The 68,552-nt window shown below is 51.3% G+C and overlaps 4 protein-coding genes and 1 long non-coding RNA gene across 9 annotated transcripts in view; 3 read left to right on the forward strand and 2 right to left on the reverse strand.

Annotated features, from left to right (window-relative positions):
• Positions 1-279: 279 nt before the first annotated feature.
• LOC113877490 lies at positions 280-3,811 on the forward strand. Its single transcript, XM_027517642.1, has 2 exons — positions 280-1,489; positions 1,894-3,811. The coding sequence occupies exons 1-2, from the start codon at positions 907-909 to the stop codon at positions 2,232-2,234; spliced, it is 924 nt and encodes a 307-aa protein (XP_027373443.1). The 5' UTR covers positions 280-906; the 3' UTR covers positions 2,235-3,811.
• An 89-nt stretch (positions 3,812-3,900) lies between these two features.
• On the reverse strand, positions 3,901-29,367 carry NT5M (5',3'-nucleotidase, mitochondrial). 3 transcript variants are annotated; one of them, XM_027517641.1, is made up of 5 exons: positions 28,980-29,364; positions 26,230-26,330; positions 21,337-21,397; positions 20,053-20,167; positions 3,901-4,066 (listed from the first exon to the last, which is right to left on the reverse strand). In XM_027517641.1, the coding sequence occupies exons 1-5, from the start codon at positions 29,235-29,237 to the stop codon at positions 4,044-4,046; spliced, it is 558 nt and encodes a 185-aa protein (XP_027373442.1). In that variant the 5' UTR covers positions 29,238-29,364; the 3' UTR covers positions 3,901-4,043. The 3 variants fall into 3 exon arrangements, with proteins under 3 accessions (XP_027373442.1, XP_027373441.1, XP_027373440.1); XM_027517640.1 differs by lacking the exon at positions 3,901-4,066 and adding an exon at positions 4,961-5,790; XM_027517639.1 differs by lacking the exon at positions 3,901-4,066 and adding an exon at positions 16,515-17,131 and having other exon boundaries at positions 28,980-29,367.
• Positions 29,368-31,224: 1,857 nt separating this feature from the next.
• Positions 31,225-33,538, reverse strand: LOC113877491. Its single transcript, XR_003506749.1, has 2 exons — positions 33,454-33,538; positions 31,225-31,598 (listed from the first exon to the last, which is right to left on the reverse strand). It is a non-coding gene; the product is annotated as an uncharacterized LOC113877491 (long non-coding RNA).
• On the forward strand, positions 33,520-51,751 carry COPS3 (COP9 signalosome subunit 3). 2 transcript variants are annotated; one of them, XM_027517636.1, is made up of 12 exons: positions 33,520-33,684; positions 35,357-35,486; positions 37,305-37,417; positions 37,501-37,550; positions 40,128-40,220; positions 41,649-41,828; positions 43,983-44,123; positions 45,506-45,679; positions 47,632-47,718; positions 49,852-49,965; positions 50,839-50,919; positions 51,166-51,751. In XM_027517636.1, exons 1-12 carry the CDS (start codon positions 33,630-33,632, stop codon positions 51,217-51,219), a joined length of 1,272 nt encoding a protein of 423 aa, XP_027373437.1. In that variant the 5' UTR covers positions 33,520-33,629; the 3' UTR covers positions 51,220-51,751. The 2 variants fall into 2 exon arrangements, with proteins under 2 accessions (XP_027373437.1, XP_027373438.1); XM_027517637.1 differs by lacking the exon at positions 35,357-35,486 and having other exon boundaries at positions 33,586-33,684.
• An 11,183-nt stretch (positions 51,752-62,934) lies between these two features.
• Positions 62,935-68,552, forward strand: part of FLCN (folliculin) — a 16,138-nt gene continuing 10,520 nt past the window's right edge. Inside the window, exons 1-3 of one of the 2 annotated variants that reach the window (XM_027517643.1) lie at positions 62,935-63,054; positions 66,539-66,810; positions 67,987-68,133. In XM_027517643.1, the coding sequence (XP_027373444.1) occupies positions 66,562-66,810; positions 67,987-68,133 (396 nt within the window). In that variant the 5' untranslated portion in view covers positions 62,935-63,054; positions 66,539-66,561. The other variant, XM_027517644.1, reaches the window with a different exon arrangement.

Consider the following 68,552-nt stretch of genomic DNA (forward strand, 5'->3'; position numbering starts at 1 on the left):
CTGGCTTTGAGATTTGAGGAACAAATCAAGATGAAGAGTAGTACTGGACTTGGGGCTTCCCTGGTGGCTCAGTGGTAAAGAATCCACCTGCCAACGCAGGAGCCGTGGGTTCAATCCCTGGTCCAGGAAGATCCCACATGCTATGGAGCAACTAAGCCCATGCACACACGGGCACAACTACTGAGCCCAGGAGCCACAACTACTGAGCTCACATTCTGCAACTACCGAGCCCATGTCCTGCAACTACCAAAGCCTGTGAGCCCTAGAGCCTGTGCTCTGCAACAAGAGCAGCCACAGAAATGAGAAGCCCAAGCAACACAGATAGAGAGTAGCCCCCACTTGCCACTAGAGAACAGAGAACACTAGAGAATAGTCCATGCAGCAACAAAGACCCAGCACAGCCCAAAATAAATAAAACAAATAAATAAAATTAAAAAAAAGAAAAGAAACATGGAGGCATGTGGGAGACAGGAGAACAGCAGACTTTGCTGCTATAGGCGAGGGCCACCGTGTACGCTAAAATCAGTGGGAGAATGTTTAAGGAGGAGCAAGATCTGCATGGTCGCAAGTTATTTCTCCCCAAATATTTATTAGTTAGAGAGGAGAAAACAATAATTCTATAATAGAGAGACCTGGAGGACACCAGGGTCACTAGTGGACAAGGTTGGGATCCCCAGCAATGGCATGAAGTGTCATGTCCCTCCTGACGTTTTTTGCCATTTTTCCGATAATACACAGCCCCCATCCAACCTTTAGAAAGCATCAGACAAACCCAAGTTGAGCAACGTTTCACACAACACCTGGAGAGTGCTCTTTGAAAAGTAAAGTTCATGGGAGAGAAGGAAAGACTGAGGAGGCTTTCCAGGTTGGAAGAGACGGAGGAGACGTGCAGCCAAGGCCACCGAGATGGGGCAGAACAAATACACAGGGAGCTCAGTGGACCTGGTGCTTAACTGGCTTAAGACAACAAGAGCGTCTCCACTCAGTTCTGGAGATCAGAGCCCAACACGAGGGCAGATCTGTGCTCTTGCCAGAGCCCACCGCAGCCCTGGGTCGGGGGGAGGATCTATTTCCTGCCTTTCGCCAGCATTCCTTGACTCTTGGCCCCTGCTTCATCCTCAGAGCCCTCTGACCTCTGCTTCTGTCCTCACCTCTCCAGCCACCCTGCCTCTCTTACAGGGCCTTTGTGACAGCACTGGGCCCACCTGGATTGCCAGGCTACTCACCGCATCCCAAGGTCCTCATCTTGGTCACACCTGCAAAGTCCCCTTTGCCAGGTTCAATCACATATTCTTGGTCCCAGAAACTCTGACGGGCTCACGCTGGGGTCAGGAAGCCTGCCTCCCAGGGCACAGATGGGGAACCCAAGGCCTGCTCAGCCCTGGTCGTGGAATGACCCCCAGGAGAGCTGCGTACGCTCTTCACGTGGCAGACATGCGCCTGGAGATGCACAGACAGCTCTTCAGCCTCGCTGGACCCTGTGAGTCAGGTGAATGAGCCCATTCTACAGACGAGGAGACTGAGTCTTGGCAAGTGGGTTTGCACAAAGTCTGGCAGGGGGTCAGGGTGGAGCTGAGTCAGTGTCCCTGCACTTTCCTGACAGTGTATCTGAATTACTCAACTCTGTGCCCTCTGCACACAGGCCCCCTGGTCCCCAGAGGATCCTAGTTTCCCTGGCATGGTTACTTCCCTTCACACCTGCAGAGATGGGTGGGGGAGGGCAGGTGGGTGTGTCCTGCACTTGGGCATTTTCCACCAGAACCCAAGCCTGGCAGGTCTCAGTAACGGCCTTCTACCATGGGGAGTGGACTCAGGTCTGCGTGTCTTGCTTCTTCTCTCCTTCCCCAAGATGCATTTGGCAACAGCACCTGAGCCCCATCATCTTTCTTCCAGCCCCCTACCTCAGCACAGCAAGTCCCTGCAGATGGGCGCCAAAGATCAGCAGACAAGTGTGGCATGAGGTGAGCTCTGAGCCAGCTGGACGCGAAACCTCCCCTGACACGGCCAGAGTTACATCCCTGGGATGGGCAGGTGCTCCCCACCAGCCCAGTCCAGGAGGGGCTGGGGACATTGCCTCAGTCGTGGCTCCTTCCACCTGTCTGCTCCTCCAGCGGCCCCTCCACTTCCCTCCTGCCTGTGAGGTTCCCTGGAAAATTCTGTGTGAAGAGGCAGTCCCGAGGGGGGAGGGTGTACACCATCCAGTCTCCACCCAGTCATGCCCCTGGAAGGGGTAGTAAGCAGCCCAGAGAGGGGACAGCATTGTCCAAGGTCACTGAGAAGCGGGCTGTCCCTTGAAGACCCAAGAGGGGACACCCTGCCTGGTCATCCTCTGGTCTGACTCCGGGGAGCCGCGGGAGTGTCTTCCTGGGAGAACCCCAGTTGGGGGAGGGCCAGATGGGCGTCTAGTGTCTTCAGGGACCCCCACCCTTCTCCTGCATTGCCCTGTTTTGTCTTTCCAGAACCCAGGACTCCTGGTTCCCAATCCACACCCCCCATCATGCTGGAGAAATGTCCAGAACATAACAAACACCCCAGTCCTGCTGCCTCAGCTGTCATACAGGTAGAGGGGTGACCCAGCCACACCCGCCTGGCCTCCAGCGTTGAACCTTCCGGCATCTCTGAGTGACTTGGACACAGTGGTTACCAGGCTCCTTTCCACAGCCTCGGGGGTCCTTAACACAAGCAGGAGCAGGAGGCAGGTGGGAGGATGAGAAGAGTCTATGAAGGCTGTCCCGTCCCTGTCTGTCATGTCCATTTCAGCTTCGCCACAACCCCAGGAGGGGCTCTGCCCCTTTTCTGGACAGGAGGCTGAGGCCTCCAAATCCCACACCATTCATGGACGTGTGCTAGGGGCTCCCTCTCACCCTGGGCCTCCCAGGGACGACATCTGGGGTGACAGCCAGAGTGTTCAGGGCTAGGAGGGGGAGATGGGCTCCGAGCCCATTGGGTGCTCAGGTCTGAGCCAATTCACCCCTCCTGGACCCTCAGCACCTTTGTCTATAAAACGAGGAGGATGGTGCCCACTGCCCAGGTCATCAAGAGGGTCAGTCCCAGGCACAGGCCACGCCAGACGCTCTGCAGCCCCAGCCTGAGTTGTGGTCTCATCTGGGGTCATGCCCTCTGGAAGACCATGGGCCTGACACGGGCTGGCCTGACAGAGCCAGGCCCAGCCACTGGAGGTGGCCACTCTCCTCGGGTAGCTGGCCTTAAAGCCCCACACTCATCTGGGACCATGGCCGGGGTCTGGCAGGAGACGAAGCTCACGTGCACCAGGTAATTGGTGGGGCGGGGTACGATGTGGTCTGAGCACTGTCAGAGGAAACCAGCGCCCAGGGCTGGCAGAGGGGAGGCTTTCGCCACCCCAAGGTTGCAGGGCAAGGAGGGGGGCAGATCCTGGAGCCCGGAAAGAGCCGTCAGACCCTGGTCTGACAAGGGGCCCCCATGCTCCTTCCTCCTGCTGGTCTGACCCACAGGCAGCCGGAGCATGGTGGTGGAGGGTGGTCGTCTGAGCAGGCAGGGGGCAGGGCAGGAGCAGAGCCTGGACTGCAGGGGTGAGTGGGGGTGGCATCTGCCCTCACCCCTCCTGGCTCTGGGGGTCCTTTAACTTCCCTGCCCGCAGAGCAGGTGGCTTCTCCCCGCAGTCAGCGTGCTGGCTGACCTTCTCCTCTGCCCACCCACCTCCCCCCTACACTGGAGTGTGCGATGGTAACTGAGAGGCAGCAGCAGGCACATTGCCCTCTGGATGCAGAGAGTGGGAGGAGGCAGTGGTGGGTGTGCTGACGAAGGCTCTTACCAGCCACTCAGCGGCAGGCGGAGCAGGTAGGGGGCTGCAGACAACCCCCAGGCCGCCCTGTACACCTGATGCTGTGTGTGGACACAGGAAGTCCATTTTTCCAGGTATATTTTTAGAACCTCGGTTTAATGGTCTGTTCCTATTCTGGCCACTTGGGCCACTTCCCCAGCTGCTTCAGATATTTCGTCAAAGGTGGGCAGACCAGCTAGACCTGGTCGTCAGTCGCTCTCAAGCCGGTGTGTCAGGGAGCTCAACTTGGTGCTCTGTGACAACCTAGAGGGATGGGATGGGGTGGGAGGTGGGAGGGAGGTTCAAGAGGGAGGGGACACATGTATACTCACGGCTGATTCATGCTGTAGTACAGCAGAAAACAACACAACATTGTACAGCAATTATCCTCCAATTAAAAAGAGAAGCCCATGTGTTCCATGTTGGTGCATCAAGGATGGGGCTTGCTCCTGACTTTGGTCTCCTTCACTGTGTCCAGCCCCAGCCCAGGGCACAGACCAGAGGCTCTCCAGTCTCGGTGGCCCCATGGGCTGAGCATTGGGCCACCCTCAGAGGCAGGGATGTTGACTGTGGTTTTGCCGGGCACCTGTGACCACGGCAAGGAGCCACTGCCAGTCTCTGGGCCTTTCCACGATGCCCCCAGCCCCACAGTCACACCAGAGCTGATCTTAGTCTGTGTCCCCAAGAGCCACCCACCCCCGGGGCCACCATGGACAGCTGTATGGGTTGTGCACTGCCCGAAGCATCCTGCCCTCCCCACTCCCCACACCCCCGACAACAAGGGCCCCAGCCAGTGCCCTTGGCCCCTCTGACCCCTGATCTGGGCACTCTGTCTGGCAGACACTTGCTGAGACCTCAGCCACCATCCACACCGAGAACACTTTCCCTGCTTCCTTCCCAGATACACAGCTCTTAACAGACTCATCTTCTGTCTCCCAAGGCTCAGACTTAAGTGAGAGCCCAAGGTTCCCCAGGGAGGACCTGAGTCAAGATTAAGACCCAGGACCTCAAGGCCCTGCTCCTCCTCCAGAAACAAGCTCTGCTGGCCTCTGGGACGGGTGGCCAGGAAGCGAAGGGCACCCTGGACGGGGCAGTGATCTCACCCAGGTTGCCTGACCCTCAGCCTCAGTGTCCGCATCTGTAAAATGGAAGCTCTTGTTCACAGATGTTCAGTGCAGTGTTAGTCACAATATCCAAACAATGGAAGCAACACACGTGTCCATCAGCAGGTGATGGACAAACAAAACATGGTCCATGCGACAATGGGATGTTACTCAGCCACAGAAGGAATGAAGCACAGACCATGCTGCAAAGTGGATGAGACTGGATTATGCTCACAAAGAAGCCAGTCACTGCAGGCCACACGTGTACAATCCCATCTACGTGAAGTGTCCAGAACAGGTAAGTGTGCTTCCAGACAGGGGCCAGAAGACGGGTGGTGAAGAGGAGCTGGTTCCCTTGAGGGTGGTGAACATGATCTAAAATTGATCATGCTGATGACTGTGCAACTCTATGAATGGACCAAAAGCTGTCGATCTGCACACTTTAAATGGGTGAATTCTATGGTTTGTGAACTATTTCTTTATAAAGCTGTCACAAAGCGGAAATGCTAATAATAATATCTGTCTCTCAGCGTTTCCAGGAAGATGAAGTGAGGCGATCTGGTCACGGTCTTGGCACAGAGCCTGGCGAACAGCAAGCACCTGATCAGTGTGCCTGCACCCTCACTGCTCAGTGCAGGTCAGTGGGCAGCGGCATCAGGGCCTCGCAGGAAATGCAGAGTCTTGGGCCTCCCTGGGCTGCATCAGCAGCTACGTTTCAGTGGCTCCACAGGTGAGTCCCGGTCAGGTTCAAGTTTGAAAAGCATGGACAGCAGCAATAATTCTACTGCCGCTAGGGCAGGAATCTCAAATGTGAGAGCCCACCAGAAACCCCTGGAGGGCTAGGTCCACCACCAGAGTTTCTGGTTCCAGGGTCTGCAGCTAAGCCTGAAAAGAAAAGTGAAAGTCGCTCGGGCGTGTCTGACTCTTTGCAACCCCATAGACTGTACAGCCCATGGAATTCTCCAGGCCAGAATACTGGACTGGGTAGCCTTTCCCTTCTCCAGGGGCTCTTCCCAACCCAGGGATCGAACGCAGGTCTCTCCCACATTGCAGGTGGATTCTTTGCCAGCTGAGCGATAAGGGAAGCGTGAGCATTCCTCACACCTTCCCAGGTAACGCTGCTGCTGCTGCTCCAGGGGCCCCACCTGACAACTGCTGCTCTGGGGTCTGAGACGGGCCCCACCTGCCCCAGGAAGGGGAGGCTGAGCACCCGAGGCCTTGGGCACCAGTGGTCTCAGCCCAGCTACCCATGGAGGTGGGACCTTCACCGTTTCCCACACGGGGCCCCACTCCCCACCAGCTGCCTGGAGTCCCAGCTGGGCTTTCTGCATGCAGCCAGAAGGGAGACACTTGGGTGCTGCCCAGAGGGAGCCCTGTCTGCAGGACTTTCTCCTTCTCGGGGAGGGGGAGAGCTGAGTGCAATGCCCCTAGTGCTGGGACGCAACCAGGGCCTCACACTGCAGGGTCCAGTCCTGCCCAGGTCTGGGCCCTGGGCAGAGGTGGAGAGGCAGTTCCCCCCACGTGCAGCCCCTCTGGGTTCCAGACATTAAAGGGAGTTGGGGAGGCAGGGGCCCTGGGACAGAGTGAGCCAGAGTGGGCCAAGCTGGGCCTGACACCTCTGGGCTCCACCTGCCCAGCAGCTCAATGACCCTCAAGCCGCCTCTCCAGCCCACCCATTAACAGCTCCCACCTGGAGCTGCTCTCTTGCCTGGATTGTTGGGAGTTTTTCCTCTTTATAGAACAATTTATATTAAGTAGACTCTAAATAGAGCTCTTTAGGATGGGGTTCGGTTTAAGCCGCCCTAAGTTTAATGGGCTGTGGGGGAGGGGTCTGTGCTAATTGCCTCTCAGGCCACTCTGTGGCCAGGGTCATTATTCTTGCAGCCGTCCATGACTGGTTTCTCCAGGCCTGACCACTTGCTCCCAGTGGCCCGACCCTGCCTTTTTCTGGAAGGTCAACGTCTCTGAGCTCAGATCCCCGCTGGTCCCTGCAGGCCTCTCTCAGGCCACAACACTCTGGGGGGGAGCTGCTGGCTTCCTGGAAGGCAAAGCGGACATAATGAAAAGGGAGGTGCCCGGGGCTGGGAGGCGGAACACAGGTGGGAGGATGGAGTCTTCTGTGTAAATAAATAGAAACCAGGCTTTGGGATAGAGACACACTCATTCATGCAGCCCCTGTGGGTGCTTCAGAAAAGACACCTCTTTCTCCCTAGTGCAGCTTGGTAGGAACACTCAGGCTGATCTTAGCTCCCCCTGTTCCACTGGCCGAGCAAGTCTTGCAGTGTGCAACCTGAATGACTGCTCAAGGAGGCCTGTGGGCACTCTGCCTCTCCTCCTGGCAGTGCTGGGGCCCATTAGGGACCATGAACTCATCAAGTGCTCTCGCTGACTGTGTGCTGGGGAGACAGTGAGAACAGCTTGTGCATTTCAGACCCACTCTGTTGACGGAAGCGGACAAGAAAATCATCACTTGAGAAACAAGATGACGGTGTGATGCCAGAGGAAAACAATAGGAGTGGAAGCAAGGCAGGCCAAGGGCGCGCCAAGGGCACCATCAGCAGTGCTGTGGTTTCATCCTCTGCAGCCAGGACGACAGTGCTCTCCTGGGCTCCAAGGACAGTCACTATTACACTGCCTCTCAGAGCCCCCAGGGCTGCCCCTCGGTGAGACTCATGGCTCGAAGAGAGGAAGAGACCCCCAGCTGCTCCCTCCCTCGCTTGCTCTCTGACGGATCCTCCCACGGAGGCCAGAGGCCCAGGAAGGGTCCATGTCCAGGACTACAGCAGTGGATCGGGTGGATGCTAAATCTAGGGGGATAAACACTGTTACCCTCATTTTGGAAATGAAGAAACAAAACAAAAAAGACACGAAGGCTCACAGTGACATAAGCACTGGTCTCGCTGGACCCTGGTGGCCATGCCCACTGCTCCCGAAGCACGTCCTGTGTGTTGTCTGTCTGGCCGAACTCAGATCAGGCGCAGGAGCCTGGCAGCCAGGGGCTCAGGGAAGCACACTTCCGTCTTCCCCGTGGGAAAGTCCCCTGACCTGGGAAGGATGCTCAGAAGTGCCAGTCAGCCAGAGTGGCTGGTGTTGGCCCCGCGGAGGGAGGCCTGGGCTGTCTGGGCCATAGCGAGGGAGCAGGATCAGTGCTTGCAGAACTGGAACCCAGGTCTCGACCCTGCCTCCCTCCACCCCTGCAGGGAATAGTTCTTGAATCACCCAGGTGGAGTGGGAAGCCACTCACCCAAACATCTCTTTTTCACAAGGCAGAAACCAAGGCACAGATGGGAAGGGGCAAGGGGGTGAGGGGTGAAGCGGGCTGGGGGGCAAAGCATAGGGTGGCCGTTCGGTGAGACAGAATGCAGGTGTTATCCTGCTTTCTGAACAAAACAGCTGGCACCCGGCTTTTACATTTTTAATTTTTGTGTGCCTTTTAAAATGTTTTCGTCAGCCATCCCCACGGCTGTAAAAATAGAGCTGCACAGACGCAGACGAGGCTAAGCCGGGAGCCAGCCTGAATATTCAGCTGGAGGGCACAGTGCTGAGGAAAGCAGTGAAACCTGATGAATTAAGCAGTGTCCCCAAGCTGGGCTGGCTGCCCGTTTCCACTTCCTATGGCCTGGGAGCCAGGGCAGGGGAACCCCTGATGGAAAGGAAATACACTTGGTTTCTGGGTTCCAAGCTGGGTAAGCTTGCCTCCTCCAGGAAGCCCTCCAAGTTTTCAAGAAGTTGCTTCACCTCTCAGGAGAGCCTGAAAGACCTATTTTCTTATTGTCAGTGTTTGGCTCCTGAAAGTACACCCCTTGCCATCTGGAAGGCATCCCCTGGGGGGGCTGCTCTCCCCCTCCCAGGAGTTCGGGGTTAAAGCAGGAACACAGATCCTTCAGCCTTACCTAATCCTTGACAGCTTGGTTGCTTGATCTGAACACCTATTTATCCTCCTGGCAGATTTCCCCAGGCACTGACCCGGACCAGCACCAGGCACTGATGAGGCTGAGGAAGGCGGCCGGTTACCCAGGAGACGTGTACAGTCACCCAGGAGAGCCGGGTGCGGGGGTCACTGGTACAGCAGGACCTTGGGCTAGCGGTCCGAGGACAGCAACAAGCTGAGGTTAGGGCAGGTGGAGGCCATCTGTGCTCACCTGTCTCCTGCCCCACCCGCTCCCGATCCTGTCTACACTCGCAGCCACCCAGGCCTTCTTCTTTCAGCCCTCCTGCTCTGGGTCTTCAGGCTTCCCTGGTGGCACTAGTGGTAAAGAACCCACTCCAATGTAGGAGCCATAATGAGACCCAGGTTCCATCCCTAGCTGGGGTAGATCCCCTGGAGGAGGGCCTGGCAACCCACTCCAGTATTCTTCCATGGAGAGAGGAGTCTGGCGGGCTATACTCCATAGGGTCGCAGAGTCAGACACGATTGAGCAATGAACGCATACACAACTTAAAAAAATGAAATACAACCCAAGCCACATCATCTGGCCCCTGGCTGATGGCTTCTGGTCGCTCTGTTGCCTTGGAGGCTCCTTGCGGGGACAGAGCTCCATCTTCCACCCGGAGTCACATAGGAGAGGCTGGACCCCCGAGGTGAGAGCAGGTGCCCACCGGCGGAAGGACCACGGGTGACTCAGGACTTATTTGTGAAATGACAGTGTTAGACTAGAGACAGGATCTCTGGAGAGTCCGTCTTTTCACTCTGAAGGTCCTGTCCTGAACTGCGGGTGTGCCAGAAGGGCCTGGGCAATCAATCCAGGGCCTCTTGGCCCCAGGGGAGTCTTTGCCTACCCCCATCCACCCCCAAGCCTGGCTCTTGGAGTCCCTCGTTTCCAGTTCTAGAAAGAATCCCAATGTGTGAGTCAGGGGTTCTTAAAGTTTTCTAGGTCACAAACTTCTTAGAGGGTCAGCTGAGACAGCCAGCTCTCTCCCCAGAGGGACTGGAGCAGCGTCAGAGCAGCTCTCATGGTGGTTCATGCTCCCCCTGGGGCTTCGCAATTCCTGGCTGTGTGGGCTGCTGATGGGTCCAGGTCCTGACCCTGGCCCTGCTGTGATCCCCTAGACCTGTGTGCAACTCAGGCTTCCCATCTGCAAAGCGGGTGTTGGGAGTGGCTCACGGAAAGCTCAGGGGCTGCTTGGCGGAGGTTGGCAAGTCTGGACTCACAGGCAAGCCCTGCTCCCTCCACCCCTGATGCCGCCTTCCCCCTCCCTCTGTCCTCTCTTACTGGCCCCACTGCCCTGGCTATGGTTTCTGCACAAGAGACTGCGATCTCATCGGTCTGCTGAGCTCAGCCACAGGTTTCTCTCCCTTTACTAAGGAGATGGTTTATTGTCTCCAGAATAACTAGCTCCTGCTGTGGTCCACACCTGGGCTATAAAAGAATTTCCAGAATGAGAGTGTGGGGGGTTGTGTATATGCTCAGTTGTGTCCGACTCACTGCGACCCCATGCACTGTAGCCCATCAGGCATTCTGCAGGCAAGAACACTGGAATGGATTGCCATTCCCTTCTCCAGGGAATCTTCCTGACCCAGGGATCGAACCTGTGTCTACTATCAGCAGGCAGATTCTTTACCACTGAGCCACCTGGAAGACCAGGTGGGAGGCGCTGTTAGAATAGCCGGCCGGCTTAAAGGAGAGCCGAACCCTTCCACAGGCTAGCAGCCAATTTTTATAGCCTCAAGACGGAGTAAATTCCTGCTGGAAGGGTGGCATTACGTGATTATTAGGAGGCTATAGGGTGGGTCCCTTGGACTGCAAGGAGATCCAACCAGTCAATCCTAAAGGAAATCAGTCCTGAATACTCATTGGAAGGACTGAAGTTGAAGCTGAAGGTCCAATACTTTGTCCAACTGATGCCAAGAACTGACTCATTGGAAAAGTCCCTGAAGCTGGGAAAGACTGAAGGCAGGAAGAGAAGGGGAAGGCAGAGGATGAGATGGTTGGATGACATCACCGACATGAGTTTGAGCAAGCTCCAGGAGCTGGTGACCGACAGGGAAGCCTGGTGTGCTGCAGTCCATGGGGTTGCAAACAGTTGGACCATGGGGTTGCAAACAGTTGGACACAACTGAGTGAACTGAATTAATAGGGTGGGTAATAGTGGGTATTTTACCTAATATGGGGTCAGGGAACTGGCCGGTTTAGGTCCGGAGGCTCATGGCAACAGTTGCTATGAGGCTTGGAACTGAGGTTTTTGCCAGAGGTTTTTGTCATGTGACCTTATAACAACAGGGCTCCACAGCTTCAGCCTTCCTTTCCCAAAGTTTTGTTTTTATGACCAGTCCATTCACGTACATTTGAAAACAATGCAATGTCTCTTTGGACTCCTTGTGTACGTATATCCCTAGTCGTGCCTCTCTGACCTGTCAGTTTGAAAAGTACTAAAATCTATCCCTAACTGAAACCGACCATTTCTCTTTATAGTTCTGTGAGTGTTTATTTTAAACATATCGAAACTATGCTGTTAGGGGAAAGACATTCCATAACCTTTATTTTGCTGGCAGATTGCTTCTTGCAGCCTTGAATGAATGAGTCCAACTTTGTCCCTTTTAAAGTATTCTTCCTTTGGTTTCTGTTTTGTCTGATTCTGATGTACACTCATCTATTTCCTTTGGTTAGGACTTTTTTAAGAATGTATTTTCCCTTCTGCTATGAAACTGTTCTGGGTCGTTGTCATTTATACATGTTTCTTGAAGACAGGATTTTGTTTTTTATCTCTGGAGTTCTTTTCCTGAATAGGTATATTTAACCCATTGGTAAAGAACCCACCTGCATGCAGGAGACAATAATGAAACGTGGGTTCGAACCCTGAGTCGGGAAGATCCCCTGGAGAAACAAATGGCAACCCCCTCCAGTATTCTTGCCTGGAAAATTCTATGGACAGAGGAGCCTGGAAGGCTCCAGTCCCTGGGGTCGCAAAGAGTCAGACACAACTGAGTGTACTCAACACACATATACATTTATCGCAATTGCTGAAATATTTGATCTATTCCTGGAGTCACTTTTGTTTTCTATTTTCTGTGCTTTGTTTTTCACGCATTCCTAGTATTGTTGGATTTATTTCATTTTTCCCATTTCAGTGTTTCCAATAGTTTATAAGTTATATACTCTATTTTATGGAGATTTCCCTAAACACTTTCACTCACATACTTAACCTTACGGTACCAGTACTGTACTCATTTTGCATCTGCACCTCGACAAGAGCTTTGGCATGCTTTCCTCTGTCCCATAAACTACCTCTTTTTCATAACATCTATAATTTTAGTCCCAAATTGTTACTAATCCTTAAGCAGCCAAAACGTTCTTAGACTTAGCAAATTTTTATCATTCTTGACTCATCATTGTTTCTTATATTCCATTTCCTGGATTAGTTTTTCTTCTTGCCAGAGAACATCAATTAGTAGTATTCTCAAAAAGGAATTGTTTTTGATGCCATATGATCTGAGACCTCCCATGTCATCAGGAAGTGTTTTTAGTCTTACATTCAGCTGGGTATAGAACTCTGAGTATGCAATTATTTTCCCTCAGGATTTGGAGATAATTACTACCTTTTTTTCTTGTTTCTAGTATTTGTTACACTCTCTTGCAAGTTGTCTCGTTTCTGTTTGTTAATATTTAGGCTCTAATAAAACATCAACCCCTGTCCAGTGGTAAATTCATCCTGCCTGGCCCTTGTGGCCTCTTTCAATCTGAGTTCCGGGACATTCTCAGCTTTGGGAAGTTCCCTCCTGCATCTTTGTCTCCTCTTGGACCAAAAAAATGAACTCTGTCCTCTGCAGCTACACCTTCGTCCCTCGTCCTTTCATGCTGCGAGTCCTCGGCTTAATCACCCAACGCATCTACTTGCTCTTCAGCTGCATCCACTAACCCATCCAGCCCATTTATCAAGTTTCTTTGATGACCAGATTTAATTTTCCAAACACTCTAGTTGGCCTTTTTGAGGGCACAGTGTAAGGCTAAGACTCTCTGCCTAAGGCTATTGAGTATTCCTGCTCCAAGTTCTTGTTTTCATCATACTAACCCCATTCCTTTGGTATCGTTCCCTTGTTCAGGTGTCCGACGACTGTTGGTACCTGAGGTTCACCCCAGCCACACAGCCCTCACACATGTGCAAGAGCAGAGTCACCCCTAAACATACCCAATGTGCTGGGCTGGGGGCTCCCCACCCCCCTGGGGCCCTGCCCATCCCTTCAGGCTGGCTCCCACACTCAACCCCCCAAACACAGATGCCTGTCTTTTCTGCTTGGCCCAGGTGTGTGGGAGTTGGGGGTGATGAGGAAGAGGGCTCAGCTCACCTGGTGGCTCCCACCGAGGTGCCCTAAATAGGTGTCCTGGGGAAGCTGGGCCCCTCGAGCCCCAGACCCCTCCAACGAGGCTCCTTCCTTCGCTCAGGCCACACTGCTGCCCACATTTAAGGTGTTCCCCCAGTCTCAGGTTCACCTCCTGGAGGGGAAAGTTGTCCTGCATGGCTGGGGCCTGGGACCATGGCCGGGGGTGGCGCTCCAGTGTGAGTCATCCACCCTTGGGGCTCCTCTCTCCCATCCCGGCCCAAGCAGCAGTTGTGGGTGGTAGGAAGGGCATGGCCTTTGGCATTTGGGCTCCACATTCTCACTTTCAGATTTCACAAAATTAAAATGAACTTATCTTACTCAACCTCGTGGTTAAGATGGACAACTTGGTTTGTGCCCAGCCCTCCCCCTGCTCCCAACTCTTTCCACTTGCTTAGCAGGTACTCCCACCCCCCAGGGTCCGAGTTCAGGCAGTCAGTGCTGAGGAGGTCTGAGGTCAGAGCCAAGGCCCGGGAGCCCTTGTTTAAGTATGAGGTCAGGGGCTCCGATGCCACCAGGGTCCAGGACGTCTGGGTCATGGGGGCAGGGAAGAACCCTCAGCTCCAATCAGAGGAGTCATGCCCCCCACTTGGTCCCTGGGTGCCTCACCCTGGCAAGAATATGTCCACCTGTAAACGCATATGAAGGCTCCTGTCTGCACCTCTGGTTCGTATGGAGCCTGTAAAGGAGGGAAGCCAGGAGGTGAGGCTGCTACTGCAGAGGCCTCCAGAACAGGGAGGGACACTTCCCACCTGGACCTCAGTCTACCTCCTGGTCTGTCCCTGGGGTCCAAGCCCTCTGCTTTCAGGTGCCATCGACTCAGCAGCCGGGGTCCTCTCTGTGCATGGCCTAGGCCCTGCCCACAGTTTTCAGAACCAGGATGATGGGTCCAGGCAGGTCTGATCTGAGTGCCTGGCTCCCACCGGCCTGAGGTGAGAGCAGCCAGTGCTGGTTCTCTGGCGCCATCCGGTGTCCATATGTGTGAATTGCAGCTGCCGCACCGGAGGACACCACCTGCAAACTCTCCTTTGCGAAGGAGGGTCGGGTAGGGAGGCAGCCTCATCGGCAGCGACCCTTTGGCCCCACGTCTCTCACAATAAGAACCTTTATCACTTCCAGTCTCTTTAGGCCCCAACCTGTGGGTCCAAGCCAGCACTTCAGAATCAAATCAATGATTTTTTTTTTTTAATTTCACCAAAATTGCCAACAAGGCCAAGGTGTTGGCTGGGGAGGTGATTGGTTCCCGTTTTTATGAACTTCTATCCTTAAGCATTTCTATCATTCGTCCCAGCGTGGCCCAGTCTTTTGAGGCAAGCAGTTGTGTGAACCTGCAGGCCTGCACCCTCCCCTCTGAGGCCCGGCCCCTGGGACAGGGCAGCTCTGGACAAAAGCCTACAAATGTAGCTGCTGGGGCCTCTCGTTCCCTCAGGCACAGTGCTGGGGAGACAGCAACCTGATTCCCCACAAGGTCAGGGGGTGGCTGTGTGCAGGAAACCCTCTAAATGGAAAATGGACATGAGACACAGGAGTGATACACCCCAGGAACTGGGGGGCACAGGGCATCTGGGGGTGAGGGGCATCTGGGGTGCTGGGAGTCTGGGGGTGTGGGGCATCTGGGGGTGCAGGGCGTCTGGTGGGGCTCAGGCACAGGCCAAGGTGCCCGAGACCTGCACACATGCCTGATGCAGAAGCAGAGTGATGATGTCTCAGCCACTCGGAGGTCGTAAGCATGATGGGTGTCTGAGGCTTGTGGCTGAGACAGGATTCCTGCTGGCCAGGCAGGCTGGACACTGTCCTGAGCTCAGTGGACACCCAGGGTCCAAGCTTGTCCACAGTGGCCAGGGGGATGGATGGCAGCTGCTGCTCCAGGAGCCCAGAAGTGGGCTTAGGAGTCCTTCCTTCTCTTCCTTCCCCGAGGTTGCCTGTGCCCCCAGTAATCACTGGCACCCCATCACCACATGCACACGCACACGCGCACACACAACTGCGTCCATTTCAATAGGTTGTGCTGCCACCAGGTGGCCAAGTCAGGACCAGTGCCCCGGGTTCCTGTCAGAGCCTTCCAAGTTCACTGTTCCGGATGCCAGGGAGCTGGCCACAAGGGCTCCAGCCACTGGGGCTCTGGTCACCACACCTTCCCCCACCTTGTGTCACTAAGCACATCCATTTCCTCCACCGAGCAGCAATACTGTGGAATAAATGTCCCTGTTTTATGCAACTCTTTCTCATGGGGGCTGACCAACCCTGGAAGAGACTCAGAGACATGTGGTTTGGCCCAGGTCCCAGCAAGTTGATGGCAAACCAGGCCCTACCCTCCTGGCTCCCACGTCCCGGCCCCTTCCACAGCCTCTCCTCTGCGGCCTCTGGGGGGCTGAGCTTGCCCCAGCCCTGCTCGCTGGGTGGCCTGGGCTCACCTGGAACCTCTCTGAGCCCTGGACTCCTGGGCTGGTTGTGGGCAAGACCAAAAGTATAAACACACTAAAACTCAGCCATGCAGGCTCATGTTCATTTTTCACTATCTGTCGTTGTTCGGTCACTCAGTCATGTCCGACTCCTCATGACCTCATGGACTGTAGCACACCAGGCTTCCCTGTCCCTCTCTACCTCCCAGAGTTTGCCCAAACTCATGTCCATTGAGTCAGTGATGCCATCCAACCATCTCATCCTCTGTTGACCTCTGGTATGCCTCTTACACTCCCCCAACCCCACGTAAAGTGTTGCAAGCCACGGGAAGCGTTATGAGGCCACAGGATGCGGAAACACTGGGGTGGGTCCCAACTGGGGAAACTGACCCAGAAAGTGGAGAAACACCCTGAGTCTTTCTGCCCAAACCTGGAGCTTCTGCTCCTCCCAGGGGCTCTACATCTTGAGCCCAGAATATCTACAACATTTTCAAGGGGTCAGTCTCCACTCTCCATGGAGCTGAGGCATTTTGAGATCACGTGATGGAGCCCCAGCACCCTCCTGGTCAGGACCCACCTGCCGCTTTCCTCTCCTTCCTCCTGGCCAACTTAGGCCCAGAGCCCGAGGGGCAAGCAGGGGGTTCCTGGAGGGCAGCTGTGGGGAAGACAGCAGGAGTGGATGAGAAAGCGCAGGCAGGGGTGGCTGCCTAGGGGGCTGCTTCCCACTCGGGGACATCATGGCCGCCAGCATGGCTGCCGCCACCAGGTCAGGGTCTGTCATCCCTGACTCCGTGCAGCCCACGGCGAGGCAAACTTGCCAAGCTGTGCCTCCCAGCGCCTCTCACCTCTTAGCTCCCAGCTGGACACCCAGGGACCAGACGCAGAGGACCTTGGGGTGGGGACTAAGAACAGCATTTATTGTTCACGCCTCCAGCTAACACCCAAGGCTTGTGAACCCCCAGGTTGGAGTGGGGGCCGAGCCCTCCAGCCAGTCAGAGGCCGGGCTGTGAGGTCCCCTGCACGGACCCAGCATGACCTGGAACTCTCACTGTGTTGCTGGATCCAGGCGGGTCCCTGGGGGAGACCCCACTGGGTGTCAGGCAGGCGGCAGGGGCTGAGGTTCAGAGGGGCCACTCGACCATCTGCTCCTGCATCGTCCTCAGACCAGGTAGCTGCCGGCAGGGAGGGGGCTTCCCTGAGGGAGGGGAGGACTGCCCCACCGAACAATGCCCCAGCTCCTCCCAGACCAGAGGCCTGAGGTCGGCCTGGGCACCTGGAGTCCTGTCCAGGCCCCTGGGCCCGCCCTGCACTGAGGTCCGTGGAGAGCCCGGCCAGGCACGTACAGGGCCAGGGCTCAGCCCAGCTCAGTGGGGCCGCTTGCTGTCCAGAATCGCCCTCCAGTCATCTGCCCACGAGTGCAGCCTGCGGCTGGGGGGCTGCAGCTGCGTGTGGCGGTTGTGACAGGCTGTGAACAGGACGTGCTCCCAGCTGGGATTCGGCTCGGCCCCTGGGGGAGAGAGCAGCACCTCAGGCCCGTGGCAGGAGCCCCAGGGGGGTCACAGCAGCCCACTGGATGAGGACCCCCTTGCAGCCCTGGATCCCATTGCAGGTGCTCATTGGAGGCTGACCCTCGAGATGTCTGCCTGACCTGCCCCCGTGCCTGGGCATCCTGCCCCCATGCCCAGGCCAGCTTTGTCACCAGCTGTTGACCGTGGGCCCCGCAAGTCCCTCAAGCTTCAAGTTCCTCGTGTGGATTCCACTTTCTGGATGCTGATGGGGGTAGAGATGAGGATGTTTCCCCAGCCAGTTCCAAAATTAATCAGGGAAGGAATGTTTCAGATTTTCCCACTGAGGTGTACAAGAGAATACGATTTAACCCCGAAACTGCTGACGACCACCAGCAGGGGAGCATCTGCCAGAGCATGCAGGCAGAACCAGGAGATAAAGAAGCCGAATCTGGTGGATGCTGTCTGAGATCCTAGATTCAGCCACACCTGAAGCCCTCCCAGGAAGAAGAAATGTAAAAAGGCAAAACGGTTGTCTGAGGAGACCTTACAAATAGCTGAGAAAAGAAGAGAAGCAAAAGGTAAAGGAGAAAAGGAAAGATATACCCATCTGAATGCAGAGTTTCAAAGAATAGCACAGAGAGATAAGAAAGACTTCCTAAGTGCCAAGAAATGCCAAGAAATAGAGGAAAACAATAGAATGGGAAAGACTAGAGATCTCTTCAAAAAAATGTGAGATACCAAGAGAATGTTTCATGCAAAGATGGGCTCGATAAAGCACAGAAGCAGAAGATACTAAGAAGAGGAGGCAAGAATACACAGAAGAACTATGCAAAAAAAGATCTTAATGACCCAGATAACCACGATGGTGTGATCACTCACCTAGAGCCAGACATCCTGGACTGTGAAGTCAAGTGGGCCTTAGGAAGCATCACTACGAACAAAGCTGGTGGAGGTGATGAAATTCCAGCTGAGCCATTTCAAATCCTAAAAGATGATGCTATGAAAGTGCTTCACTCAATATGCCAGCAAATTTCGAAAACTTAGCAATGCCCACAGGACTGGAAAAAGTCAGTTTTCATTCCAATCCCAAAGAATGTTCAAACTACCATACAATTGCACTCATCTCACATGTTAGCAAAGCAATGCTCAAAATTCTCCAAGCCAGGTTTCAACAGTACATGAATTGTGAACTTCCAGATGTTCAAGCTGGATTTAGAAAAGGCAGAGGAACCAGAGACCAAATTGCCAACATCCCTTTGATCACAGAAAAAGCAAGAAAATTCCAGAAAAACATCTACTTCTGTTTCATTGACTACGCTAAAGCATTTGACTGTGTGGATCACAACAAACTGTGGTAAATTCTTAAAGAGATGAGAATACCAGATTGTCTTACCTGCCTCCTGAGAAATTTGTATGCAGGTCAAGAAGCAACAGTTAGAACGGGACATGGAACAACGACTGGTTCCAAATTGAGAAAGGAGTATGTCAAGGCTGTATATTGTCATCCTGCTTATTTAACTTATATGCAGAGTACATCATGTGAAATGCCAGGCTGGATGAAGCACAGGCTGGAATCAAGATTGCTGGGAGAAATATCAATAACCTCAGATATGCAGATGACAGCACCCTTATGGCAGAAATCAAAGAGGAACTAAAGAGTCTTTTGATAAAAGTGAAAGAGGAGAGTGAAAAAGCTGGCTTAAAATTCAACATTCAGAAAACAAAGATCATGGCATCCGGTCCCATCACTTAATGGCAAATGGATGGGGAAACAATGGAAACAGTGACAGACTATTTTCTTGGGTTCCAAAATCACAGCAGATGGTGGCTGAGGCCATGAAATTAAAAGATGCTTGCTCCTTGAAGAAAAGCTATGACAAACCTAGATGCATATTAAAAAGCAGAGACATTATTTTACCAACAAAGGTCAGTCTAGTCAAAGCTATGGTTTTTCCAGGAATCACGTATGGACGTGAGAGTTGAACCATAAAGAAAGTTGAGCACCAAAGAATTGATTCTTTTGAACTGTGGTGTTGGAGAAGACTCTTGAGAGTCCCTTGGACTACAAGGAGATTCAACCAGTCAATCCCAAAAGAAATCCGTCCCGAATGTTTATTGGAAGGACTGATGCTGAAGCTGAAACTCTAATACGTTGGTCACCTGATGTGAAGAACTGACTCATTGGAAAAGACCCTGATGCTGGGAAAGATTGAGGGCAGGAGGAAACGGGGACAATAGAGGAAGTGGTTGGATGGCATCACCGACTTGATGGACATGAGTTTGAGCAAGCTCTGGGAGTTGGTGATGGACAGGGAAGCCTGGCGTGCTGCAGTCCATGGGGTTGCAAAGAGTTGGGTACTACTGAGCTACTGGATTCAACTGAACTGAACTGAAGCCCTCCCACGTTAGCTTTTCAGTTTGGTGAACCAATCATTCCCCCTCGCCTTAATAAGCAAACTCAAGGTTTGTTTATTTTGGGGGGAGGGGGACACCCATAAGCAAAAGGGAAAAATACAGCTCCAAACCACCTTCAACTACAGAAATTAGGTTTTGCTTTCCTGGTTTACATATTAGATTCAGTCCAAATTACTTTTGAGGAAAAAAGAAAGGATTCTGTTGCTAAAAAGAAATGTTTGGCAGCCAGAGTCTGGCCCTCATTTAACAGGAAGGCAAGGCTTCAAGGTGTATGGTGACGCGATCAAGGCTGCCCCAGTGCATTACCCCGGGGCTGGACCACTCTCCCTGACTCCCTGGGGGTGCGTGTGGGGAAGAAGCTTGTCTCTCTGAAAGGGAGGAGGCTCAGCTCAAGGTTCAAGGCTGGACAGGATGCCTCACACAGATCTGGTGACTATGGGGCTGGGGGATGGGCACTCGGGTTGGGGCCCCCATGCCTGCCCCTCCCCTACTTCAGGCCACTTGCCTGTGATGTCCACCCGGTCGTCTATGAGGAGGTCAGCGGAGACCACGGTCTTGTCTCTGGTCAGCACAATCTGCTCCAGGAAGTCAGGGCCAAAGTGCTTCTCCACCCAGGCATACTGGAACGAGAGCGGGCCAAGAAGGGGGGGGGGGCGCTATGAGGCCAGGGCACCACCAGGGAGACTACCCACGTGCAGGGGACCACAGAGCCATCCCAGTCCACAGCTACGAAGCGGCAGTACCGCGGCTCTGACCAAACACCCCAACCCAGCTCAGGTCCCCCATGCACCCTGCAAGGCTCCAGCTCAAGGAAAAGGGATGCAACCCTTAGGTGCGTCGTCCCTTCCAGAAGCCCTGACCAGCCTGCCTTCCAGCCCTACCTGAGCTTTGGTCTGGAGGCCACATGAGAACTGGACCCACAGCGGGAGTGGGTGTGCGGTGCCAGAGCCAGGGGTACAGGCGTGTCTGGGGGCTCCGCCAACACCCTGCTCCAAGTGACCTTCCCCAGCAGATGGGGAATCTGCACAAATGGCCCACTTCTCTTAAAGCCCCTCCATGGTCACAAAGTAACATGAACATCCCAGAATAACTGGGTGCTGTTAGGTTCACTAAATGGGTTCACAAGGCTGTCTCCTTGCCAAGCTGGGTGAGTACAAGCTGACATCTGGGCCATCCAGGACTTGGACACTCCAGGCCTGGCTTTGCTTAAAAACCCTTCAGAGGCCTTGGGGTGCCTGTTGCTTGAAGCCCAAACCAATGGTTCTGTAAAGGCCCTGCCTTTCAGCCTCTCCCTCCCCTTCCTGCTTCTGCCCCTGTGCCTCCCCCAGGTCTCTTGGCCTTTGCTCAGCTGTCCCACCACTCACAACTGGTCCTCCCAGTTCCTCCCTTCCCCAGAGAGCCAGCCTGGGCTTCTGGACTTCCTCCCTGCTGGAGCACAGAGCCGGGGACACCTGTCTCTTTTCCTGCCGCGCTGTCCTCAGCTCCCAAGAGCAGAGAGAGGCATTTTTCAGCCCCAGATGCCCAGTGTTGTAGCAGGGGCCTGGTAACTGTTTCCTGAGTGACAAATGTATTTACTTTTTTATCGCTAAAGTAATGGCTAATCAAAGAGATTTTGAAAAATCAAGAAAAGTCAGAGAAACATCTATAGTTGACAGAATTTCCTTCCTTCTTTTTTTTAACGTTTGGGAGGAGGCCCCGGCCCAGACCCCAGGTGGGCTGGATGGGAGGGTCCCAACCCTTCCCCAGGACGCAGGCAAGGTGAGCAGAGGCCCCGCAGCAGGTGTCTCACCTTCTCGAAGGGACAGTACTTGTACATCTTGATGGGGCTCGTGCAAATGAAGACGTCAGTGCTGGGGAGAGAGCGGGCTGGTGAGGCTGTGTGCCCACAGCCCCCCTGCCTGGGCCTGCACCTGCCCCCACCCCATCGCCACCGCCCCGGCCACCACGTGGGACACCAGCCCGGGGCCTGCAAACCACACGGCAGCCCCCGTTGCAGCAGCCACACAGAGGTTTGGGACCACCACCCAGACGTGACAGGAACTACTGGGGAAGGTGAGCAGCGTCCAGCCAGGGAGGCTTTACAGGACAGAGCCAGTTATCAGGGACATCAGGGCCCCGCTCGGCGTGGAGCCAAGAAAACTGCAAGCCAGAGTCTGGGTCAAGGGCTGGTCTTCCTGGGCCCTCAGGGACCCCTGAGGTCTGTGCTGCACCAGCGCCTCCCACAACCCCAGACCCAGCACCCACCAACAGTGCCAACAGGTTCCCTGCCCCTCGGGTCGCACCCGTGGGACACTGGGTCCCAGCTCTCTGCAAAGCAGTCCCAAGAGACCTCAGTCAGACTGCGGCCCTGGGTCTCTCCTGCTGTGTCTCCGTGGAGTTGCCTGTTTCGGACATTTCATGTTTAACGGAACCCCACAGCACGTGGTCTTGTCCTTTGGGGTCGTGTTTTCAAGGGCACTGGCACTTCAGGCCTCTTTCTTGCCCGGTGACATCGCGGTGAGGCACACGCTGCCAGGATGGAGGGCGCAGCTGCTTCGCCCAGGCATCGAGCTGCTGGGGACACCCATGCTCAGGGCCTGGTGGATCTGCACCTCCATTTCTCTTGGTTCGACTGCTGGGTTACAGCCGGCTCCACGCCCCGGGGACATGGCTGCTGAGGTAGCAGCTGCATCTGTTTCGATCCCACCATCAGCAACAAGGACTCCAAGCTCCCTCCATCCTTGGCTACACTTGTTTTTCTTGTCATAGTCGTTCCGTGGGCTTCCCGCTGTGGTTGTGACTCATTTCCCTAAGGATGAATAACGCTGAGGCAAACTTCACATGCTTAGTTGCCATCTGGAGCTCTTCTTTGGAGAAATGCCAAATTCAGCACCCGAGCCCATGGTTTTAAAACCTAAGTGAGATGACACCCTTCTCTCTTCAACCACATGCACTATATCCTTCCTGCTCCACACTCGCTGAAACCTTGGTCTCCTTTGTTACCAAGTCAGCAAAACCCTTCCCCTCCGGGGCCTGTACCCCTGCCCACTCTGCACTTCACTATTCACTTCGACCCTGCAGGTCTGGGGTCAGATGTCGCCTTCTTGGAGAAGCATCTGCACCTGAACGAGCCCCTCCCAGGCAACCTCCAACACAAGCATTAGACACAAGGCTCTCCACTTGGTTATGACTCGACCCCTCTCTCCATGCAAACTTTGGGGACAGACTGATCATCAGAATTGTCTACCCAGCTAAGATCCAGAGTGGAAGTAAAGGGCCAACACATGTCACAAGCTGGAATGTCTGCAAAATAGAGCAGCTGTGAAAAAGCTCCAGAACCCACATTCCTCCTCTCCCGCCCCCTAAAGAATGCTCAAACACATCTGCAAACTAACAAGTTCTGGGAACCCAGCCCACCACGAAAAGAAACCTCTAATGGACGTTCCCCATGCTGCTTTGGCCAAAGGACACTCTTCTTGCTGCTCACCTACTAAATCCTGCCGAGTAGTAACAGTGGCAGCTAACGCTTACACTGTGCATTTTACAGGTGAAGAGACCGAGTCACAGAGAGTTTAGAAACGTGCTAAGGGTCTGATTCTGGAGAAGTGGGCTCACTCTGGTTCACACTGAGCCTTAACCATCATGCAACCCAGCTCTCCAGACTACAGCTGATGAGTGTGGTCCAGACAAGAACAGAGCTTTTAAAAGCTTTATATGGGATTCCCCTGGGGGTCCAGTGCTTAAGAATCTGCCGTGCAATGCAGGGGACACATGTTTGGTCCCTGGTTGGGGAATGAAGATCCCACATGCTGCAGAGCAACTAAGTCTGCACACCACAACTAGAGAGTCCATGTACTGCGACCAGAGATCCCGCACGATACAACCAAGACCCAAAACAGCTGGGGGGAAAAAAGGCTTTGGTGCAAAAGCTTTCTACACGTTCTCTGCCTCTCTGGGCTTTTGCTATAGGTGGAAGAAGTTGTATCACACTGCTCCAGTGTAAATCAAGTTCAAATCATAGACTAGAATAGAATATACTGCTCAGAGGGCCTGATGTCCATTTATCACATTAGAACCTTGAAAGCTGATGAAGTTCAAAGGCAGTTACATGGTATGTGCATATGTGCTGAGTCGCTTCAGTAGTGTCCGATTCTGTGAGACCCTATGGCCTGCAGCCTGCCAGGTTCCTCTGTCCCCGGGATTCTCCACGGAATAATACTTGAGTGGGATGCTGTGCCCTCCTCCAGGGAATCTTCTCAACCCAGGGGTTGAACCCACATCTCTTATGCCTCCTGAACTGGCAGGTGTGTTCTTTACCAACAACACCACCTGGGAAGGCCAGTTACATGGCACTGCTGCTGCTGCTGCTGCTGCTGCTAAGTCGCTTCAGTCGTGTCCGACTCTGTGCGACCCATAGACAGCAGCCAGCCAGGCTCCCCCGTCCCTGGGATTCTCCAGGCAAGGACACTGGAGTGGGTTGCCATTTCCTTCTCCAATGCATGAAAGTGAAAAGTGAAAGTGGAGTCACTCAGTTGTGTCTGACTCTTCGCGACCCCAAGGACTGCAGCCTACCAGGCTCCTCCGTCCATGGGATTTTCCAGGCAAGAGTACTGGAGTGGGGTCATTGCCTTCTCTGGTTACATGGCACAACCAAGGCCAAATCACACCAAATATTTGATTTGTCATTGTGACTACTAAATTCAAGCAAAACTGTGACCAATAAAAGTTATGCAAGCCTAGAAAGAAATCCTAACATTTATGGGCAATTGACTTTTGACAAGGAAGCCAAGACCATTCCATGGAGGAAAGAAGGGTCTTTTCAACAAATGGCTCTGGGACAACTGGATTTCCCACACGAAAAAGAAGGAAGTAAGACCTCACACCACATGAAAAAAATTAACTCAAAATGAATCAAACAAACTGAACAAAAGAGCTAAACCTATACCACTCTTAGAAGAAAACACAGGAGCAAATCTTTGTGACCTTGGGTTAGGCAAAGGATCCTTAGAGATGGCACCAAAAACACAAACAGCAAAAGAATATAACAGATAAATTTAACTACATCAAAATAAAAACTTTGGGTTCTAAAGGACACCAGCAAGAAAAGTAAAACAATCATAGAATAAGAAACTGTATTTGCAAGTCATATATCTCACAGGGGACTTGTTACCCAGAATAAATAAAGAGCTCTTAAGAGTTAACAATAACAAAAACGACAAATAACCCAATTGAAAAAAAGTTAGCAAAGGATCTGAATAAACATTTATCCCAAAAGGACAGACAGCTGATATGCACACCAAAAGAAGCTGCATAGCATTTGTCTTCAGAGAAATGCAGATTAAAACCACAATGAGATACCACATCACACCCACTAGGACGGCTGGAATAAAAAAGACCACAGCTAAATAAAATAAATACGTTTTTTTAAAGAGACTTCCCCAGTGGTCCAGCGGGTAAGACTCCACCCTCCCAATGCAGGGGGCCTAAGGTTCGATCCCTGGTCAGGGAACTAGATCCCCGCATGCTGCAACTAAGACCTGGTGCAGCCAAATAAATAACAAATAAAATAAATATTAAAAAAAATAATAAAAGACTACAGCCAGGGTTGGGAGGAGGAGCTGGATCCCTTTGATATTACTACTGGGAACGTAAAACGTGCAGCTGAAAACAGTCTGGATTCAGCCCATGACCCGGCAGTTCCACTCCTGGGTACACACCTAGGAGAAACAAAAACAAGCGACCACAGAGACCTGTAGATGAGGGTTCACAGCAGGGTTAGTCCCCGTGTTTAAAAAGAAGGAACACCCCAAGGTCTACCAGTTAATGAGCAGTTGGACAGAACACGGTGGGCCACAGGACTGACAGTCACTTGGCAGTAAAATGAGATGAAACCCTGATTCACCCTGGGACACAGATAAACCTGGAAACATGCTGAGTGAAAGAAGCGGCCACAGAAGGCCAGATACCATAAGAAATGTATATGAAACGTCCAGAAGAGGCAAATCCACGACAGGAGGCCTACTGTGGTTGCCATGGGCGGTGGGGGGAGGCAGGAACAGGCAGCGACTGTGGATGGTCCAGGGTTTCTCTGCGGGAGATGGGGAGCGGATAGGCTGTGAAGCTGATGATGGTGATGGGTGAACACCTCTCTGACTCCGCTAAAAACCACCTGGGTGTGGGCTGCATGAATTACATCTCAGTAAGACGACTGTTTTTTAAGCTCTCAGAGGAGGAGCACTGTGTTACTGGATTGTGGTGGGCACTGGTTCCGGGTGCAGGGGGGGCTTTGGCTCACAGGGTCAGATGGATGGCTCCCCCTCCTCCTGCTGCCACCTCCTCCCCATCTCTCCCAGGTCCCCATCGCACCCCTTCACACACGTGGCCCTGTGTTATCACAGTCTTCCTGAGTGATGCTCTGTTCACCGCCTGCTCCCCGGCTGGACTGTAAGCTCCAGGGTTGCAGGGAACGAGTCTAACAGTTGGTTCTCAGGGACGTGCTGAACAAATGAACCCAGGACACCCAACAAAGCGTGTCAAACTAGATTCCACATTCTCCCAAGTTACTAGATGGAAGCATCTTAGCCTGCAGAGAGGCCCTGGAGGATTTACCAAGCAGGCCCATGCAGGGTGTAGGGCAAGCAGGAGGAAGACAGGCAAAGGGCACACAGGAAGGGGCGTGGACCCTGGGCCAGGACAGACTTACCTCTCCAGGTTGGCCATCTGTTTCACAGCTTCTACAGCTCCCGGGAGAGGTTCGAGGTCAAAGAAGAAGTTCTCAGACTCCCAGATGCTGATGGCCTTCTCCTGAGAAGAGGGGGAAAAAAAGCAGGTGACGCCCGGGGTCCTCAGCACCCTGAGCCCCACACCTGAGGATAGTCTTCCCGAAGGCAGGTTGGTGGAGTGGGCGTGTACTCCAGCCCCTCTCCAGGAGGGGCCCAGCTTCCGCAAGGATCCGGCAGGGGCCAGCTACAGGGTTCAGAAGCTGGCTTTGCTGGAGGCCCCGCGGGAATCAGAGGGCAGAAAGGCTGGCCTTCAGGAACCACGCCCTTGCCTGATTCTAAGGGCCAGAGCACCCTTCAGGCTGCAAGGGCGGGCCAGGTCCTGCCTCGATGCTGAAGCCCTAACTCATGTTCAGTAGCTGGAGGAGCTCAGGCCCTTCCGAGCCCTATGGAATAGAGGCATGGGCAGAAGGTGGGCATGGCTGCTCAACACCACCAAAGCAGCTCCTTATCTGTGCTATGTGTTGGGATGCCAATAAACACTGTGTTTTTAAAAAAAAAAGTATTCTGCTGTTTTAAAGTTTAAAAGTCCCAAATGCAGACCCTCATTTCACATGTGAGAAAACCAAAGCTCAGAATGGGGACAAGACCGACTTAATGTCACACAGCAAAATGGTGGCTTCCAACCCACCTGGCGAGAAGTGCCCATCTTATGCTGCAGTATGCCACTTCCTTCCAGGGCCAGGCCAAGGAGAAAGTGACAAACCCCAGCCTCTGAGAAGCAAGAAACAGATCCCCTTCAGGTCAGAAGCCCCCCGTCCCAGAACAACTGCTTCCCCCACAGTGAGCACACGGAGGTCACACAGGTTGGAGGTTAACTCAATGGATTTAAGCAAACCAGTGCTTATTGCTAACATACACTATGTCTGAGTCTCACATCTCTCAAGGGGCAAGAACTGCCATCCCCAGGATCCAAATGAGGCAGCTGGGCTTCACAGGCTGTTTTCAAAGCCACTTGAAAATTTTTTTCAAGTTCAGAACTTGAACTTGGGTCTCCTGACTCAAACGGACGCGGTGCGAGTGTGACTGGTGGAAAGCAGGCTCGAGAAGGAGTCAGAAGTGCTGGCCCTAGCGGTGTGACCTGGGGCTAACCACTTCACTTCTGACCAATGCCCAGCTTCCCTCCCTACCCTCAACCTGCCCTGAAACCCTGGTCAAGGCATTTCCTCTCTCTGGGATCAGTTCAACTGTCCAACAGTGTAAGATTCTAAGTCAGTTACAATGAGCTATGCCTTCCTCTGTCCTGCTCACCCCTAGGCATGTGAAGATCAAAGGAAATACAGACAGACCCATGTTTTGTAAACCATGGATGCCTCCGTGTGTAAGCTGGGTGCCTGACTGGGTGCTTTGCAGGCAGATGCTGGACCAATTGTGCCAGGGGAGACCCAGGGAGGTCCTGCTGTGAGCGGTGCTAGAGATAAGGTCACATGTGCCTCTATTAAAGCCCCGTTGCCTGCAAGGTTCCCAGGAGCAAACTCTCGGAATAGCCCTCCTTGGTGCCCCTGGAGCTCTGCTCCCAGGCCTTGGAAACCAGCAAATCATCCCCTCAGAGCCAGAGTCTGCATATGGGCACAAGGGACTGGAAGAGCCACTGGCCTGAGAGCTGGGGGTGGGCTTGCCTTCTGCATGGTAATGCGGTCCTGGGAGGAAAGAGGTACTGAGACTGCACTGCTGAGCGCCCTCTGTGAATGAACACACACAGGGTGGAGGAGGACGTCAGAGCCTGCAAAGTTACTAGGGCGTTTTTAACTGGGTATCAGGACTGGGAGGAGTCAGCACCCCAGGCTTGGGGGAAGGTCACCTTCTGAAGCGCTTGGTGTTCCTGAAGAGAAGGAGCACTTGATTTCCTTTGGAACTCTGGCCCCTCCACAAACCAGAATTCTGTCAAGATGCCGTTCGTGAGTCACAGAGCTGGCACTTGGGGGAGGACAGAGGACAGGACCGGATGACCTTGGCACGCAGACGGACTGTTGGATCCTGGCTGCCCCTTTCACAAGGGAAAATATCAAGCCTGCCTCGGAGAGGAGGGGATGCAGGCTAGCTGGGTTACAGAACAGGCTCTCAAATCCTATCAGCTCACCTGGCAGCCACCTCAGAAGGCCCGGTGAGGGACAGCAGAAAACACTGGGCCTCTAGGTTGGTCCAGGGCAAAATCTGGCTCCTTTCACCAAGCAGTTTAAATGTACAAGCCAAACCATCTGTCTGGGAGCGAGCCTGCTATCTCCTCTCCATACACCATGGACTCAAGAGAGTAGAGCACTGCGGGAGGGGGCCTGTCAGGTGCTCAGAGGGGCCGGCAGGGCCAGTGGATAAGCCAAGGAGTAGATCCAAACCCACCGTGCACTGACTCCCTGTGTGCTGTGATGTCCAGAAAGGCTCACAATATCTCTGGGCCTAATTCTACTGGGAGCCACGCTTTGCTGTAAAAAGGCGAAAAGAATGGATGCTAAAGATGCTCATCAAATCTACGAGGAGGAGGACACAGGAATGTGACTTGAGGTCAAGTACATCCAAAATTAAAGTCAGTTGAAGATGGAGAGTTGGATATACTACGCTTTATGTACTCCTGAATTTTGAGAAGCCCTCGATGACAGCCAACAGCGTGGCCCCCCAGGACTCGGTGCTACGGGAGTCGAGCCCCAGGGCCACGCGCGCCCGGGGTGGGGATGCTCACGCTCAGCCCGGGCTGCAGACGGCCGTACTGCTCCGACACCCAGAAGCCGCGCCGGTCCTCCAGCGCGATGAAAGGCTGGTCGGGGAAGCGCGCGCGGAACTTCCTGAGGAAGCCGCCCTCGAAGTCGGCCAGCACGCCGTCCATGTCCACCAGCACTCGCAGGGCGCGGCCAGCAGGCCCACCCGACGCCCAGCGCCGCCCTGCCGGCCCCGCCGCGCCGCGGGGCCTCCGCGAGCACCAGCAGCGCAGCCGGATCATGGCCCCACGCGGGCGCTCGCCGCGGGCACCGGGGCCATGACCGCGGGAGAAGACACTGCGGCCAGGGGGCCGGGCGCGGGGCGCGCCGGGTGCGGGGAGCGCACGGAGCGCGCGCGGCGCCGGGGGCGCGCGGGGTACGGGCGGGGGGCGCGGGGCGCGGGGGGCAAGAGCGCGCAGGCTCCGGCCCCAGAGCGAGGCTGCGGTTTCGCCGCCCTTAAAGGGACCCGCGCCGACCGAGGCGGGCCCGAGGGGCGTGGCCTGGAGGATAGTTCGGGGCGCTGGGCTGTCTCCGGGGCGTCCGCAGTCGCCGGATCTCCACTGGCACCTTCTCCTGGAACTCTGGGCCTGGGCTCCCTCCTCCAACTGCCACAGCGAGGATGGAGCAGGCCTGTGTCGAAGAGACGTTTACTGAGCCCCTAGAGCATCTCTCAGTGGAGCATACGGACGAGGTCCTGCCATCTTGGAACTTACATCTTAGAAGGGAAGATGGACAGGCAGCAAATAAGCCAATAACACAGGCAGAAGAATTTAAGGGAGGGAACCAGAACAGGGTGATGCGCCCCCTGCTTTACAGTGACTAGCTGGGGAGAGCTGCCAGAAAAGACACTCGCCTTGCAGATATCACAAAGCCTTAATAAAACTGGAGACTTTCAAATGAATCCATAAATAAATATTGTTATGTATCCTGTTATAAGTGGGTTTTGGGAGGAGGGATTTAAAATCTTTTATTGTCACTCTGGTTGAAAAAGAAACAGTTACTATTGTTCTGCTGCTGCTGCTAAGTTGCTTCAGTCGTGTCTGACTCTGTGCAACCCCATAGACGGCAGCCCACCAGGCTCCACCGTCCCTGGGATTCTCCAGGCAAGAACACTGGAGTGGGTTGCCATTTCCTTCTCCAATGCATGAAAGTGAAAAGTGAAAGTGAAGTCGCTCAGTCGTTTCCGACTCTTCCCGACCCCATGGACTGCAGCCCACCAGGCTCCTCCGTCCATGGGATTCTCCAGGCAAAAGTACTGGAGTGGGGTGCCATCGCCTTCTCCTTACTATTGTTATAGACAAACGATATTCAACAGACACACCAGGATCCTTCTCATTAACATTCTAGCCACACTAGCATTTTCTCTATTCCAGAAACACCAAATTTTATCTGGGTCTTAAGACTTTGGCATACATTTATTCCTCTCTCTGAAACCCTCTGCCCAAGATCTCTTTTTTATTTATTGTATTTGTGTGACTGCCTTGGGTCTTAGTTGTGGCACCTCGGAGTCTTAATTGCATCTTGTGGGATCTTCTGTTGTGGCATACCAGCTCCAGAGCTTCCAGGCTTAGTAGTTGGCCATGCTCAGTTTTAGTTGCTCCGGGTCATGTGGGACCTTAGTTCCCCAACCAGGGATCAAACCAGTGCCCCCTGCATTGCAAGGCAAATTCTTACCTGCTAGACCACCAGGGAAGTCCCCCAGCTCTTTCTCACCCTTCTGAACTTGGAAGCATTTCCTGACCTTCCTCCACTGCATCACTGTGTTTTATTTTCTTCATAACACGTGCTAACTCTCTGAAAGTATTTCATTTGCTTGCTTAGTGTCTTACTCTTCAACCAGAACTTCATGTCAGCAAGAACTTTCTGTTTAGATCACAGATATATGCAGCCCCATCCCTGCATCCGGCACAGGGTTGGACACATATTAGAGACAAAGTAAGTGTGTTTTCAAAGAATGAAAAATAGAGCTTCCCTGGTGGTACAGTGGATGGGACTCTGCCTGCCAGTGCAGGTGACACAGGTTCCATCCCTGGTCCAGGAAGATCTCGCAGGCCACTGAACAGTTAAGCCCACGCACTGCAACTACTGCATCTGTGCTCTAGAGCCCATGCTCCGCAACAAGAGAAGCCCCTGCAATGAGAAGGCTGAGCACCAAGACAAAGAGTAGCCCCACCTCGCTGCAACTGGAGAAAGCCCTCCTGCAGCAACAAAGACCCAGCACAACCAAAAGTAAATAATAATTTTTTTTTTTAATGAGAAAACAGATGATTGAATGTGGCATCTCCACTCACTCCTGTGGCTGTTTGTTGCAAGGTGTGTCTTATGTAATTGCCGGGTTTTCTACATGACTAGCTTTTAAAGAAAAAGGGAAAATATATTCAAGGTTATCCCTGTAACCATGTCTCTTTCAGTCATTTTCACTCTTGAGAGGAAGAAAGAAGGGGGGGATGTCTCTTAGCGGTACTGAAATGAGTGTGATTTTATTTTTGGCTCCTCTTTGCTGCATCCAGGCCTTCTGACTTCAGTGTGCATCAAGGTTACCTGTAGGACTTGTTAAACTCAGATGGCAGGGCACCACCCTCAGAGTTTCTGATGTAGTAAATCTAAAGAAAGAAAGTGAAAGAAAGTGAAGTCGCTCAGTCGTGTCTGACTCTTTGCGACCTGTGGACTATAACCTACCAGGCTCCTCCATCCCTGGGATTCTCCAGGCAAGAATACTGGAGTGGGTTGCCATTTCCTTCTCCAGGGGATCTTCCCGACCCAGTGATTGAACCCGGGTCTCCCGCCTTGCAGGCAGACGCTTTAACCTCTGAGCCACCAGGGAAGCCCATAGTAAATCTAAAGTGGAATCCAAAAAGTTCCCAGGTGGGACTTAGCTGGTAGTCCAGTGGTTAAGAATCATTGTGCAATGCAGAGGACAAGAGATGAAACCCTAGTCAGGGAACTAAGATCCCATGTGCCACAGAGCAACTAAGCCCAAGCACCAAAACTACTGAGTCCAGGGCTCCAGAGCCTATGTGCCACAACCAGAGAGTCTGTGCATGCATGCCTGCTCAGTCGCTTTAGTTGTGTCTGGGCCTGTGTGACCCTATGGACTGTAGTCCACCAGGCTCCTCTGTCCATGGGATTCTCCAGGCAAGAATATTGGAGTGGGTTGCTGTGCTCTCCTCCAGCAGATCTTCCCGACCTAGGGGTTGAACCTGCATCTTTTAGGTCTCCTGCACTGGCAGGCAGGTTCTTTACCACTAGCACCACCTGGGAAGCCCCAGAGAGTCTGTGGGCCACAAGGAAAGATCCCACATGACTCAAGGAAGACCCAACACAGCCAAAAAAAAAAAAAGTTCCCAGGTGCTGCTGCTGCTCTTGGCTGGGGATCACACTTTGAGAACAGATCCCAATAAATACGCAAAAAAAAAAAAAAAAAAAAAATTGAAGTATGACTAGTCCCGTTCAGTTCAGTCGCTCAGTCATGTGCAACTCTTTGTGACCCCATGGACTGCAGCACACAGTAGCTGTGGCTATTTTGAATTCTTGTAGTGCTTAATTTCTCTCGAAACTTTTGGCTTTTATTAAAATCCATGTATATCCATGGAAATGTATCCTGTAATTCAAAATATCTGTCCTTTGTTTGAGGACCAAATGTGGCCATACAGCACACAGGGACATCTCCATCCTACAGTATAAGTGTTAAAGTCATTCATCCATACATGTCATCATCTATACATTCATAGATACAAATACATCCATTTATCTTTATCGCTATACCAACGTACAATTATTACTATTATATTTCATGTCAGCTAACTACTGCAATAGCTTCTTAAATGACTCTCTGAGGTTATCTATGTGAAGCCAGTCTTTTCCAAGTGCAAGTGTCTGATCATGCCACTCGCTTGCATGAAACCCTCCACTGCTCCCCAATCTTCTCAGTGAAAAATCCAGTAGCTTAAACACGGCTTACTTGACATGGCCCCTGTTTACCTTGCAGCCCCATCTCACATCACCCCTCTCCAGCCATAAGTGTTTTACGTAGTCTATCGTGAGGATTTTACAGATGTGGAAACAAAGCAGCGGACAGCCAAGGAATTTGCCGAGAGTCGTGGAGCTACTAAAGTGCGAGAAAAGGGATTTGAAGGCTGGTTGCCTTCCTGGCTGGACAACGACTACCTGGCTGGAAAAGCCTCAGGGAAGAGGTTGCGATTAAGACAGGCGGGTTCCCTGAGCGGGGAAGATCCCCTGGAGAAGGAAATGGCTACCCACTCCAATATTCTTGCCTGGGAAATCCCATGGACAGAGGAACCTGGCGGTCTACACAGTCCATAGGGTCGCAAAGAGTTGGACACGACAGAGCGACTGAACAACAACTAGGCGTTCAGTTCCGTCCTTTGCCCACCAACCCTGTTAAATCCAGGGGGCGACTTCACGTGCGCACAGAATAAAGACGGAAGGGAAAAAAACCTGCTTTCCGGCGCGGGCATCCGTAGAACCGGTTCCATGGAAACAGTGGCCGGGTCCATGTAGGTAGATCTCGCGGCGCTTGAGCGACGGAAGTGACGTCATCGCCCGGAGGCCCTCCGGTGGGTCGCCGGCCCTCGTCCCGCGCGCGCCGCCTCCGCCGCCCGGTTACCGGGAACATGGCGTCCGCCCTGGAGCAGTTCGTCAACAGCGTCCGCCAGCTCTCCGCCCAAGGTGAGGCGATGGGCGCGGGCCGCGAGCCTGCGTCCGGCCTGCGGCGTGGGTCTTGGCGCTTGGGCCGGGGCTGAGGAGCGCGCGAGATGGGCGACCCCTTCGCCCAGGCCCCGGCCTCCGCCCCCGCCGTCGGAGCTCGGTCCGTCTCGCCTCCCGGAGGCCCTTCCCTACCTGGCCTCGCGGCTGGGCCCCTCGCGGCCGGGCCCCTCGCGGCTGGCCGCGCTTGATCCCCGGGGCCCTGGCTCCCGGCTCCCTTTTGGGGGAGCGGAGCTGTGGCCGCTGTGAATTTGCCCCTAATTTTCATGTCTTTGGTTGGTTCCTCTCATGGCCTGAGTGTAGTGCCCAGAATTAAAGTAATTGGCCGCTGTTGTGAGGCCCCTTTCCTCACCCTGTTGGTTTATCTGTGAAATAGAAACGTTCGGACTGCGCGGGGTTGTCAGGAGTGAGCGGGAGGAACCATTAAGGTTGCAGAAGCCGCTTGACCTTGCCCAGGCACTCTTCTTTCGGGATTCGCGTCTCCCGGTGTAAGGACCCAGGTGCTGCCCGCCTGGCTGCCCCGAGGTTGCTTTGGTGCCCGGCGCTGCGCACAGCAGCGCAACGGTTCTGCCTCGTTTCTCTTCACTGGTAGGAGTTAGGGTCAGGGGTGAGGCTAGGAGTCTCTGGGAGTGAGGAAGGCACTCACTCGTTTGTTTGTGCCACAGACTCCAGTTTCCCGAGGTCCCATGAGGTTAGAAGGTTTGGGTTCAAGTCCTGTCTCGGTTGGGCTTCCCAGGTAGCTGAGTGGTAAGGAATCTGCCTGCCAATGCAGGAGATCCCCTTCGATCCCTGGGTCAGAAAGATCCCGTGGAGGAGAAAATGGCAACCCACTGCAGTATTCTTGCCTGGAGAATCCCATGGACAGAGGCGCCTGGCGGGCTGCAGAGAGTTGGACATGACTTACTTTAGCTGCTGAACACGCATGCACCTGTCTCAGTCACTTGGTGACTAACCAAACAACTCATTTCCCAGGTGACTAACCAAACAACTCATTTCCCAGGTTCAATTTTCTTACTTAAAAAACAGAGCCGAGGCCATGCTGGTGAGCGTCAAACAGGATTGCTTGCCTAGAAGCTTCACACACATGCTTTGTGCAGGCTGCTGCCGTAGGAGCAGGCTGCCCAGCAGAGACGTGCAGGTCACTTGCCCTGCCTCTGACTGATGTGCCTCACACCTCCTGCACAGATGGGTGCCGGTGTGGAGTGAGGGCTGGGGTAGAGAAGGAAGGAGGGGGCTGCTCAGAAGATGATGGTGTGCAGACTGAAAGTGACGGGCGTGGGAATGAAGGCGGAGGGGAGAGGAAGGAGTGGACTGAGAGGCTGAGGAGTGAGATGAAGTCATAGCTGGTGACATTTTGGATACAGAAGAGAGATGAGTTGGTGCTGATGGTAATGTGCACTCTGCTGGTTTGGGGCATTGGAAGTGGGAGTGCGAAACCTTCAGTAGCCAGAGGAAAGTCGGAAACTTAGCACTGAGACCAAAGGCAAAATCATTTGGTGTCTCTGGCCCTTCTGGGTCCTCATCTGAAATGAAGGAGTTGGAAGAAATCACCTTTAGGCACCAGCATGTCTGAGGTATGACATCCTTTGGTCTGGTGAATGCTGTTCTGAATGGTAGTGTCGTTCTTGTTTTCCAGGGCAAATGACTCAGCTTTGTGAACTGATCAACAAGAGTGGGGAGCTCCTGGCGAAGAACTTATCCCATCTGGATACCGTGCTCGGGGCCCTGGACGTCCAGGAGCACTCCTTGGGCGTCCTCGCTGTCTTGTAAGGGCATCTTCCTTCACGGCTTTGTGCTCGCTCAGCCCCAACACTGCGCTCGCTGGCTTTGGTTGGTGTAGGAAGTAAGCCCTGTAAATGACAGTGAGCTCTTTGGCACAACTAAAGTCACGTTGTAGCAGTTACCTTTACCTCTTTGCAGCTAATCATTGCTTGTATTTTTTGTTCTGCTTTATTATTTTTAAAAATTCTTAATGTTTATACAAACTTTGAAATGTTTTAAAAAATGAATGGTGATCTCAGTTGTGGTACTCTAGTTTGTGTTCGTCTGAATACTTTTATTCGTGTGATCCATGGGGTTCTCCCCATTTTCTGAATTGAAAAGAGGAAAGAGTGGCAGGACAGGGCAGGAGGCTGAGCTGAGTGAAGTTCCAAGTGGTCCAGAGCACCCTGCAGACAAGTTTAAGCTGGCTTAAGACCAAGTCAAACAGACGTTATTCCAGTTGGCCTTTTGAACTCTTGTGACTCTATGTACTTGACGGTTGATTTTTTTTTTCTCTTGATGTTTTAGTGTCATAGATTGGGATTTTATGGTTGTTGTGAAAGTTGAAATAATATAGATGAACAGAGAACAAATTGACCTGAAGTGAGGGTCTGGCTTCACTTGAGCTGGCGCTCCTGAGACGGGGGTGTATCAGGAGGAAGGTGCTGTCAGAGCCCGAGGTCTAGCCTGCACTCGCAGGATGGTGGTCAGTGGCTGCTGTGTGTCTGAGTGTAAATCTTTACAAATAAGTGACCTGCAGGATTCAGCTCCTCTGTCGTACTTGCAGCATCTTGAGGACTCAGTAGCCACTGCTTTAGATGGCACACACTCGGAACAGGGCCTCCGCTGCAGAAACTTCTGCTGGCTGTGGCTGGCGGATGAAGATTTCTACTGGCTGTGCTTTCCCATTAAAAGAACAGGTAGCACAGTTTGTACCCACTTCAGCTTATGCCAATGTGTGTGTCAGGTGAGATGATGTATGTGAAAGCTTTCTGAAGCTATAAGATGTTTGACGTTGTAAGTCAGAGGAAACCTGGGAAGGACCCTGACCTGGTTACCAGGTTCCCTGGGTTTGTATCTGCGTTCTGCTGATTATGAGGTGTGGGGCCCTGAGCTGTGTATTTTTGTTTATAAAGTGGAAGTCACAGTGCCTTACTGACCTATTGTGAAGCCCAAATGAGATTGTTCGGACAGATTTTGATCATTGGGCACCATCTGCCAGGTGACTCGGGATGGGTCATCTGAGTTGTCCCTCCTCCGACCAGTCCACTCCTCTGGTCCTGCCCCACAGCTAGTCCTTATCCCCTGGGTCTGGGGCAGCACCATGACTGTGAGCCACTGCCATGGCCTCCAGCCAGCCCGTAGCTTCCTCCCTGTCCCCCTTCAGTCTGTTCTGCTCAGGGTTTCTAAGTGAGTAAGCAGTACTGAGAACATTGAAGTGCAAAAGGAAAGTATTTAAAAAATTTTGGGGCTACAAGTTTAAGTTTAGTTACTTTGAGTATTAAGTGGCCTGATATTTGACCTCATTTAACAGTTTTCTTTTTTGAAAGTTGCTCTCTTTTGGATATCTTTTATTTCTTGCGTTTTTGCTCTGGGTAAAAGTTGTTCTTTAAGCTTATTTTTCTTAGTCTCTATTTGTGTTTATGTTCTGTGTCTTGATTATGCAAAGAACCAGGCCAGCAGAATCTCATATATTCTGGTTCTTAATTTTTAAAAGTGTCATGACTCCTTTAATTTCACAGAACATTGGAGGCAGGATGGACTTCCATATTTCCTGCCATGAGGCCCCAACCAGGACCAGTTGGTTCTTCTCTGTGTTGTAGGTTTGTGAAGTTTTCCATGCCCAGCGTTCCCGACTTCGAGACGCTGTTCTCCCAGGTTCAGCTCTTCATCAGCACCTGCAACGGGGAGCACATCCGCTATGCGACAGACACCTGTAAGGGCAGTGCCTTTTCTTCTCCGTGGCTGTGTTCTGCCCTGTACTCACTTACATCTTCAATATTTTGTTATTGTGTCTAGTTGCTGGGCTTTGCCATCAGCTAACAAATGCACTTGTGGAAAGAAAACAGGTAAGAATGTTGTTTGAGTAATTTACAGTTTCGTTTCACTTGTGTGTAACCTGTGCAGTGCTCCGAGCATTAGGGTCCCAGCCTTGTGCTGAGACCCTGATGCTCAGACATATGTGATGGGTTTGGAGAGCTCAGAACATCTCCTGGGGGAGCTCTGACCACAGGAGAGGTGCCCCCAGGGCACAGCTGCTGCTTCTGTTCAGAATGGCCCTTCTAGCGCCTCATGTTATAAAGTGCAGATTTTGTTTGCTTGTTTGTTAAACCTTTTGTGTGTGTTAGTCACTCAGTCATGTCCAGCTCTGCGACCCCTTGGACTATAGCTCGCTAGGCTCCTCTGTCCATGGAATTCTCCAGGCAGGAACACTGGAGTGGGTTGCTATTCCCTTCTCCAGAGGATCTTCCTGACCCAGGGATAGAACCTGTATCTCCCGCATTGCAGGTAGATTCTTTACCATTGAAGCCATCAGGGAAGCCCTTCTTGTTAAATCTTTTAATTGAGTCCCTTGGACTGCAAGGAGATCCAACCAGTCCATCCTAAAGGAGATCAGTCCTGGGTGTTCATGGGAAGGACTGATGTTGAAGCTGAAACTCCAATACTTTGGCCACCTGATGCGAAGAGCTGACTCATTTGAAAAGACCCTGATGCTGGGAAAGATTGAGGGCAGGAGGAGAAGGGGACAACAGAGGATGAGATGGTTGGATGGCATCACCGACTCGATGGACACGGGTTCGGGTGGACTCCGGGAGTTGGTGATGGACAGGGAGGCCTGGCGTGCTGCGGTTCATGGGGTCGCAAAGAATCAGACACGACTGAGCGACTAAACTGAACTGAATGACCTAATTTTCCCTCTATAAGAAGTTGTTAGGTTGGTATAATTAATTGCCATAAATGCCCTCCACCCAGAGTCCCTAGATGTTGGTATCTTCCCTGACCTGCTCAGTCTTGTCTTCTTCCTTTCTGAGCCACAGGAAAGAAGGTTGCAGCTATGGTCCCCTTACCCTGAGAGCTCAGTGAGTGTTTCTTAAAAACTAGGACAACTTAGAACATTCTCTAATGTAACCGCAGCACATCAGAAGACAAACATGTATAGAACCCTTTAACACATCTGACCTCCTTATGCTTCAACCAGTTGTTTCTGCTAATGTCTTTTGTAACAAAAGACAATCTCAGATGACAGGTTAAATTACATTATTGTGTCTCTTTAGTCTCCTTTGGAGAAGGCAATGGCAACCCACTCCAGTACTCTTGCCTGGAAAATCCCTTGGATGGAGGAGCCTGGTAGGCTGCAGTCCATGGGGTCGCTAGGAGTCGGACATGACTGAGTGATTTCACTGTATTTTTTCACTTTCATGCATTGGAGAAGGAAATGGCAACCCACTCCAGTGTTCTTGCCTGGAGAATCCCAGGGACGGGGGAGCCTGGTGGGCTGCCGTCTATGGGGTCGCACAGAGTCGGACACAACTGAAGCGACTTAGCAGCAGCAGCAGCAGTCTCCTTTATGTATTTTTTTCATTTAACCTAGCTCTGAAGGTTCAGTTGAAGAGTTAAGCAGTATTAATTTGTAGTGTTGTGTCTGAAACTTTGTCATGTTATCTGTCTACAAAGAAGAAAGTGAAATCACTCAGTCGTGTCCGACTCTGCGACCCCCATGGACTGCAGCTTCCCAGGCTCCTCCGTCCATGGGATTTTCCAGGCAAGAGTACTGGAGTGGGTTGCCATTTCCTTCTCCAGTCTTTAGTCTCCTTTAATCTAGTGAAGTCTTTATTTATTGTGATACTGACACAGGTTATAATTTGGATGTTTCTTTTTAATTTGAAATTGAACTTTGAAAGACTGATGGTGTGAAAGAGCCTGAAAACAAAGACTCAGTTGATAATTTTGTAGGTGCACTACCTAACTGTTGTTTGAGGGAGATGGTTAAAAATATCCAATCAGTCTTCACTGAGGAAAGCTTGCGAGTTCCTCCCCTCTTTCACAGTCACATCTTCTCCCTAGAAGCTGATTGCACCTCTTGTGATTCTCGGTCTTGTTATTCACGATCAGGGCAGGAAAATGGTCTGTTTGTAGCTTGTGGTATCGCTTTCAACAGTAATTTACCATCAGGTAAGAGATGTTGTGCTGAAGAGAATTTACAGGTGACCCCCAGACTGTCCTGCAGGAAAGGGCCAGCATCCATGTTCTCAGTTAAGTCTCCTAAACACGAGTCACTTCTGTGGTTAATGATCTGGAAAATTGTGGTTTGTTTATTTGTAAATATAATGAACTGTTGAGAATGTAATGTTGATTTTGATTATTGATCTCCATTAATTAGAAAAAGCTTTCTGATTTTAAAAAGTTGTGCTAATTACTCTAAATATGACAATAAACAGCCTAAGATGATACTTTCTGACTGAACAGAGACAGAAGTTTCTCCAGAGGCTGTGGGACCCCCCTCCTGTCATTTAGAGGAGCCCATCAGTAGGGTTGCTCTCATTTAGAGGAGCCTGCCTATAGGGTTACTTCACTTGTAAGGGACAGCTTAGGATTAGGCGTGCCGCCCCCACCGAGGCCCTAACTGACAGGCCTCTTTCTGACAGCCTCTGCGAGGAATTGGCGTCCTTAGGCAAGCCATTGACAAGATGCAGATGAACACAAACCAGCTGACCTCTGTGCACGCCGACCTCTGCCAGGTGAGCACCGGGGGTCACCCGGGTCAAGGTTGGACGTGGTTGGGATGGCGCCATGTTTTAAGTGCACTGTTGTTGGAAGGGAATGTTGGGGCTGCTGACCACCAGCCGTGGGCTGCCACCCAGCCAGTCAGTGGGATGTGAGAGCAGATTGGGATGGGGGGTGGTGCTTGTGACCCTGACAGCACTCCCAGTAGGAGCTCTGGGGCCTGAGAACCAACTGGTGACTTCTCACGCCTGAAGATGTTACTTGTTTGTTTATTGAAACCCAGATGACAAAGGAGGGATATGTGTAATGAAGCCGGCCTCTACCTGCTCCCTTGCCACCCATCCCTCCTTTCCGGAGGAAGCTGGAGTTGATCATTTCTCCTCCAGCCCTCCAGCAACAGTTTAGGCACACACCAGCAGATACCTGTATATTTTTGTCTCTGTAGTTTAAACACAAATAGTAACAATCTGCTGCTGCTGCTGCTGCTAAGTCACTTCAGTTGTGTGCGACCCCATAGACGGCAGCCCGCCAGGCTCCGCCATCCCTGGGATTCTCCAGGCAAGAACACCAGAGTGGGTTGCCATTTCCTTCTCCAATGCGTGAAAGTGAAAAGTGAAAGTGAAGTCGCTCAGTCGTGTCTGACTCAGCGACCCCATGGACTGCAGCCTACCAGGCTCCTCCATCCATGGGATTTTCCAAGCAAGAGTACTGGAGTGGGGTGCCATTGCCTTCTCCGAGTAACAATCTATACAAGGTCTTTTTCCTATATACTGTGTCTTGGAGATGATTTTTTGTTAGTGCTTCATAGCCACAGAGAACTCCATACTGTGGGTTTAGCCAGTCTCTGTGGGGTATCCAGATTGTTCCCTTAATGAATAACATGGTATGTGGATTATTTCAGCCACATCTTCTCACTTCACGTGGAGGTGTGCATTCTTTTCTCTTATTTTTGAAACACTTTTGTGGCACAGGTGTGACGGGCACACGGTAGAGTTTATGAGTCTCAGGTGTGCAGTGTTTGCACCCCTGTGTGTCTGGTTCCACTGTCACCCAGGCCTGAGGCTCTGCCGGTCCTGCTTTCTTTGGCTGCACATTCTCTACTCATAGTCAAGGGAGTCAGAGCAGGCAAGGAGAGATCTGAGAGGAGCAGTGCCCGTGCCGCCAGGGCAGCAGAGAGCAGAGCCCACACTCATGCATCATCTGTAGATGCCCAGGCTTTGCTTCGCTTGTGAGCTCTTCATGTCACAGCCAGTTAGCCTTTTCCAAAGAAATGCTGTTTTATTCCGAATGCCTAAGAAGATGGAAGGACGTGTCAACGTTTAAATCATTCTAGTCAGTAAGGTGTAAGCCAAGTGTTTTCTAGAACTTTCTGGGTTTTCTCCTTTTGCTGACGTGTGCCACAGTGCATGTGGAGTGATGGCTGCATGTGTCTCTCTCCACAGCTGTGTTTGCTGGCAAAGTGCTTTAAGCCGGCCCTGCCGTACCTGGATGTGGACATGGTGGACATCTGCAAGGAGAACGGGGCCTACGACGCCAAGCACTTCCTGTGCTACTACTACTATGGCGGGATGGTCTACACCGGACTGAAGAACTTCGAGCGGGCACTCTACTTCTATGAGCAGGTGGTCACTCCCCAGCTCGGGGCGCATGAACCTGTGCGGTCAGAGAGGCGTGCCTTGACTGGTGGCTGGGGCCCACGGCAGGGAGGGACTCGAATTCTGTCGGGTGCGGGTTGAGTTCTGTGTGTCTCGGGATGTTTGCGGCTTCCTCTGTATGTGGGGAAGCAATGGAGCCAGTGATCTTTGTCGCATCTTCTTGTTCTGAAATGAGGTGTGAAGTTGGGTTAAGTTTTTTGCTTTTTTTTTTTCGGTCCATGCTGCATGGCCTACAGTGTCATAGTTCCCCAGGTAAGGACTAAACCCAGGGCCATAGCAGTGAAAGCACTGAACCCTAACCCTGAACTGTCAGGGAATTCCCAAGTGTTTCTTGTTTTAATAAATAAGGCATTCTCCTAGTTCATAATTCAGAGTATGTAAAGGAGTTCAGAGAAAAAAGTGCCTCCCCTCCACCCTTTTGTGTCTGTGATGAGATGTGCATTTCTGGAGGCTCGCTCTGGGCCTAAAAAGACAGGACTGGGTAGAAACAGTGTTTTAAGATGAACTTGTCAGACGTTCAGAAGTTCAGTTTGATTCGGAGTGCACGTTCTGGTAATCAAAGGTGCTCTGAACCTTGGAGGAGCTCAAATGTATCTGAGATGCTGTGCAAGCATGTGCACACGCCTCTGGGTGGGCGTGGCCTTGGTCAGTGGGCTTGACCAGCATTGCTGGGGCCTGGGACAGGGTGACTGGAGGTGCTGCTGGGCAGGGGACGTGAGTGATACCAGACAGGCATTTTTTTTTACTGCTTTTCTGAAACATTCCAAAAGATACACTTGCTAAAAAAACAAAAAACAAACACCTCAAATCATGCAGCATTGCATAAACTGATGAGTGAGAGCTGCGCCCACTGCTCACCCTGAGCACAGGTGGCCCTGGGTGCTCCCTGGGCCCCAGCGGGCAGGCCCTTCAGTAGGTGCTGCTGCCTCATTGAAAGCGGTGCTGCCTGGGCTCGTTGTGCTTGTGTCCTCATGCGCTTAAAGGAGTGTTTCTGTGGAATAACTCCGAACGGCCTTAAGGCCCTGGGGGCTTGGGTTTTGTTTGGGACATTTGGGCTGATTTGGGTGATAGATTTGGATTCTTAACCTTCATGAATCCATGTGAAAGAACATAGAAAGGCAGCTGCAGAATAGGAGGAAATATTGCAGGTGATGTTTCTGAAAAGAGACTCACGTCCGGAATGTGCAGAGGTGTCAGAATTCAACAGTAAAAGCCCTGAAGTTTTAAAATAGGCGACAGATTTGAATAGACATTTCTTTGGAGACTATATACAGATGGCCAGAAGCCCTGATCAAAAGGGAAATGCAACTCAGAGCCACAGTGTGGCACCAGGTCACACAGCAGGCAGTTGTGATGGGGTGCTGGCTGCTGACAGGGGTGTGGGTTCAGAGCCCTTGTCATGGCCAGTAGGATGCTCAGTGGTGCGGCCCTTTCGGAAACAGTCTGGCGGTTCCTCAAAAGGTCACACCTGAAACCTCCATGTGACCCAGCACTTTGATTCCCAGAGTTACACCTGAGAGAAGTGGCAGCAGACACCACCTACACACACGCATGTTCTCGGCAGCGAGAGCCGTGTGGCCAGATGCCCGCCAGCCCAGGTGGTCTCTGTCTGCGTGGAGCACCGTTTGCCTGAATCATAGAATAGGTTGTGACACGGGTTACTTCAGTGTGTGCCCTGGAAGTGTCACAGTGAAGCTGCTCACATAAGACCCTGTGAAGCCATTTATGGGAATTTCCGGCACTCTAGTGGTTAGGATTCCATGCTCTCACTGCCAAGGGCCTGGGTTTAATCCCTGGTCGGGGAACTGAGAGTCTATGAGCTACACAGCACAGCCAAGAGAGGGGGAAAAAGCCATTAATATGAAATGTCCAGAGCAGGCAAGTCCAACAAGAATTGAAGTGGAGGAGTGGATGGCTGGGGAGGGGAATATGGGCAGTGACCCCTGCCCAGCAGAGTTTCTTTTTAGGAGGGTGAAAATGTCCTGAAATTAGGTAGTAGGAACAGTCGCACAACTTGGTGATCGTGCCAAAGCCCAGTTGTCATTAAAGGCAGTGACTGGGTATCAGTACTGTCTTCCGAATTCATGCCCTGTCCTCATTCTGACGTTCCTCTCCACCCAGGCCATCACCACACCTGCCATGGCCGTCAGTCACATCATGCTGGAGTCGTATAAGAAGTATATCCTGGTCTCTCTGATCTTGCTGGGCAAAGTACAGCAGCTGCCGAAATACACCTCTCAGATTGTGGGTAGATTCATTAAGGTGAGCTTTCAAAACAGTGATTTCTCAGCTGACATGTTCTGTTCCTACAAAGCTGTGGTGATGCATAATTCTGTAATCTATGTGATTTTACTCGCCCAGCATCTTCAATTAGCAGACATTCTCGACATCCCCTGGGCATCTGGCAGGACCCTGACTGTCGTTGTCCGTGCCCACCGACCCCCTGATGGGGTGGGGTATTCCCAGGAATCTGCGTCCACGCTCTTGCTCTGGGTGGTCATGGCGTAGGGGTTTAAGGTTCTGATAGAGCAGTGCTTATGCTCTGTTGGACTTGAACTCTGACCAGGTGCTGGGAGATCCTCTTAGACCCCAAGCTTTGCTCACTAAGCTGCTATGGTTTTCCTAAGGACTCGGCTCCAGGACCACGTGGAGAAATGACCTCCTTTTTTATTTTCTCTTAATTCATGCTTATTTTATTTTAAATTGAAGTCACTATCATTTGATAACAATTTTGTGCTGACCCTCCTTGAACAAAACTCAAAGTTTCAGGAGGTCAGTTTGAAAGTCTTCCTGATGTGAAGGTTTCTGTGCTGTCATGTTGAGTATTGCCCGTGTCCTTCAGCTACCCATCATGGTTCTTGGGCTCCAGGCTTCCTGTCACAGGTGGTCATTTGGGGGTGGGTGAGAGGCCCTCAGAGCCCGCGCAAGAGTGACGCGGGTTTGGAGAACTCCCACAGGTGGCCCCCATGGCCCTGGAGTGACCTGTTCCAGGAGGAGCACTTTCGTAAGTGGGGTCCTCATGACTCACCTCCTTCACAAGGGCTGCGGTTTGTCTGCAGGGTTAACGGAGTGGTGCCGAGGGCTCAGGCATCAGGGTAGGGCTGCTGCTCTAACCAGGTCTGTGCATGCTGCTCAGCACCGCTCGCCCGCTCCTGCAGCCCTGCCCTGTGTCTGACAAGGAAGATGAGGAGCCGTATCGCCCGGGTGGTGGACACAGCTCTGCTCTGAGGGGCCCTCAGCCCAGGGGTCTCTTGTTCCTCTGGAAGCAGTTGGTTGTCCCATGGCACCTGGTGAGGCACGTGTGGAGCAAGAGGGGGCTGAGAAGGGTGGGTGTTTGCCCCCTTTCTTCACAAAATGGTTTATCTGGGACAAGTCAGGAGCTGCCTGTGAGAAAAAGGCCTGTGGCTGTCACTGAATGCAGGCTCCAGGCCTGCTCTGTGCTACGCAAGGAGCACCATGGTAAACTTCTCTCCTTGGTCTTGAAAATCAGGCATTTGCTTAGAATAACTTACAGTTTGCTGGGTAACAGTAAGGGAGGCTGGACCTCCTTGCTCCGTAGTTAGTGCCACATTTCCTTTTGCATCTCACACAGGCTCTGTTCTGCTAACTGTCGAATCTGGTTTCTTCCCCCCGCACACCTTTAGCCTCTTAGCAATGCATACCACGAGTTAGCGCAAGTGTACTCCACCAACAACCCGTCGGAGCTCCGCAGCCTGGTGACCAAGCACAGCGAGATCTTTACACGGGACAACAACATGGGGCTGGTGAAGCAGTGCCTGTCCTCGCTATATAAGAAGAACATCCAAAGACTCACCAAGGTGCAGTCCTGTGGGCCTCCAGAGCCAGGCTCCGTTCTCCTGTCCTTGTTGGCACTGAGGCAGCAGCGCAGGGTCCCAGCCGGTCCTTTGGGGACCTTGAGGGGTGCCTTTCCAGGGCTAGTATGGGGTATTTGAGAAGAAGAGCAGGTGAAGAAGAAGTGGGGAGGAGATGTGGCTGCTCTGGGAGGCAGACAGGTAGCTGAAGGGAGGGAGGTGGCCTGGGCAGATGCTAAGGGTACAGCTGTGCGGCCCGGGACCTCACAGCAGGCTAACCCACCTGTGGGCGCTTGGCTGGTGCACTTGCGCTGGGGAAGGTAAGCCAACTGTGTAGTTTTTATTTTTTAAGATGAAAATAGACCCAGTGGCTTTTGATGCTGGAAAATATGCTTGTTATCAAGTGTTAAGACTGTCCAGGAAAGTGTAAAAAGAAAACGAAGCCTTATGTTAGCCAGGGAGATGGAGGTGTTCACTGCAGGTAATGGGAAACCGGCAAAGAACAGCTGCAATGAGCAGGGAGGGGACAGCTCTTCCCTCGAGACACAGCCCTGCAAGGACGCAGTGGACAAGATGGCTGGCTGCCGGGCAGGCGGGGACACGGGATTGTCACGGGGGCTCAGACCTGCTCCACAATCATGTTCTGGGGACGTTTCTCTGGATCCGTCTGCTCCATGTGTGCGAACACTCCCACTGACTATAACCAGGGTCACATGCTATGTGCTGTTCTATATCCTTTCTTCTGGTTTCCATGGCAACGTAAGCCTGTATCACAGTGACTGTGCGTTGTGCTTTGTTGTACAGACAATCATAACTTTCTCAGCCAGTTCTCTTCTGATGGACAGTCAAGTGGAAGTTTCTTACTTTGAAAGGAAAAATGACAGTTCTGTATATTTCGAAATGTTCACTTTTCTAGTCCTCACTGGTGCTAAACTGCCTAGATACTGCTTAGAATTCACAGGAGTTTCATTTGGGAAGGAGGTGCTACTCTGAACTAAAATGTATAGAGAGTTTTTTTGGTGATTGGCTTATCAAGAATTTTCAACATCAGAATCTTAACAAGGCCTGCTTTGAAAATGCATTGTATTTACAGCTGGCAGTTGTAAATATTGCCAGCTGCTCTAAAAAAGGGGGCTCTTTTAATTTGTTCCTGAAAGGCGTTTTCATCAGGTCCCAGGCAGACCATGGTAAACACGGGTTTCCTTCCCCCTCCCCACCCCCCACTGGTTTCCTTTTAACCCTCAATGTGTTTACGCGTGCTGACTTTGAATTTTGAAGGATGAATCTTTTTTTTTTTTTAATTTCATATTATTTACAAGTTAATATATTTACAATACAAAATGCAAAGACACAAAAATCTCCACCCAGTTCCTATACTGCAGCTGGCCTTTTCTTTCCCAGAGGCAGCCCAGCATCACTGCTTCTCGGGCCTCCCCGCAGAGAGTGTATAAGCATGTGCATTCACACACACGTGTGCTGTCACACGTATGCAGTTTCCTTGTTCAGAGATGTGAGCCAGATATAGACCCTGTTCTGTGTCCCTTTTTATGTTTAATGATGTGCATGTCTTCAATTTCAGCTCATAAAAAGCATCCTCACTTTGTAAGGTTTTTTATAGCTGTGTAGGAGTCCATTTGTGTGGTTTCCCTGCACTCAGCCAGTCCTCTGCTGACAGACATCTGGGCAGTTCTGACCTTGCCATCACAGGTAGAGCTGCAGCGAGCAGCCTGGCACACACGTCATTCTAGACCCCATGTGGAGGGTGTTTCCTAGAAGTCGTTGCTCTAGAAAAGTGATGCTGAAGCCTTAGCGCACGCAGTTCAAGTCATCTTTGCAACAGAAAGCTTGTACACTCTTGAGAAGCAAGCGATCAGTGACTCAGTTGGAGTCTACACATTTACTAGAATTTCTCTCTTCAGTCTGTTTCTACCTGTAATTGATTAACTTCTGAATTTCAGACATTTTTAACACTGTCGTTACAAGATATGGCGAGTCGCGTGCAGCTGTCCGGGCCTCAGGAGGCAGAAAAGTATGTCCTGCACATGGTAAGTGTGTTTCTGTCTTCAGAAGTTACTAAGTGGAGTTTTGTCCTTGTAAAGGTTACTGGTGTTCGCCATGGGAGACATAGAGGAGGAGGCAGGGCATCCAGTGGCACCACTGTGGGTGCTCCGTCAGCCTCCTCACAGCTGCGGTTTTCCTGGGACGTGTGCACGTGTGTCCCGCACGGTCGTGTCCTGAGGACGTTCTTGGTCATCACAGCCAGGGAGTGCTGCTCATAGCAAGCGGAGCCAGGTCCTGCACGCAGGGGGCGCGCCCACCACAGAGAATTCTCTGGCTCAAAACGTCAGTACTGCCAAGCCTGAAAAATCCTGTCCTACTGTGTAAAATTTATGAAGGCAGGGATTTTTGTTTTTAAATAAGATTTAATTTTTTTTATAGTGATTTGAGGTTCACTGCCAAATTGAGGGCAAAGTACAGAGTTCCCAGTCCCCACACACAATCAAAGCCTCCCCTGATCAGTGTCCCCACCAGACTGGGCTGTTGTCATAGCTGATGCTCCTCCACTGACAGCTCTTCATCCAAAGTCCTTAGTTTACATCAGGTTTGTTCATGTGTTGGACACTCTGTGGGTTTGGATAAATGTGCATGTACATGAATCTGTCATGACCGCATCGCATGGAGCGTCCACTCTGCCCTGCAGATGCCCTGTGCTCTGCCTGGTCCTTACCACCCCTCCCTCTACTGACCTTTTCATTTTCTCCAGTTTTGCTTTTTTCACAATGTCATATGGTTGGAATCATACAGTGTGTAGCCGTCTCAAACCAGGTTCCAGCCCTGCATCTGCCTGGAAAGGTTATTTTTAATCCTGACTTGTAATGTCCCATTTTTAGCGGTGTCCCATTTTTGAGCTTCTTACGGAAGGGGATGTACAGCGTGTGTGCTCAGAGGTCTGGCTGTTGCTGCTCAGCATCACGAGCCCCATGCACTGTGTTGCACGTTGTTGCAGCCGGCTCATGTTCAGGGTTGCAGCGTCCACGGCGTGAGTGGAACCATCAGGTAGACATGGGGGTGGTTTCCTGTTGTGGTTTTTACAGAGCACGCTGCTGGTGAACCTGGTGTGTATTTCCACTAGGTGTGTTCTGTCCACTGTGAGATCCCCCGTGTACTCACAGAGTCAGGGAGTCACGCCTTGTGTTCGGTTGTGTTGGGCTGTGAGCACTTCATTAACTAGGACCACATCCCCCGAGGCTGGAGATAGCAACCAGCCCAGGCAGCTCAGCTCCACCATCCCAGATGGAGCGTTGCTGCTGCTGGGGCATGGTGTGTCAGGAATGATAGCACCCTTTTGGGATTTTCTATCGGCTGCTCCCTTTTTAGCTGCATGGACAGGATTTGGCTATGAGGATCAGTCAACTTAATCCCCGGTTGTTGATGCAAATAAAAAATGTACACCTTGAAGCTGCCTTGGAATCAGCATTGGCAGGAAAATTTTCTTAAAGGACCAGAGGATAATTGCTACTGAAGTGAACCAAAAATTTGTTAGGGCTTCACTTTCGTGAAACACAAAGACAATTTCAATTATATCTCATAGAAGTTGTCTAAAGATGCAAGGGTGCTTCAGAATATCTGCCAGAGAAGCCAGACACATAGGATCACGCACTGTCTGATTCCACTTCCACGAAACCTCCAGAACAGGCATGTGCACAGTGTGCAGAGTACACGGGTGGAGGTGGGGCTTGAGAGGAGGGGGCTGGGCAGTGACTACGCAGACGGGCGGGGGCCCGCTGGCTAGAGGTGGTGCCTGTGCATCACAGGTATAGTTGAATCTACTGAATTGTTCCCTTTAAACTGGCTGACTAGGAGATGACCCTGGTGGTCCAGTGGCCAAGTCTGTGGCCTTTCAGTCCTTGGCCGGGGAAAACTAGGATCCTGCAGGCCGCGTGGCACAGTCGAAGTAAAGGTTAACTCACTTTATGTGGACTTTACTCCTTAGTCTCTCATGGTGCCCTGCACATACTATTTAAGAGAGGGAAGAGAGTTAAAGAAACCGGTGGAGCCTAAAACACTTACCGATTGATTTACTTGTTGCTCTCTGTGATTTCCCCTAACTGCGTTGAAATAACACTTATTCACATAATGTTTGGGGTTAAACTATTTTCCTGATTTCTCTTTTATAGATAGAAGATGGTGAGATTTTTGCAAGTATTAATCAGAAGGATGGGATGGTCAGTTTCCACGATAACCCTGAAAAATACAACAATCCTGCCATGCTTCACAACATTGACCAGGAGGTAACAGACGCCAGTGCTCTGGGCTGATGTCTGTGATTTTACACTTGAAGTACTGCTTCTGTGTTCCAGGATAATTTTAGTTTTAAATATGGGTAGTTCCCAACTAGTTTGTAAGAACATCTAATTTCCTAGAAAGTTAATTTCAAAATGGACTCTTCCCGATTGTCTGGTTATAAATAAACGGTAGGTTAGCATCCTTGTCCAGTTTATCAGAGCCTCCCTCAACTCCTGAAATGCTTGGGAGAGTACAGCGTTTCAGTACAGTTTCATGTGTACCCAGTAGCCACTTATACGGTGGAGCCTTCAGTAACTTGACTCTGGAGTCCCGGGTCAGAAGGTCAGGGGTAAGCGGGCAGCGGGGAGGAAGGCCGGCGGCGGTTCCCGCTGGGCAGCAGCCACGGACCAAGGACCAGGGAGCTGCTGCCTGTACACCGAGGCCCATGCTACTCAGGGCCTCCGGGCGTGAGCTGGGCTCACGGGGGCCAACAGGCTTCTTACCTCTGATAGGCAAATGGATTCAGCCAAACAGTAGCTTCAGAATATGAAAAGCAGTAAGTCACCAGAGTCTCTTTTTGGCAATTCCAAATTTTTTAAAACCCTGGAAGCTGGAAGTATTTTTTGTAACTCGTTTGGTGTCAGGTGCCACCTGAAATGACACTCGTGAACGGTTTTAGGTTTCACGTGTGTAGTTTAATTATGGTGTGGCAGGCAAGGTGCGCTATTTGTGCTGTGTTAACTGTCTGACCCCAAATTCTGACTCCAGAACCTATCTGGCTCAGGGCTGTGACCTTGTAGCACCCGAATAGTCTAGGCTCAAAAGGATAAACTTGCCCTGAACCCACCTGCTCAGCCTGTCGACCTGCTTCCACACAGATGCTGAAGTGTATAGAGCTGGACGAGCGGCTGAAGGCCATGGACCAGGAGATCACAGTGAACCCCCAGTTCGTGCAGAAGGTGATTGGGGTCCCCTTGTTAACAGAAGTATGCTGGAGGGAGCTGGGTGGTGTCCCTGTAATAGTGAAGTTCACGGAGACGTGCTCGTGGAGAGCATTTCCACACTCCAGGCTGGAAGTGTGTTTAGGGGTGGGGGTGGGGGTCCTATAACTGCCTCCCTGTTACAAGGGGTGATATCCTCTGGGGCTGCTGGCGGGAAGCTCTTGCCCAGGCAGACAAGTGCATTGTCTCCTGCCTCCCTCCCAGAGCATGGGGTCACAGGAAGATGACTCAGGAAACAAGCCATCCAGTTACTCCTGAAGCCGACACCCATCCTGAGTTAGAGAAGCCATCGCCTATCCCTGTGGCCGGACAGGTGTTGGGAGGCGGCTAGAGGATCAGGCCCATCTCACCTGGACGTAGAGACTGCATTTTGTTTTGATGTCTTCAGTCCTGTGTGCTTTCAGTAAACCATTCTCTCTGTGAAGAAAGGAAAACATTTTCAAACTTTAAAGCCTGTTGTGGGTTTATTTATCCTCAGATTAATGTTATTGTTGCATTAAATCTGCCTTTTTGTTTTAAATTATTTGAACATTGGTTCATCTTCTGTATCACCTTTTCCCTCTGAAAAGCTTTTAAAGAACATGTTCATTCTGAACAGATGTAGATTTTAAGAGTTGTTGGAAGATTTGAATCTACAATTGATATCAATTGCCTTAAAAAAAAAAGCTAAGAGGAGAAAAAACATCTGGGAGAATCTCTCAGGTAGAATACAGTGTTTCAGAATTAAATTACCATGCATGTGAGCCATAGGATGCATTCTGAATTAAAGAGACCCTTTTAGTCTTGGGAACCTTCGTGTGTGTGTGGAGCTCTTCTGTTTGTGAGGTGAAGGGCAGACCTGCCTGGGCTTTATCTACAAGCATTTCCTGTTCACCTGCACAGCTGCGTTTGGATTCTGCTCAGGGTCCCCCCTCTTCAGGACTCTGGGATGCATCTGACTCAGGTCCCCTGAGTTGGTCCCAAGATGGTGTGGAGACTCTGAAAAGTGCGGTCAGATACAGTGGAATTAGGTCCCTAAAGAGCGTCTCCCTTGTGAGTAACATTCACTGTTTATGATGCGTCAAGTTGTGTGATCACCACATTTTCATTGTTTACAAAAGGAAACTCTGAAATATCATGCCAAAGGAACTCTGAAATCTCATGCCTAAGGAATCACCCCAGTAGAAAGGCTTTGAGGCTGTGTGGGCCATCATGCCACCCCCTGCTGTGCTGCAGGAAGGTGGCCACAGAGCATCTGATCCATAAGTGCATGGATGAGGCTGGGTCCCAGTGACCCTGGGCTGGCTGTGACCCACCCCCCCCGCCCCCCTGTCCAGACTGCTCCCCAACTCAGGTGAGCTGCTTCGTTTCCATGCATACTTACACAGGCTTGTACTTAGGAAATACTGAATGGAAATTTCCCTTCTATCAATGTGGCGAATTATACATAGTTTTGTTTTGTTAAAAACCACTGGACAACTTCTGATTTACCCGGATCTGAATTAAAATCACCTAAAACATGTTTGAGAAGTCTAGTAGGTGGCAGTCATGGCTATTTAAGGCAAGGGTAACTCATGGGTTCTGACGTGGACACTGTTGATTTCCCCCCAAGATAGTGGTTCACTAAAACACCACTTCATTTTTGAAACTTTGATCTCCAGAGGGGCCCGGTGTTTAGGGCCTGTTGCTGTGTTTGCAGGGGCCCCTGCTATCTGTCAGGGAAGAGGGGCTGGGTACTCTCAGCCCTCCACATTGCACCCACCTCGCGTGTTCTCTGGCTTTGGGGAGGAAAGGCCCAGGCCCCCTACATTGGCTCTGGGCCCTGGAAGGGTGTCCACCTCACTGCAGCGCCTGTGCCCGGGCAGTGATTCCAGCCCAGGAGGCAGGCCTCCCCCGCGCACACGTCCGGGGCCCCAGTCCACTGGGGACCCCCTCAACCTCCTAAGCTCTACAAATTTTGGTGAGACTTGTTTCCTTTTCTGACACGTGGTTAATGACTCTATTGGGCTTCCCAGGTGGTGCTAGTGGTAAAAAAAATACAAACCTGCCTGCCGGTACAGGAGACCTAAGAAACGTGGGTTCGATTCCTGGGTCAGGAGGATCCTCTGGAAGAGGGCATGGCTACCCACTCCAGTATTCTTGACTGGAGAATCCTATGGATAGAGGAGCCTGGCAGGCTACATAGTCCATGGGGTTACAAAGAATCTGACACGCCTCACGTAGTGGACCTACTCATTTCCTTAGGACTTTTCAGGTGTGTCTTTTTGTGGCACTCTCCAATGTTAGGAAGTACTCTGAATTAGTAACTAATGGCCCTCAGAGTTCAGTGCTTAAATAATGTGTGTTTCTATTTGTACTGGTGCCCAGTGAGTGCCCACTCCCCCACACCACCACCACCCGCCACACACACACACACACACACACACACACTTTGCCCAAGTGACAGTATTCAGCTTTTAGTCTAGACTTCCTTAGGTAATTATGCTTGGTCTACAAGGCCTCCCGTTTGGGATATATCAGTTTAAAGTATTCTTTAAAAAACTTCTAGTTGCATGTATTTTAAATGCAGAAGGTGTTTTCTGAGCCAAAGAATGTCACTAAACGGGCAAGCAATAAAGTTACAGAATTGTTCTGCCCTACATGGAAGTCACCTTCTTGACTGTTGAGTATATTGGAGTCCCAAACAAGGCTAACAGCACATTACTGTGAACTAGCCTTAGTAACAGGATAGTGTCCATAGAATCTTAACGAGTTGATGCAATGATAAAGATGTGATTTGATTATATTTTGCAAGACATAAAACATTGAAAAATTAAGCCAATGTTTTGAGTTAGGAAGGTTTTAATAGACATTACTCACAGCATGTTCCTCAACCCACTGGAGACCTGAGCTTTTGCTAAAACAATTTTAGGGAAAAGGGCTGCCTAGACACACATTTTTGGTAAATAATGAGTTGGACAAAGTTTCTTAGATTTTTTAAAATCTCAACATGTCCTGTGATATGCCAACATAAGCCACAAATACTTAAGGTGTTTCTCAAAGTTACTTCTAGATTAATTTGGTTAACTTGAGATATAATTCAATAGGCTCAGTGGTAAAGAATCTGCCTGATATGCAGGAGACACAGAAGACCTGCCTGAAAAATTCCATGTACAGAGGAGCCTAGCAGGCTACAGTCCATGGGGTTGCAAAGAGTCAGACGTGACAGCATGCACACATGCAATCTAACCAGGGACAAATGCTTTCCCTTTTCCAGCATGTATTTGGCATGCCTGTGTGCTCAGTTGCTCAGTCATGTCCGACTCTGGCGACCCCATGGATTGTAGCCCGCCAGGCTCCTCTGTGCATGGAATTCTCCAGGCAAGAATATTGGAGTGGGTTGCCATTTCCTTCTCCAGGGGATCTTCCCGACCCAGGAATCCAACTCATGTCTCCTGAGTCTCCTGCATTGGCAGGCATTCTTTACCACAGCCACCTGGGAAGCCCCACGTAATTTGGTGGAGGGTCTCAAAAAGCTGTCAGCTTTTTAAGCGTGGCACTCATAGGTGCTCTACCCTTGATCACATTCCCTTCTCTGGTCAGCTTATATTCTAGTTCTCTCCCATTACTTGCTTTTCAAAAATGCAGTTTTTGATTTGTAAATTCTACGTTTCTGGGTTTCAACTTGAAACACTAGCCAATTTTTAGAAGAAAACTTTAAAGTTAAGAGTTAGTTGCTCAGTAACGTCTGACTCTTTGAGACCCCATGGACTGTAGCCCACCAAGCTTCTCTGTCCATGGGGTTTTCTCAACAAGAACACTAGAGTGGGTACCCATTCTCTTCTCCAGGGGATCTTCCCGACCCAGGGATTGAACCTGGGTCTCCTGCATTGCAGGCAGATTCTTTATGGTCTGAGCCACTTCAGTGTCAGTTTAGTCCCACAGTCGTGTCTGACTCTTTGTGACCCCATGGATTGTAGCACGCTAGACTTTCCTGTCCTTCACCAACTCTCGGAGCTTGCTCAAACTTGTGTCCATCAAGTCAGTGATGCCATCCAACCATCTCGTCCTCTGTTGTCCACTTCTCCTCCTGCCTTCAATCTTTCCCAGCATCAGGGTCTTTTCCAATGAGTCAGCTCTTCACATCAGGTGGCCAGAGTATTGGAGCTTCAACTTCAGCATCAGTCCTTCCAATGAATATTCAGGACAGATTTCCTTTAGGATTGACTGGTTTGATCTCTGTGCAGTCCAAGTGACTCTCAAGAGTCTTCTCCAACGCCACAGTTCAAAAGCATGAATTCTTCAGTGCTCAGCTTTCCTTATGGTCAAACTCGAACATTCATACATGACTACTAGAAAAACTATAGTTTTGACTAGACTTTTGTCAGCAAGGTAATGTCTTTGCTTTTTAATACGCTGTCTAGGTTTGTCATAGCTTTTCTTTCAAGGAGCAAGCATCTTTTTTTTTTTTCTTAGTTTATTTTAATTGGAGGCTAATTACAACATTGTGGTGGTTTTTGCCATATATTCACATGAATCAGCCATGGGTGTACATGTGTGCCCCATCCTGACCCTCCCCATCCCATCCTTCAGGGTCATCCCAGTGCACCAGCCCTGAGCACCCTGTCTCATGCACCGAACCTGTACTGGCGATTTCACATATGATAATATACATCTTTCAATGCTACTCTCTCAAATCATCCCACCCTTGCCTTCTCCCACAGAGTCCAAAAGTCTGTTCTTTACATCTGTGTCTCTTTTGCTGTCTCACATATAGGGTCATCCTTACCATCTTTCTAAATTCCATATATATGCGTTAATATCCTGTATTGGTGTTTTTCTTTCTGACTTAATTCGCTCTGTATAATAGGCTCCAATTTCATCTACTTCATTAGAACTGATTCAAATGCATTCTAATAGTTGTGTAATATTTCATTGTGTATATGTACCATAGCTTTCTTATCCATTCATCTGCCGATGGACATCTAGGTTGCTTCCATGTCCTGTTGATTGTAAACAGTGCTGCAATGAACATTGAGGTACAGGTGTCTCTTTTGATTCTGGTTTCCTCAGTGTGTATGCCCAGCAGTAGGATTGCTGGGTCCTATGGCAGTTCTATTTCCAGTTTTTTAAGGAATCTCCACACTGTTCTCCATAGTGGCTGTACTAGTTTGCATTCCCACCAACAGTGTAAGATGTTTCCTTTTTCTCCGCACCCTCTCCAGCATTTATTGTTTGTAGACTTTTTGATAGCAGCCATTCTGACTGTCATGAGATGGTACCTCATAGTGGTTTTGATTTGCATTTCTCTGATAATGAGTGATGTTGAGCATCTTTTCATGTGTTTGTCAGCCATCTGTATGTCTTTGGAGAAATGTCGTTAGTTCTTGAGCCCATTTTTTGATTGGGTCACTTATTTTTCTGGAATTGAGCTGCAGGAGTTGCTTGTATATTTCTGAGATTAATTCTTTGTCAGTTGCTTCATTTGCTATTATTTTCTCCCATTCTGAAGGCTGTCTTTCCACCTTGCTTATAGTTTCCTTAGTTGTGCAAAAGCTTTTAAGTTTAATTAGGTCCCATTTGTTTATTTTTGCTTTTATTTCCCTTACTCTGGGAGGTGAATCATAGAGGATCCTGCTATGATTTACATCAGAGAATGTTTGGAGCAAGCATCTTTTAATTTCATGGCTGCAGCCACCATCTGCAGTGATTTTGGAGCCCAAGAAAATAAAGTCTCTCACTGTTTCCATTGTTTCCACATTTATTTGCCATGAAGAGATGGGACTGGATGCCATGATCTTCATTTTTTGAATGATGTGTTTTAAACCAGCTTTTCACTCTCCCCTTTCACTTTCATCAAGAGGCTCTTAGTTCTTCTTCACTTTCTGCCATAAGGGTGGTGTCATCTGGGTATCTGAGGTTATTGATATTTCTCCCAGCAGTCTTCATTGCAGCTTGTGCTTCATCCAGCTCGGCATTTCACCATGATGTGCTCTGCCTATAAGTTAAATAAGCAGGTTGACAATATACAGCCTTGACATACTCCTTTCCCAGTTTGGAACCATTCCGTTGTTCCATGTCCGGTTCTAACTGTTGCTTCTTGGCCTGCACACAGATTTCTCAGGAGACAGGTAAGGTGGTCTGATATTCCCATCTCTTTAAGAATTTTCCAGTTTGTTGTGATCCACACAGTCAAAGGCTTTGGCATAGTCAATAAAACAGACGTAGATGTTTTTCTGAAACTCTCTTGCTTATTCCATGATCCAACAGATGTTGGCAATTTGATCTCTGGTTCCTCTGCCTTTTCTAAATCCAGCCTGGATTTTTCTCGGTTCACGTGTTGTTGAAACCTCGCTTGGAGAATTTTGAGCATTACTTTGCTAGCATATGAGATGAGTGCAATTGTACAGTAGTTTGAACATTCTTTGGCATTGCTTTCTTTGGGATTGGAATGAAAACTGACTTTTTCCAGTCCTATGGCCATTGCTCAGTTTTCCAAATTTGCTGGCATATTGAGTGAAGCACTTTCACAGCATCATCTTTTAGGTGTTAAAATGGCTCAGCTGGAATTCCATCACCTTCACTAGCTTTGTTCATATTAATGCTTCCTAAGAGGCCCACTTCATTTTGGACTCCAGGATGTCTGGCTCTAGGTGAATGATCACACCATTGTGGTTATCTGGGTCATTAAGATCTTTTCTGTATAGTTCTTCTATGTATTCTTGCCACCTTTTCTGAGCCACTTAATTGCATGTAAATCTGAGCAGTTGCAAAGGGCCCAGAGAAACTGAATGACTGGGTAAATCAGATACTTGTGAAAAGGGAAATATGATGACTCCTCTTCTTAGGCAGTTAAGCAACCTGATGGTGGTGCACAAAGACAAAATTCCACCTTATCCTTTCCTAAAATCAAAAGCTGAAACCAGGGAACTTTTGCTAGTCGAAGGAATTTAATAAGCCTGGGTCCATAATGGACTCTTAAATTTATGATTAGACTAAAAAGTTCAGGGTTTAGCAAGCAGCTAGTGTTAGATTAAAATACGAATGAGCTATCAATTGAATTCTAATTGGAGAGGAGAGTTAATAAGTTCCTTGAAAGTGCTGTGATAAAAAAGCAAAAATAAACACTAGGGTTTTTTTTTTAGGAGATACTATTTGACGACTACTAGTTTTCTTGCCTTGCAACTAGCTAGACACCTTATATGCAGAGTTTATTTTCTAATAACACTAACGTGTCTAATAACTCCTCAATGTGATATACAAGCCATGCTTGAGTGCCCCTTCTGAAATATTACCCATCACTTGCTTTGCTGCCTTTCAGCGGCTGGTCAGACTCCCAAACTGTTACACGTATATGAAAACCTTGATTTTACTGCAAGAAATGAAAGCTTGCATTATTAATTTTTATAACAGGGAAACTGTTATAGTATCCTTGAAATAATGATGTGATTAACAATGTTACATCCAGCTTGCTTACAAATGAAACATACCTCTTTTTTCTGAAACTGAAAACTAATTCAGGGAGGGACATGGTGGTTCTGACTCAAAGCTCAGCTGTATTCTATAGCTACACAAGGGCCTGCGTTAGGGAGCGTGCACTCGGAAACATCAAAGGACATCTCAGTGAGAATTTTACTTTTCTCTCTTGGCTCTGTGATCTTGGCAGCTGGCATCGGTGAGACACCCCTCAGTCCGATGCTCAGCTGTCAGTACTCCCCCGAAAATCCTCATGATTAAGAGTAGGAAGGCAGAGAAGCAGCAAGAAATCTTTAATTCTGATTAAGCCCATTTCAGTGGTGGAATAACATGTTCTGGATGGTGAATGCTGGGCAAGAGTACAGTACTTTTGGTAACATTTCTTGAGACTCCTACGATGAAGCTCGTAGGTCTAGCATGGTATTTCATTTGGTTGGGCAAAATTGGGCATTATTGCCAGCTATGCTTTCTGAACATTGCTGCTGGGTTTTGATTGCCTTTCCCACTGATAATATGGATTACATTTTCTCACCTTTAAGATGTCTCTTTTGTTGAATGTCCTTAAAGGTTTATCCTGAGAGTCCAGTTTAATTAAACCTTGGTATAATTCACTAACTCAAGGAATTGACATGTAGTTAAACAGATTTATAGATTTGAGAAAGCACCTCCAAAAGCAATTCTGGGAAAGATATTAGTGGCATAAATGGAATCCATCTGTAGTTGAATGCACATTTTTATTGAAAATGACAGTGGTTGAATAAACCTTCCTTCACTTGGGACCTTTACTAGCCTATCACCATGGAAATAAGGATAATCTGAGCAAGGTGGTGTCCTCCACACAAAATGAGGAATTCCTGGAATTAGTTACAAGATGAGAAAGCAACTTTTTTTTCTTGGTTTAAAACCTGACTGACCAATGTTAGTTTCAAGAACACCTACTGTTGAGGTCCTTTAATGGACCGGAACCTGGTGGTCTGGAGTCAACGATAAGAAATTAAAGGAGAGAGAAAGAGGCAGATATTCCTTGGTTTACGCAGAAAACCAATAAAGTCCCTGACAGGGGCTTGCTCTGTTCACGAAGGCCTCAGATGCCCTCTCGATGGGGTGAAGGTGCAGAGCGCTTTCTCGAGAGGGTCTTAGAAGCCTGGGCAGGAAAGTGAACCCAGAGGGCCTCTGCGCTCCAGAGAATTAGCCTGAAAAAGAGAGAGAAAGAGAGGGGGGTGGGGGAGAGAGAGAAGACACTGGGACCAAAGCTCTGATGGAGCAAAGGTGTTTAATCAACATGGTGTGGGCATATATACTGTCTTGCTACTGCTGCTGCTGCTGCTGCTAAGTTGCTTCAGTCATGTCCGACTCTGTGCGACCCCTTAGACAGCAGCCCACCAGGCTCCCCGGTCCCTGGGATTCTCCAGGCAAGAACACTGGAATGGGTTGCCTTACAAGGTAGTTATTCTCAGCAAAGATAAAGATTAAAATTCCAGATTTACAAAACATAGGTGATCCATATTAAAGAGAAAGAGGTGTAAACAATCCCTTTTACCTTACGGTACATAAAAAGGAAGAGGGTCCTTATCACTGTATTGAAAACTAACGGAAGGAAATGCCTAGATTCCTCAGCCCCGGAAGAGGCTTTCCTCTCCTCTTAATTCCTGAATATTCAGGAATTAATAAGCAACAGAGAATTCCTGACAGATTCAAAACAGCACACAGGAAGCCTCCTGTTAAATGCTTCTTGACAACCTACCACTAAGAAAAAATGGGAAAAAGGATTACTAAAAATTAAAAAAAAATTTTTTAAAGATCTGTCTTCCTGATTAAAGCAACAGAATATGCAATTGGATTTATTTATTTATTTATTTTTGGCTGTGCTGGGTCTTCATTGCTTTTCCCTAGTTGCAGCGAGTCAGGACTACTCTTTAGTTGTGGTACACAAGCTTCTCTTTGCGGCGGCTTCTCTTGTTTTGGGGCACAGTCTCTAGGCATGCAGGCTTTAGTTGTGGTTCATGGGCTCAGTAGTTGTGGCTGGTGGGCTTTTGTTGCTCCGAGGCATGTGGGATCTTCCTGGATCAGGTGAATTCTTTACCACTGAGCCACCAGGGAAGACTCATGGATTTTTTAAGTTATTAATCTCCTTGTTAAATAAAAACAGCCATGGCAACAAAGCTTTAGAAAGTTTTGTTCTTTATTAGTGTGGAAGTCAGTTGATCAGATTTGTATTCAGAATTGCTGCTGTAGCCATTTTCTAGGGTGAATCCTGTTCACCTTGACAGATGTTGGAAATATTTTCTTTTAGAAATGGGAAAGGCACAGCTATACTTTGTTGTTTTTCAGTAGCTAAGTTGTGTCTGAGTCTGTTCACCCTAGAGACTGCAGCATGCCAAGCTCCGTTGTCCTCCACATCTCCTGGAGTCTGCTCAAATTCATGTCCATTGAGTCTCTGATGCTATCTAACCATCTCATCCTCTGCCATCCCCTTCTCCTTTTGCCTTCAATCTTTCCCAGCATCGGGGTCTTTTCCAATGAGTTGGCTTTTTGCATCAGGTGGCCAAAGTATTGGAGCTTCAGCATCAGTCCTTCCAATGAATATTCAGGGTTGATTTCCTTTATGATTGACTGGTTTGATCTCCTAGCTGTACAAGGGATTCTCAAGAATCCTCTCCAGCACAATTCAAAAGCATCAGCTCTTTGGCGCTCAGCCTTCTTTATGGTCCAACTCTCACATCCATACATGATCACTGGAAAAACTATAGCTTTGACTAGACGGATCTTTATTGGCAAAGTAATGTCTCTGCTTTTTAATACACTGTCTAGGTATGTCATAGCTTTCTTTCCAAGGAGCAAGCATATTTACTTTCATGGCTGCAGTCACTGTCTACAGTGGAGCCCAAGAAAATCTGTCACTGTTTTCACTTTTCCCCCTTCTATTTGCCATGAAATAATGGGACCAGATGACATGATCTTAGTTTTTTGAACCTCGAGTTTTAAGCCAGCATTTTCACTCTCCTCTTTGGCCCTCATCAAGAGACTCTTTAGTTCCTCTTCACTTCCTGCCATAAATTGGTATCATCTGCTTATCTGAGGTTGATATTTCTCCCAGCAATCATGATTCCAGCTTGTGAGTCATCCAGCCTGGCATTTTGCATGATGTACTTTGCATATAAGCTAAATAAGGAGGGTGACAATATACAGCCTTGTCACCCTTGGGAAATACACTCCTTTGCCAATTTTGAACCAGAGTACCATCTAATGTGGCTCCAAGGGTAAACAAATTGCCTTCAATGCATGAGATCCGGATTCGATCCTTGGTAAGATCCCCTGGAGAAGGGAACGGCTACCCACTCCAGTATTCTTGCCTGGAGAATTCCATGGACAGGGGAGTCTGGAGGGCTACAGGCCATGGGGTCGTAAAGAGTACAGGCCATGGAGTTGCAAAGAGTCGGACATGACTGGGCGACTCACACTTTCACTTTCTTTCAGCAGTGCCAAGTCCAGTTCTAATTGTTACTTCCTGACTTGCAAACAGGTTTCTCAGGAGACATGTAAGGTCGTCTGGTACTCCCATCTTACCACAAGGTAAAAGGAGACAGAAAACAATGCGTCACAGGCCCTCGGCTCCTGGCAGCTGTGCGCCCACTCACCTCGGCCAAACACATTATAAGCTGAAGACTTTTGGACCAATCTCATAAGTACACAGAAGACTTGATCACTCGCTGTCATGCCTGAATCTTTGCAGCACATGGACTCTATCTGATAGCCCACTAGACACCTCTGTCCATGGGATTCTTAAGGTTAGAATACTGGCGTGGGTAGCCATTTCCTCCTCCAGGGAATGTTTCCGACCCAGGGATCGAACCCGCGTCTCATGGCACTGGCAGGCGAATCCTTTACCACTGAGCCACCAGGGATCATCACTCCATAGTTACATATATTTAAAACGACGTGCTACAGCGGACGAGGGGAGGAGGGTGAATCGCGCTTGCGCGCTCCCAGGCCCCGGCCCCCGCGTCGCGCTGTTCTTAAGATACCCAGCGGCCGCCTCCTGCCCCGCCCCCGGCCCGCGCGCTCCACCGAACACTGGTTCCATTGGAAATTTAATAAAAACGGTGAAACCAAAAGAAATTACAGCATCCTATATATCCGCGACGTCCTTTTTCTCTTTTCCTTCTGGTATGTGCCAGGAGTCCTAGAATGGATCTACTTTTCCTCAATTCTCTTTAAAAAGTGCTCTTTAAATTAACTCATCCTCCCCTCTCCTGGAATGGTTTCCTCCACCTCCCTCCCCGCCTCCCCTACCGGCCCGCGCGGGCGCAACCACTCCGGGCTTCTCGGTGGGGGCGCGGGCTGGGCAGTGGAGAGAACGGGTCTGGCAACCGTTCTAGGGTCCCACCGGACTCCGGAGCTCCCGGACCCGTGCGGTCTTCCCGGGATGCGGGTCTGGCGGATCTCCGGGCGCCTCGGGTACGGGGGCGTCGGCCGGCCGGCTCCCCCTCCGCGGCTCCGGGCGGTGGTACGGCCCGATAGAGTCACGCGCCCTGAGGCGGGCGCGGCCCCTTGTGAGGGGACTTAGTGAGGGCAGCCGGGGTGCGGGGGGGGAGGCGGAGATCCGAGAGGGGCGGCGCGGCGGAGGGCTCGGAGCAGGGCGGCGCCGCAGCTTGTCGGGTTAGTAGGGACGCTGTTCCGGTCGAGGGGGGTGATCCCGCTGGCGGGGAGGTCGGGCCGGGGGCGGGGTGCGGCGGCCTGGAGCTGAGGAGGCCCCCAGCTTGGCGGGTGAGGTCGGGCGCGGCCTCGTCGCGGAAGGGATGGGTGGCGGCGGCCGGCGGCACTGGGTCCCCAGCACGGGGACCCTCGGGGTGGACGTGCTCAGGCGCCAAGTCACTAGTGGTTAAGTGCCCTCGAGGGTCACACGCCCGTCTCTGGTACCGGAGGCCAGGCCGCAGTCGGGGAGCAGCAGCGCGTCCGATGTGGGGCGAGAGCCGCCGTGAACTGGGCTTGTCTGTCGAGTGTTCGTGCCCAGACAGTCCTTAACCCTACTGGGTCCTCCGGCCGGATTGCAGGGGCGGGGGGACCCGGCCGCGGTGCCCTGCGGGGGGGTGGGGGTGCTCACGTTCCTGTCGCGGTGGGAGAGGGCGTGGACAGGACCCTGCCCGACGAGATGTCCTGTTGAGGAGCGTGTCCGGCGAAGGAGGGTTTCTGCTTCTTCCTTGGCTTCTGGAAAGCTGGTTGGGGAGGAATGACTGCTGGGCGGGCATTCGGTAGAGATTGGAGTCGGAGACCCGGCCTCACGCTGCCCGAGGTAGGGTGCCTCGGGCCGTGGTTCCCTCCCAGGCCGGTGGCGCTCAGCTTTAGGCTGATGCTGAGAGAGGTATTTGGATCCATTGGACATCACCTGGCTACTCGGGGCTGAAGAGGGGTTTTCTTGAGTCTGTAGGTGAGCGGCTGACGAGCCAAGTTTTATTTCGGCTGTGATCCGAGGAGTCAGAAGTCCTGTCAGACAGGAGTGAGTGTAACTCAGAAAAAGAGTAGCCTGACAGTTTGGTCCTGGATGCTCAGAAGAAGCTTAGCAGCATCACCTCTGCCCACAGGCTGGGCTGTGGCCTGAAGGGTTAAATGGGCATGAAGTGTAACCAAGAGTAGGAAGGATGATGACTTTATCTACTTAAATATCTTAAACTTTACAAGGACTTTTAAATATAAATACTTGTGTCACAAGGTATCAGACATTGGACTCTCTGATCGCATCATCAACTTTCTGTGGGCCGCAGCTTACAGGGCGAGCCCCTGCTGAAGCACTGAGAACTGTGGGGTCCCCACGTCCTCTTTCATGTTGTCATTTGAGGTTGGCTGTGAAAGTGAAGTCAGTCATGTCTGACTCTTTGTGACCCCATGGACTGTAGCCCACCAGGCTCCTCCATCCATGGCATTTTCCAGGCAAGAATACTGGAGTGGGTTGCCATTTCCTTCTCCAGGGGATCTTTCCGACTCAGGGATCAAACCCAGGTCTCCCGCACTGTAGGCAGACGCTTTACCGTCTGAGCCACCAGGGAAGTCTTGAGGTTGGCTGTAAGCGGCTTAATTTTTTTTTTCCCCCGTGCCCGCTGCTCTTAGAATTGGCTCTGATACTTTTCCTTGCCTATAAAATGGCAGGTCTTGAAGCTGAGGTATGACTGTGTTGCCCTGCCCAATTCATGTGCAAATGGCCCTGCTGGCTGTCGCCTAGGTGGGATGGTAGCCATATGGTTCTGATAAGTATAGAATTCATGTGGACACCCTCCACAAGTGTTCCACTTTCTGTGGCAACAACTGTACTCTCTCCAGACAGCTCCTAAATTCACTTATTTAACACGTGTTAACTTGGTGCCCGCTATGTGCAAGGAACTGCTAAAGATGAGACAAAGTATATGATCCAGTAAAATAAAGCAGGGAGAGGGGAGAGGGTGATGGATGGGCGTGAGCACTTAGGAGGGGCAATGAGCCATTGGAGGTCTTGGGGCAAGGTGGGTGTGGCTTTCTGGACCCTTCTCCCCAGCCCTGCCTCTTGGTCCTGCTCTCCAGAATCTCCATGGAACTCAAGGTCTTCCAGCTAAGTGTCCTCTTGTCTTAAACTATCTTCTCTCCCACTGCCCACCTTCCTCTAGGACGCCCCCCTGCCCCATACTCTGGCTCACTGTGCCTTCCAGCCACCCCTCCTCCTGTCTGGTCGTCAGGCGTCTCCTTTGGGTTGACTCTGCCGCTTCTGCTGTGAGCCTCATGCTCCAGTGCAGTGGCGGCTGAGTGCTTGACCACACTTTACTGCTGTGGTAAACACAGACTGTCCCCATTTTAGCCTGCCTCCCAGGCCCTGCTGTGTGACGCGTGTCAGGTCCGCCGGGCTGTCAGCATCTCACCTCTGTGCCTCCAGTACTGCAGCCCAGTGGATACCCCCCACCTTTATGGTTTTCCCAAGCAGAGGACACTTGTGTCTGCACGCCACTTCCGCCTTCTTGGTGCCCAAACCACCCTGCCCCCAGCCCTTCCAGGACTCTGCTTCCCTCATGACTTGGATTTTGCTCCATGGTCCCTGGAGTGACAGTGCACTTTGCCTCGCTGCCGGTCATCCTCTGTCACCTTGACCAGCTCTTCCTTCCTCCCACATCTAAGCTCTAGAGGCCCAGGGACCCCCAGCCCTGACTGCCCCACTCAGTGCCACCCCCCGCCCCACGCCAGCCTGCTGTCATCTTCTCCACTGGGGGCTCACCTCAGCACTGCTCTCTGCTCCCAGCTCCCATGGCCCTGCTTCCTTCCTCGTGCTCCACAACCCGCCCATGAGCAGTGTCTGCTTTTATCCTTGGGGTACAGTCACACATGGACTGTCCTCACCACCTTCCGTTGCCCAGCCTGGCCCAGGCCAGCTGGCTTCCCTGTGTCTACCGGGGACAGCAGCCAAAATGATCTTTTAAAGTAACATTCAGATTTATTGTATTTTTCATCAGAATTCCCACAGGTTCTCTAATCTCTGAAAGATAGTTTGGGGTCTTATCATGGCCCTAAAACCCACCCCCTGCTTGACTTCTGCCCTCACCCCCAGCTCTGCAAACATTCACACCCCTTCACGCCCCCTCCTCAGCCCTTGTGGTGCCCTCTGCTCCTTCAGCTCTCAGTCAGGAGCCCTTTTGTCTGAAACAACATCTCGCCTCCTCCAGGTCTTCTCTGCCCTTGACCCCTGTCCTTGTCTCCCTGATGCTGTCGCCACATGAGAGGAAGCAGTAGCCCTGCTTCCCTCCCCTCCTGGGAGGTGAGCTCTGTGAGGCAGCATCATGGCACCTGGAACGCTGCCTGGCACTGGAGCTGCCCCATGGCTGATCATGGAACAGACGCCCCAGGGCACTGTCCCTCGTGCCCACAAGCCCTGCCATCGTGGTCCTGCCTGAAGGGTTTCTGTGTGACCCTGCGTTCTGTGTGTCTTGTTGGTCCTCACTCCACGTGCCAGGGGCGGTGTCTGTTTTGTGTCCTTGCATGCAGTGCCATGCTGGTCCAGACTGGGTGCTTAGCAGTGCCGCCGGCCAGATGACCTGCACCCACAGGGCAGGGACAGCCCTCCGGTTGCCGGGCCCTGGAGTGGGCGGGTTATGGGGCTGTCTCGGGCATTTCTCTCCTCTCCCCACAGCCCAGCGCCATCTCTAGGGCACCATGAACGCCATCGTCGCGCTCTGTCACTTCTGTGAGCTGCACGGCCCCCGCACGCTCTTCTGCACAGAGGTCCTGCATGCCCCGCTGCCGCAGGGGGCTGGTAGTGGAGATGGCGCCGGCCGAGGCGAGCCAGCGGACGAGGAGGAGGGCGGCATCCAGATGAGCAGTCGTATCCGTGCGCACAGCCCAGCAGAAGGTGCCAGTGCAGAGTCCAGCAGCCCGGGGCCCAAGAAGTCGGACATGTGTGAGGCCAGTGTCTCTTGGGGCCCCAGGGGGGTGCGTTTCTTCTCTGCAGGGGCTTGGGCTTGACCTCCTGGTCATGGATGTGACCTCATAGCTCTGGGCCCTTGGGATGCACTTGCTGCCTCTCTTCCCTCTGGCTATTTCCCCTCATGCCAGCTCTTGCTCTTTCCAGCCCCTCTGGGCCAGCAGGCGCTTGCCACCATCACAGAGTCTGCCTTTCCGGCCTCCCCTCTGCACAGTGCTCACATGCTGCCGACCTCCTGTCCTGTCCCCTCAGCCAGGTGTCCTCCTCTCAAGCACCCTGCCTGCTTCCTGAGCTCTGAGCGATGGAGATCAGGTCCCCAAACCAGGCTGATTCTTCACGTGCGGGCCCTGCGTTGGGACTAGAAATCGAGTGGTGTTGGACCTGCCATGCAGGGTGGACAGAAATCCAGCCACGTTAGTTTGGGTTTGTTGAGAAGCAGTCAGCGAACTTGAGGTTGATTTGACTGTGAGAGGTCTAGAGGGAGGGAGCAAAGGTGGGGAGGAGCCTCTGCTGTGAGCAGGTGACACCTGTGACAGGGAGGCAGGCAGGAGGGGGGCCTGGACAGTGGGATCTTGGGGGAGGGTCCTTGAGCTAGAATGGCCTTGGGAGGGTCCTGCATCGCACAAGGAGGGGTCGCCTTGGGGACGCACAGCCTTGGCACCAACGTGGCGGTGGCTTCAGAGGGGCAGCAGACAGGGCCACTGGTCCAGCCCACTTCCATGGCAGAGGGTCAGAGTGTGTGTTTTCAGAGTGTGGCTACCTCCTGAGGCCCTGCCCAGTGTTGTGCCCAGATCAGAGTGGAGGCCAGCACAGGCTGTGTGAGCTGCTGCTCAGCTCTGAGCCTGTTTTGCTGCCTCGAAGGTGGGGGTGCTTGTGGTGACTATCTTGGGTTTGTGCCTCAAGTTAGATGAGTGGTAGGTATGAAGCTCCCCGGGACTCCTGCTGTGGGCGTGTGGTAGACTAGACCCAGTGACCTCTGTGAGGCCCTCATCCGGGTTTTCCTGTTCAGGAAACAGGGAGCTCCTCAGCCAGGTGTAACTCTGGGAGCCATTTGTTTTTTACAAAAATAGATTCTTTTGTTTGAGATTCGCACAAGGGAAAGAATGTGTGTTGCTTGCTTCCTGACTAACTGGTTTTCTTTTGTTTCTCGTGAGCAGGGCTGCCGGTCACTTGCTGCAGGACACCCCGGCTACATCAGCCATGACAAGGAGACCTCGATCAAGTATGTCAGTCATCAGCACCCCAACCACCCCCAGCTCTTCAGCATCGTCCGTCAGGCCTGCGTGCGGAGCCTGAGCTGTGAGGTGAGCGCCTAAGACCTGGGCCCTCTGAGGAGCTGTTCCCATACACTCCAGCCTGGGCAGCATCAGTGTTGGTCATGGGCAGGCAGGCAGCTGGCAGTCCTGTCATGAAGAGCGCAGGCAGGCAGGCCTCCAGAGTGAGCTGCGGGGCACCCTGGCTGGTTGCTAGCTCATCCTTGTAAGCGCTGGACCTGCATTCTTTGTTCTTGGATGTACTGCTAATATGTAGAGTGTGTGTAGGCCATGTCGCTCCCATCAGATGTCACTGCCATGTCACAGCCTCAGTGCCCATCACGTGCTCTCTGAGTTGACCAGGGAGTGAGTCAGGGTGTTTCTAAGACATGTGACTGCTGCTGTTGCGTTCCGTCTTAGCTTGTATGTCTCTGTGATGGAGAATTTGTAGTTTAATCGCTTATGCTTCC

Source organism: Bos indicus x Bos taurus, chromosome 19 (assembly GCF_003369695.1).
Source record: "Bos indicus x Bos taurus breed Angus x Brahman F1 hybrid chromosome 19, Bos_hybrid_MaternalHap_v2.0, whole genome shotgun sequence".
Classification (NCBI taxonomy): domain Eukaryota; kingdom Metazoa; phylum Chordata; class Mammalia; order Artiodactyla; family Bovidae; genus Bos; species Bos indicus x Bos taurus.

What these genes read in the sequence shown, in the direction of transcription:
- LOC113877490 (XM_027517642.1), top strand. Translation starts at nt 907, where the DNA reads ATGGGGCAGAACAAATACACAGGGAGCTCAGTGGACCTGGTGCTTAAC. An exon ending in CGCTGGACCCTGTGAGTCAG is followed by an intron (nt 1,490 to 1,893) that starts GTGAATGAGCCC and finishes TCTTTCTTCCAG; the next exon opens with CCCCCTACCTCAGCACAGCA.
- NT5M (XM_027517639.1), bottom strand. Translation starts at nt 29,237, where the DNA reads ATGATCCGGCTGCGCTGCTGGTGCTCGCGGAGGCCCCGCGGCGCGGCG. An exon ending in GTCTGCAGCCCGGGCTGAGC is followed by an intron (nt 26,331 to 28,979) that starts GTGAGCATCCCC and finishes CCCTCTTCTCAG; the next exon opens with GAGAAGGCCATCAGCATCTG. An exon ending in CGACCGGGTGGACATCACAG is followed by an intron (nt 17,132 to 20,052) that starts GCAAGTGGCCTG and finishes TCTCTCCCCCAG; the next exon opens with GGGCCGAGCCGAATCCCAGC.
- COPS3 (XM_027517636.1), top strand. Translation starts at nt 33,630, where the DNA reads ATGGCGTCCGCCCTGGAGCAGTTCGTCAACAGCGTCCGCCAGCTCTCC. An exon ending in TGCACGCCGACCTCTGCCAG is followed by an intron (nt 40,221 to 41,648) that starts GTGAGCACCGGG and finishes CTCTCTCCACAG; the next exon opens with CTGTGTTTGCTGGCAAAGTG. An exon ending in TTCACAACATTGACCAGGAG is followed by an intron (nt 49,966 to 50,838) that starts GTAACAGACGCC and finishes GCTTCCACACAG; the next exon opens with ATGCTGAAGTGTATAGAGCT.